The following is a 70,438-nucleotide window of genomic DNA, read 5'->3' on the forward strand; positions in this document are numbered from 1 at the left end:
GGATTCAAGCCCGCATTTCCAATAGAAGGTGTGGCTTGAAGCCAGAGGGGACGGGATTACCCTGCCACACACACACCCCTCCCAAAGGACGTGGGGCCTTGTCCTTCATTTGCTACACGGACAAAAGATGGCTCTTGGGCATCAGCAAGCCCTGGAGCGCACAGGCACAAGGTGCAGGTCTACGGCTCTCTCATCTTCCCTGCTAACAACAGCATCTGTCCGGCTTGCCCTCCAGAAAGGGGGACAGAACCACTCCCCAGCACTCTCACACAGCCGCCCTCCCTTTTCCGGAATCGGAAGCCCTCCTGACTACGCCCAATGCGCAACAGAACACCTCTTACCACTCGGGCAGCCAGACACGGAACGCTCTGGCGTGTAAAACTGCTGCTACTGCTCCACACACCTCTGTCTCCGGCCCGCCGCTCTTCCTGGTCAGCAGCTGGCAGCGCTGTGCCGACTGCATGCCGCGGTGGGAAAAAGCCTCAGGCGAAGGGCAGAACCCAATGTCAATCGGCCCGACCGGAGGTGGGAGGGCCCAGCACAGGAAATCCCTCCCACATGCCCACATAGGGAGGCGCCATTTTCTATCCGTCTGCCTTCCACGGAGAGGAGCCGCCATTTGGGGACACTTTGTAACCCACGTGTTATCGCACCCTCTGAGATTGGCTGAGTCAAACTTTTGTAATGTCACTGTCTTCTCAGGTCTGCCCCTGAATGGCTGCCCGCTTCCTTGGCGTACGGGAGGTGCTCAGATGTAGAAACGCAGGTGTTTTTACTGGCAAGCGTGCGGCCCGGATGATGCTGTTAATCCAAGGATGCATTTCCCCAGAGAGCATTCTGAGTAGCTACATTCTGCGTAGGTGGAAACGCTGTGCATAAGCAGAGCATCCTCCTCTCCGCAGCCTTCTGCTGCGGAGCCCTTGGGGAGCCGTAGAGCGCCTTCCTTTGGAAACGCCTCAGCAGACTCAGGCCCGTAAGCCACGATGTTACGTGGCGGTACTAGCGGATGCAGTGTAGACACTCTAAGTGCAGTGGTACTACTCTGCGTTTGTGCTACTGCACTACGCTTGGGAATTGTCCTGGCTCTGGCGAGGGCAGAGGTCTTTTCCTCCTGGCAGGCACCTGTCATGCAGCTTTGGGAACTGGGGCGTAAACACTGCTGATCACACAGCCCCGTAAGTGCTGGAGCAGAGCACTGCTTCCACAGAAACCGAGGACCTTTCTGCTTCTTATGCTCTCCTTCATGCCGGGAGGCTGGGCTTGCACAAGAAGGTGGGGGAGGCTGCTGGGGAACACAGCCCAAGCTGAAGCAAGGGCATATTCCGTACCACTTAACGTCATGCTCCGCAGTAAGAGCCGACCTGCAGAAGGAGGCGTGAGGGCGTATTGGGAGCAATGCTGTTTGTCTTGCCAGCAAACTGTCACACGTGATGGGCCCCGTTTTCCTGGAAGCACCTGAATATCTATCTACAAGCTGGAAATGAATCCCGCATTTTGCTTTGCTCCTTCTGCGCCTTGGCTTTGCCTACAAAAGTGCCTTCAGCCTCTCCCGTGAGTCCTCACACTTCCACCTTGCCGGTACTGTCCCCAGTCTCGGCTGCGGAGGGAGAGCAAACAACTTCATGCTCCTTGGCCACGCGTCCAGGGCTATACCCCGACAGAGATAAGTAACTTATCACAGGCACTTCTCTGCAGACAGCATTTAAAGGTATGGATATGCCTTAGCAAGCATACGTCTGAAACGGAAAGGCCATCTGCCAGTCACAGCCTTTGGGCCCTCCAGCCCTCTTCTTCGCTACCTCCCAGGCCGCAGGAGCTACAGCGGGATTCAAGCCCGCATTTCCAATAGAAGGTGTGGCTTGAAGCCAGAGGGGACGGGATTACCCTGCCACACACACACCCCTCCCAAAGGACGTGGGGCCTTGTCCTTCATTTGCTACACGGACAAAAGATGGCTCTTGGGCATCAGCAAGCCCTGGAGCGCACAGGCACAAGGTGCAGGTCTACGGCTCTCTCATCTTCCCTGCTAACAACAGCATCTGTCCGGCTTGCCCTCCAGAAAGGGGGACAGAACCACTCCCCAGCACTCTCACACAGCCGCCCTCCCTTTCCGGGAATCGGAAGCCCTCCTGACTACGCCCAATGCACAACAGAACAGCTCTTACCACTCGGGCAGCCAGACACGGAACGCTCTGGCGTGTAAAACTGCTGCTACTGCTCCACACACCTCTGTCTCCGGCCCGCCGCTCTTCCTGGTCAGCAGCTGGCAGCGCTGTGCCGACTGCATGCCGCGGTGGGAAAAAGCCTCAGGCGAAGGGCAGAACCCAATGTCAATCGGCCCGACCGGAGGTGGGAGGGCCCAGCACAGGAAATCCCTCCCACATGCCCACATAGGGAGGCGCCATTTTCTATCCGTCTGCCTTCCACGGAGAGGAGCCGCCATTTGGGGACACTTTGTAACCCACGTGTTATCGCACCCTCTGAGATTGGCTGAGTCAAACTTTTGTAATGTCACTGTCTTCTCAGGTCTGCCCCTGAATGGCTGCCCGCTTCCTTGGCGTACGGGAGGTGCTCAGATGTAGAAACGCAGGTGTTTTTACTGGCAAGCGTGCGGCCCGGATGATGCTGTTAATCCAAGGATGCATTTCCCCAGAGAGCATTCTGAGTAGCTACATTCTGCGTAGGTGGAAACGCTGTGCATAAGCAGAGCATCCTCCTCTCCGCAGCCTTCTGCTGCGGAGCCCTTGGGGAGCCGTAGAGCGCCTTCCTTTGGAAACGCCTCAGCAGACTCAGGGCCCGTAAGCCACGATGTTACGTGGCGGTACTAGCGGATGCAGTGTAGACACTCTAAGTGCAGTGGTACTACTCTGCGTTTGTGCTACTGCACTACGCTTGGGAATTGTCCTGGCTCTGGCGAGGGCAGAGGTCTTTTCCTCCTGGCAGGCACCTGTCATGCAGCTTTGGGAACTGGGGCGTAAACACTGCTGATCACACAGCCCCGTAAGTGCTGGAGCAGAGCACTGCTTCCACAGAAACCGAGGACCTTTCTGCTTCTTATGCTCTCCTTCATGCCAGGAGGCTGGGCTTGCACAAGAAGGTGGGGGAGGCTGCTGGGGAACACAGCCCAAGCTGAAGCAAGGGCATATTCCGTACCACTTAACGTCATGCTCCGCAGTAAGAGCCGACCTGCAGAAGGAGGCGTGAGGGCGTATTGGGAGCAATGCTGTTTGTCTTGCCAGCAAACTGTCACACGTGATGGGCCCCGTTTTCCTGGAAGCACCTGAATATCTATCTACAAGCTGGAAATGAATCCCGCATTTTGCTTTGCTCCTTCTGCGCCTTGGCTTTGCCTACAAAAGTGCCTTCAGCCTCTCCCGTGAGTCCTCACACTTCCACCTTGCCGTACTGTCCCCAGTCTCGGCTGCGGAGGGAGAGCAAACAACTTCATGCTCCTTGGCCACGCGTCCAGGGCTATACCCCGACAGAGATAAGTAACTTATCACAGGCACTTCTCTGCAGACAGCATTTAAAGGTATGGATATGCCTTAGCAAGCATACGTCTGAAACGGAAAGGCCATCTGCCAGTCACAGCCTTTGGGCCCTCCAGCCCTCTTCTTCGCTACCTCCCAGGCCGCAGGAGCTACAGCGGGATTCAAGCCCGCATTTCCAATAGAAGGTGTGGCTTGAAGCCAGAGGGGACCGGATTACCCTGCCACACACACACCCCTCCCAAAGGACGTGGGGCCTTGTCCTTCATTTGCTACACGGACAAAAGATGGCTCTTGGGCATCAGCAAGCCCTGGAGCGCACAGGCACAAGGTGCAGGTCTACGGCTCTCTCATCTTCCCTGCTAACAACAGCATCTGTCCGGCTTGCCCTCCAGAAAGGGGGACAGAACCACTCCCCAGCACTCTCACACAGCCGCCCTCCCTTTCCGGGAATCGGAAGCCCTCCTGACTACGCCCAATGCACAACAGAACACCTCTTACCACTCGGGCAGCCAGACACGGAACGCTCTGGCGTGTAAAACTGCTGCTACTGCTCCACACACCTCTGTCTCCGGCCCGCCGCTCTTCCTGGTCAGCAGCTGGCAGCGCTGTGCCGACTGCATGCCGCGGTGGGAAAAAGCCTCAGGCGAAGGGCAGAACCCAATGTCAATCGGCCCGACCGGAGGTGGGAGGGCCCAGCACAGGAAATCCCTCCCACATGCCCACATAGGGAGGCGCCATTTTCTATCCGTCTGCCTTCCACGGAGAGGAGCCGCCATTTGGGGACACTTTGTAACCCACGTGTTATCGCACCCTCTGAGATTGGCTGAGTCAAACTTTTGTCTTCTCAGGTCTGCCCCTGAATGGCTGCCCGCTTCCTTGGCGTACGGGAGGTGCTCAGATGTAGAAACGCAGGTGTTTTTACTGGCAAGCGTGCGGCCCGGATGATGCTGTTAATCCAAGGATGCATTTCCCCAGAGAGCATTCTGAGTAGCTACATTCTGCGTAGGTGGAAACGCTGTGCATAAGCAGAGCATCCTCCTCTCCGCAGCCTTCTGCTGCGGAGCCCTTGGGGAGCCGTAGAGCGCCTTCCTTTGGAAACGCCTCAGCAGACTCAGGGCCCGTAAGCCACGATGTTACGTGGCGGTACTAGCGGATGCAGTGTAGACACTCTAAGTGCAGTGGTACTACTCTGCGTTTGTGCTACTGCACTACGCTTGGGAATTGTCCTGGCTCTGGCGAGGGCAGAGGTCTTTTCCTCCTGGCAGGCACCTGTCATGCAGCTTTGGGAACTGGGGCGTAAACACTGCTGATCACACAGCCCCGTAAGTGCTGGAGCAGAGCACTGCTTCCACAGAAACCGAGGACCTTTCTGCTTCTTATGCTCTCCTTCATGCCAGGAGGCTGGGCTTGCACAAGAAGGTGGGGGAGGCTGCTGGGGAACACAGCCCAAGCTGAAGCAAGGGCATATTCCGTACCACTTAACGTCATGCTCCGCAGTAAGAGCCGACCTGCAGAAGGAGGCGTGAGGGCGTATTGGGAGCAATGCTGTTTGTCTTGCCAGCAAACTGTCACACGTGATGGGCCCCGTTTTCCTGGAAGCACCTGAATATCTATCTACAAGCTGGAAATGAATCCCGCATTTTGCTTTGCTCCTTCTGCGCCTTGGCTTTGCCTACAAAAGTGCCTTCAGCCTCTCCCGTGAGTCCTCACACTTCCACCTTGCCGGTACTGTCCCCAGTCTCGGCTGCGGAGGGAGAGCAAACAACTTCATGCTCCTTGGCCACGCGTCCAGGGCTATACCCCGACAGAGATAAGTAACTTATCACAGGCACTTCTCTGCAGACAGCATTTAAAGGTATGGATATGCCTTAGCAAGCATACGTCTGAAACGGAAAGGCCATCTGCCAGTCACAGCCTTTGGGCCCTCCAGCCCTCTTCTTCGCTACCTCCCAGGCCGCAGGAGCTACAGCGGGATTCAAGCCCGCATTTCCAATAGAAGGTGTGGCTTGAAGCCAGAGGGGACCGGATTACCCTGCCACACACACACCCCTCCCAAAGGACGTGGGCCTTGTCCTTCATTTGCTACACGGACAAAAGATGGCTCTTGGGCATCAGCAAGCCCTGGAGCGCACAGGCACAAGGTGCAGGTCTACGGCTCTCTCATCTTCCCTGCTAACAACAGCATCTGCCCGGCTTGCCCTCCAGAAAGGGGGACAGAACCACTCCCCAGCACTCTCACACAGCCGCCCTCCCTTTCCGGGAATCGGAAGCCCTCCTGACTACGCCCAATGCCAACAGAACAGCTCTTACCACTCGGGCAGCCAGACACGGAACGCTCTGGCGTGTAAAACTGCTGCTACTGCTCCACACACCTCTGTCTCCGGCCCGCCGCTCTTCCTGGTCAGCAGCTGGCAGCGCTGTGCCGACTGCATGCCGCGGTGGGAAAAAGCCTCAGGCGAAGGGCAGAACCCAATGTCAATCGGCCCGACCGGAGGTGGGAGGGCCCAGCACAGGAAATCCCTCCCACATGCCCACATAGGGAGGCGCCATTTTCTATCCGTCTGCCTTCCACGGAGAGGAGCCGCCATTTGGGGACACTTTGTAACCCACGTGTTATCGCACCCTCTGAGATTGGCTGAGTCAAACTTTTGTCTTCTCAGGTCTGCCCCTGAATGGCTGCCCGCTTCCTTGGCGTACGGGAGGTGCTCAGATGTAGAAACGCAGGTGTTTTTACTGGCAAGCGTGCGGCCCGGATGATGCTGTTAATCCAAGGATGCATTTCCCCAGAGAGCATTCTGAGTAGCTACATTCTGCGTAGGTGGAAACGCTGTGCATAAGCAGAGCATCCTCCTCTCCGCAGCCTTCTGCTGCGGAGCCCTTGGGGAGCCGTAGAGCGCCTTCCTTTGGAAACGCCTCAGCAGACTCAGGGCCCGTAAGCCACGATGTTACGTGGCGGTACTAGCGGATGCAGTGTAGACACTCTAAGTGCAGTGGTACTACTCTGCGTTTGTGCTACTGCACTACGCTTGGGAATTGTCCTGGCTCTGGCGAGGGCAGAGGTCTTTTCCTCCTGGCAGGCACCTGTCATGCAGCTTTGGGAACTGGGGCGTAAACACTGCTGATCACACAGCCCCGTAAGTGCTGGAGCAGAGCACTGCTTCCACAGAAACCGAGGACCTTTCTGCTTCTTATGCTCTCCTTCATGCCAGGAGGCTGGGCTTGCACAAGAAGGTGGGGGAGGCTGCTGGGGAACACAGCCCAAGCTGAAGCAAGGGCATATTCCGTACCACTTAACGTCATGCTCCGCAGTAAGAGCCGACCTGCAGAAGGAGGCGTGAGGGCGTATTGGGAGCAATGCTGTTTGTCTTGCCAGCAAACTGTCACACGTGATGGGCCCCGTTTTCCTGGAAGCACCTGAATATCTATCTACAAGCTGGAAATGAATCCCGCATTTTGCTTTGCTCCTTCTGCGCCTTGGCTTTGCCTACAAAAGTGCCTTCAGCCTCTCCCGTGAGTCCTCACACTTCCACCTTGCCGGTACTGTCCCCAGTCTCGGCTGCGGAGGGAGAGCAAACAACTTCATGCTCCTTGGCCACGCGTCCAGGGCTATACCCCGACAGAGATAAGTAACTTATCACAGGCACTTCTCTGCAGACAGCATTTAAAGGTATGGATATGCCTTAGCAAGCATACGTCTGAAACGGAAAGGCCATCTGCCAGTCACAGCCTTTGGGCCCTCCAGCCCTCTTCTTCGCTACCTCCCAGGCCGCAGGAGCTACAGCGGGATTCAAGCCCGCATTTCCAATAGAAGGTGTGGCTTGAAGCCAGAGGGGACCGGATTACCCTGCCACACACACACCCCTCCCAAAGGACGTGGGGCCTTGTCCTTCATTTGCTACACGGACAAAAGATGGCTCTTGGGCATCAGCAAGCCCTGGAGCGCACAGGCACAAGGTGCAGGTCTACGGCTCTCTCATCTTCCCTGCTAACAACAGCATCTGTCCGGCTTGCCCTCCAGAAAGGGGGACAGAACCACTCCCCAGCACTCTCACACAGCCGCCCTCCCTTTCCGGGAATCGGAAGCCCTCCTGACTACGCCCAATGCGCAACAGAACAGCTCTTACCACTCGGGCAGCCAGACACGGAACGCTCTGGCGTGTAAAACTGCTGCTACTGCTCCACACACCTCTGTCTCCGGCCCGCCGCTCTTCCTGGTCAGCAGCTGGCAGCGCTGTGCCGACTGCATGCCGCGGTGGGAAAAAGCCTCAGGCGAAGGGCAGAACCCAATGTCAATCGGCCCGACCGGAGGTGGGAGGGCCCAGCACAGGAAATCCCTCCCACATGCCCACATAGGGAGGCGCCATTTTCTATCCGTCTGCCTTCCACGGAGAGGAGCCGCCATTTGGGGACACTTTGTAACCCACGTGTTATCGCACCCTCTGAGATTGGCTGAGTCAAACTTTTGTCTTCTCAGGTCTGCCCCTGAATGGCTGCCCGCTTCCTTGGCGTACGGGAGGTGCTCAGATGTAGAAACGCAGGTGTTTTTACTGGCAAGCGTGCGGCCCGGATGATGCTGTTAATCCAAGGATGCATTTCCCCAGAGAGCATTCTGAGTAGCTACATTCTGCGTAGGTGGAAACGCTGTGCATAAGCAGAGCATCCTCCTCTCCGCAGCCTTCTGCTGCGGAGCCCTTGGGGAGCCGTAGAGCGCCTTCCTTTGGAAACGCCTCAGCAGACTCAGGGCCCGTAAGCCACGATGTTACGTGGCGGTACTAGCGGATGCAGTGTAGACACTCTAAGTGCAGTGGTACTACTCTGCGTTTGTGCTACTGCACTACGCTTGGGAATTGTCCTGGCTCTGGCGAGGGCAGAGGTCTTTTCCTCCTGGCAGGCACCTGTCATGCAGCTTTGGGAACTGGGGCGTAAACACTGCTGATCACACAGCCCCGTAAGTGCTGGAGCAGAGCACTGCTTCCACAGAAACCGAGGACCTTTCTGCTTCTTATGCTCTCCTTCATGCCAGGAGGCTGGGCTTGCACAAGAAGGTGGGGGAGGCTGCTGGGGAACACAGCCCAAGCTGAAGCAAGGGCATATTCCGTACCACTTAACGTCATGCTCCGCAGTAAGAGCCGACCTGCAGAAGGAGGCGTGAGGGCGTATTGGGAGCAATGCTGTTTGTCTTGCCAGCAAACTGTCACACGTGATGGGCCCCGTTTTCCTGGAAGCACCTGAATATCTATCTACAAGCTGGAAATGAATCCCGCATTTTGCTTTGCTCCTTCTGCGCCTTGGCTTTGCCTACAAAAGTGCCTTCAGCCTCTCCCGTGAGTCCTCACACTTCCACCTTGCCGGTACTGTCCCCAGTCTCGGCTGCGGAGGGAGAGCAAACAACTTCATGCTCCTTGGCCACGCGTCCAGGGCTATACCCCGACAGAGATAAGTAACTTATCACAGGCACTTCTCTGCAGACAGCATTTAAAGGTATGGATATGCCTTAGCAAGCATACGTCTGAAACGGAAAGGCCATCTGCCAGTCACAGCCTTTGGGCCCTCCAGCCCTCTTCTTCGCTACCTCCCAGGCCGCAGGAGCTACAGCGGGATTCAAGCCCGCATTTCCAATAGAAGGTGTGGCTTGAAGCCAGAGGGGACGGATTACCCTGCCACACACACACCCCTCCCAAAGGACGTGGGGCCTTGTCCTTCATTTGCTACACGGACAAAAGATGGCTCTTGGGCATCAGCAAGCCCTGGAGCGCACAGGCACAAGGTGCAGGTCTACGGCTCTCTCATCTTCCCTGCTAACAACAGCATCTGTCCGGCTTGCCCTCCAGAAAGGGGGACAGAACCACTCCCCAGCACTCTCACACAGCCGCCCTCCCTTTCCGGGAATCGGAAGCCCTCCTGACTACGCCCAATGCAACAGAACAGCTCTTACCACTCGGGCAGCCAGACACGGAACGCTCTGGCGTGTAAAACTGCTGCTACTGCTCCACACACCTCTGTCTCCGGCCCGCCGCTCTTCCTGGTCAGCAGCTGGCAGCGCTGTGCCGACTGCATGCCGCGGTGGGAAAAAGCCTCAGGCGAAGGGCAGAACCCAATGTCAATCGGCCCGACCGGAGGTGGGAGGGCCCAGCACAGGAAATCCCTCCCACATGCCCACATAGGGAGGCGCCATTTTCTATCCGTCTGCCTTCCACGGAGAGGAGCCGCCATTTGGGGACACTTTGTAACCCACGTGTTATCGCACCCTCTGAGATTGGCTGAGTCAAACTTTTGTAATGTCACTGTCTTCTCAGGTCTGCCCCTGAATGGCTGCCCGCTTCCTTGGCGTACGGGAGGTGCTCAGATGTAGAAACGCAGGTGTTTTTACTGGCAAGCGTGCGGCCCGGATGATGCTGTTAATCCAAGGATGCATTTCCCCAGAGAGCATTCTGAGTAGCTACATTCTGCGTAGGTGGAAACGCTGTGCATAAGCAGAGCATCCTCCTCTCCGCAGCCTTCTGCTGCGGAGCCCTTGGGGAGCCGTAGAGCGCCTTCCTTTGGAAACGCCTCAGCAGACTCAGGGCCCGTAAGCCACGATGTTACGTGGCGGTACTAGCGGATGCAGTGTAGACACTCTAAGTGCAGTGGTACTACTCTGCGTTTGTGCTACTGCACTACGCTTGGGAATTGTCCTGGCTCTGGCGAGGGCAGAGGTCTTTTCCTCCTGGCAGGCACCTGTCATGCAGCTTTGGGAACTGGGGCGTAAACACTGCTGATCACACAGCCCCGTAAGTGCTGGAGCAGAGCACTGCTTCCACAGAAACCGAGGACCTTTCTGCTTCTTATGCTCTCCTTCATGCCAGGAGGCTGGGCTTGCACAAGAAGGTGGGGGAGGCTGCTGGGGAACACAGCCCAAGCTGAAGCAAGGGCATATTCCGTACCACTTAACGTCATGCTCCGCAGTAAGAGCCGACCTGCAGAAGGAGGCGTGAGGGCGTATTGGGAGCAATGCTGTTTGTCTTGCCAGCAAACTGTCACACGTGATGGGCCCCGTTTTCCTGGAAGCACCTGAATATCTATCTACAAGCTGGAAATGAATCCCGCATTTTGCTTTGCTCCTTCTGCGCCTTGGCTTTGCCTACAAAAGTGCCTTCAGCCTCTCCCGTGAGTCCTCACACTTCCACCTTGCCGGTACTGTCCCCAGTCTCGGCTGCGGAGGGAGAGCAAACAACTTCATGCTCCTTGGCCACGCGTCCAGGGCTATACCCCGACAGAGATAAGTAACTTATCACAGGCACTTCTCTGCAGACAGCATTTAAAGGTATGGATATGCCTTAGCAAGCATACGTCTGAAACGGAAAGGCCATCTGCCAGTCACAGCCTTTGGGCCCTCCAGCCCTCTTCTTCGCTACCTCCCAGGCCGCAGGAGCTACAGCGGGATTCAAGCCCGCATTTCCAATAGAAGGTGTGGCTTGAAGCCAGAGGGGACGGGATTACCCTGCCACACACACACCCCTCCCAAAGGACGTGGGGCCTTGTCCTTCATTTGCTACACGGACAAAAGATGGCTCTTGGGCATCAGCAAGCCCTGGAGCGCACAGGCACAAGGTGCAGGTCTACGGCTCTCTCATCTTCCCTGCTAACAACAGCATCTGTCCGGCTTGCCCTCCAGAAAGGGGGACAGAACCACTCCCCAGCACTCTCACACAGCCGCCCTCCCTTTCCGGGAATCGGAAGCCCTCCTGACTACGCACAATGCGCAACAGAACAGCTCTTACCACTCGGGCAGCCAGACACGGAACGCTCTGGCGTGTAAAACTGCTGCTACTGCTCCACACACCTCTGTCTCCGGCCCGCCGCTCTTCCTGGTCAGCAGCTGGCAGCGCTGTGCCGACTGCATGCCGCGGTGGGAAAAAGCCTCAGGCGAAGGGCAGAACCCAATGTCAATCGGCCCGACCGGAGGTGGGAGGGCCCAGCACAGGAAATCCCTCCCACATGCCCACATAGGGAGGCGCCATTTTCTATCCGTCTGCCTTCCACGGAGAGGAGCCGCCATTTGGGGACACTTTGTAACCCACGTGTTATCGCACCCTCTGAGATTGGCTGAGTCAAACTTTTGTAATGTCACTGTCTTCTCAGGTCTGCCCCTGAATGGCTGCCCGCTTCCTTGGCGTACGGGAGGTGCTCAGATGTAGAAACGCAGGTGTTTTTACTGGCAAGCGTGCGGCCCGGATGATGCTGTTAATCCAAGGATGCATTTCCCCAGAGAGCATTCTGAGTAGCTACATTCTGCGTAGGTGGAAACGCTGTGCATAAGCAGAGCATCCTCCTCTCCGCAGCCTTCTGCTGCGGAGCCCTTGGGGAGCCGTAGAGCGCCTTCCTTTGGAAACGCCTCAGCAGACTCAGGGCCCGTAAGCCACGATGTTACGTGGCGGTACTAGCGGATGCAGTGTAGACACTCTAAGTGCAGTGGTACTACTCTGCGTTTGTGCTACTGCACTACGCTTGGGAATTGTCCTGGCTCTGGCGAGGGCAGAGGTCTTTTCCTCCTGGCAGGCACCTGTCATGCAGCTTTGGGAACTGGGGCGTAAACACTGCTGATCACACAGCCCCGTAAGTGCTGGAGCAGAGCACTGCTTCCACAGAAACCGAGGACCTTTCTGCTTCTTATGCTCTCCTTCATGCCAGGAGGCTGGGCTTGCACAAGAAGGTGGGGGAGGCTGCTGGGGAACACAGCCCAAGCTGAAGCAAGGGCATATTCCGTACCACTTAACGTCATGCTCCGCAGTAAGAGCCGACCTGCAGAAGGAGGCGTGAGGGCGTATTGGGAGCAATGCTGTTTTGCTTGCCAGCAAACTGTCACACGTGATGGGCCCCGTTTTCCTGGAAGCACCTGAATATCTATCTGCCTTCAAACTGGAAGCTGGAAATGAATCCCGCATTTTGCTTTGCTCCTTCTGCGCCTTGGGCCTACAAAAGTGTCAGCCTCTCTGAGTCCTCACACTTCCACCTTGCCGGTACTGTCCCCAGTCTCGGCTGCGGAGGGAGAGCACTTCATGCTCCTTGGCCACTCCAGTACGAGATAAGTAACTTATGTTCTCTGCAGACAGCATTTGTGATATGCCTCATACGTCTGAAACGGAAAGGCCATCTGCCGCCTTCTCCAGCCCTCTTCTTCGCTTCCCAGGCCGCAGGAGCTACAGCGCTCGGATTCAAGCCCGCATGTTCCAATAGAAGGTGTCCCGGCTGAAGGGGGACGGGATTACCCTGCCACACACACACCCCTGTGGGCTGCCGGCCGCTTCTGAGGAGAAGGCAGGAATGCCCCGTGTGAAAACCAGCCGTTTCCGCCCAGCTCCAGCGGCACTGCTACAAGGCACAACTGAGCCCCGCACCCAAGGTGGAGGCGTCCTGGGCAAAACGTCCCTGGGAAAGGGCGAGACCGGGCAGGATGGGCAAGAGGGTGGGAAAACGTGCAAAACAGCCGCGCGAATGCCAAGGTGAGATGCTGGGGAGCGGGAGGTGGAGAGGAGGGAGGAGAAGGAGGTGGAGCATGAGGAGGAGGGGAGGAGGTGGCGCCGGAGCAAAGAGTGGGAACAAAGCACGGGCAGGAGGAGAAACAGAAGGAGGTGCTGTAAGCGCTAGGACAGAGATTCTCCCGCAGTCCCTGCTGGAGGCGGCGGGCACGTCGCTATACCCCAAGGGATGCTGCAGCCTGCTCAGAGCCCACGCAGGTACAGGGGAGAAGCGTGAGGAGGAAGGAGTGGCAGAGCAGAGCTTGGAGGGACTGACCGCTACCGCCCCCGACCCCTGCACCTCTTGCGCTGCGGGGAGGTCGAGGACTCATGCGTGATCGAGGGTGTTTGAGCTCGGGAAGAAGTGAAGAGGGGTCAGGTGCTTTTGTTTCTCACCATCCAAGTCTGTCCAAAATGTGCAATGACATCAAGCAGCTTCCCCCACGTCTATTCTGCTCTACCTCTGGTGAGCAAGCTCCCCATCCTTATCTTGACCCACGAGAATTCCTGTCGTGTTCCCTACTCCGTCCCGTTGAGAAGACTGAGTGAGAGAGTAGCTGGGTGCGCATCGGGCTGCTGGCCGAGGCCCGCCCACCACAGCAATCTCTACAGTATATGCAGGTACAGAATTACAGAAAGGATTTGATAAAGGTAATTGAAAATATTTTCTCCATTGCTACATAGCTACACTAGGTGCCGTACTACCCTCTGTACGTACTACTATACTACACTCGGTAGTTGCTGTGGTTTTGTCTGGGATACTGCTCGTTTTCCTCGTACCTCCTCGTACAGTTTGACGGGCTCTTTTGCTTTTCTTGACCAAACTGGTGGTGCTAACGCACCCATGCTGTAGTTCCTCTGCTCTTGTTGCAGAGCAGCGCCAGCAAGGAGGCCTGGCAGTGCACGAGAAGATGGCACGGGACGCAGACCGGACAGCATCAGGCTGCTGGCCAACGTCAGCCTGACACAGCTATATGTTCAAATTACACGTCCGTTGAAATGCATGAAGAACTTCATAAAGGTAAGTAAAGCTTTATTTAACCTTCATATTCAGCTACACTGCATACCGTACTAGATAAGAGCTTGTCACGTGCACTGAGCCCCGGATCCTAGAAGTGGATGGATGTTTGCCCGTCAAAGAGAAATGGCGAATGTTTCCCTTGGCTTGCAGGCGCGGCTTTTCATTTACTAGTAAACGGTCTTTGCCTAAACCCGTGTGTGCTCCCAGTTTCATCCTTCCAATACTTTCCCCACCACGGCTGGGGAGGCTGTGTGGCATTCAGTTTTCTGCCAGCTTAAACAGCAACAAGTACACATCACAGGCACACAGGCAGAAAGGTCGAGCAGTTAAACGTAGGCCTGTATTCCTACAGGGGCAGATGGGAAACGGGCAGGGCGCTCCTTTGTGCCAGCAAACAAAAGAAAGAATTTGACTTTCCGTGGGAATAGAAACGGTCCAACGTACAAAGAAGGCCACGCCAGCGACCCGCCCTTTCTCAGTCTGCAGAAAAGCCACTGGGCCATCAGCGGTGGGGAGCTCCGAGAGGTTGGAGGCTCGGCAAAAACCTCGGGGCACCAGGATGCCCCCCAGGTGGCCATGCTGGGCCTGGGCCTGGGCCCGGGCCCGGGCCTGGGCCCGGAGAGACATCTTCTCTGACTACAAATCCTCGAGCATGCCAACGAGAGTGACCCCGACAGCTCGAGTGACAGGACACATCCCCGAGGCTTATGCCAACCTGCGTAGGAGAGCACACGGGCTTCCTAGGGCAGGCCTGGGGCTTTACATGGGGCTGGAAAACCCGGGCAGTGCTCTGTGCCATTTGCACACATGGAAAACCGGAGCAAAACGCCACCTGCAGCTGAGCATGCAACCCTTTTCTTCCTTAATCGTTGCGCTGTGAATTTTGCTGCCTGGATGTGACTTGGCACGCTCAGAAAAGAAGGCACTTGGACAGAAGCGTGCACATCATCCAGACAAGTGCCACTGGAATTCAAGCCACACGCACAGAGTCGGAGGATGTACACGTTCACCTGCTCTCTCATCTTCCCTCTTTACCATAAAAGCTGCCCACCTTGCAATTTAGAAAGGTGCAGAAAACCACTCCTCAAAAGCCATGCCTAGCAACCCCCGCCCCCGATACACACACCCCCCCCAAATTCTAGATTTGGGCTCGTTCAGCTACACGTGATGCGCAGCAGAGCACCTCCCGCCACTCGGGCGGAGAGCCGCCAGCCAGCACAGCCGGCGCCTGTCGCTGCTCAGCAGAGCAGCGCCTCCAACCCGCCGTTCTTCCCGGCTACCAGCTGGAGGCGCTGGGTGGAGTGCGTGCCAGGGCTGGGATAGAGCTGCGGGTGAAGGGGAGACCCAGAGCTACTGGCCCGCCCACCGGTCGGATGGGACAGGACAGAAAATCCTTCCCACCTACCTACACAGGGAGGCACCATTTTGTTCCAGTCTGCATTCCAGGTGAGGGGCCGCCATTTCATGAGCCTGCGGAGGCGCCATTTTGTTCCAGCTTGCATTCCACAGTCAGGAGCCACCATTTTGTGACACTTTGTTGGCCACGTGTTTTCGTACTGCTCTGTGATTGGCCTCTCTTCTAATGGCTGCCGCCTTCTCAGGATTCCCTCTGATTGGCTGCCCAGCTCGTCTGGACCAGAAAGCGCTCTGATGTTAAAATACATTCATGTTGATACAATCGTCCCGGCTGTAGGGGGGCAGGTGCCCAGGTGCTGGCACTGTGGGGTGCCGGCCGCCTCTGAGGAGAAGGCAGGAATGCCCCGTGTGAAAACCAGCCGTTTCCGCCCAGCTCCAGCGGCACTGCTACAAGGGACAACTGAGCCCCGCACCCAAGGTGGAGGCGTCCTGGGCAAAACGTCCCTGGGAAAGGGCGAGACCGGGCAGGATGGGCAGAGAGGGTGGGAAAACGTGCAAAACAGCCGCGCGAATGCCAAGGTGAGATGCTGAGGAGCGGGAGGTGGAGAGGAGGGAGGAGAAGGAGGTGGAGCATGAGGAGGAGGAGGAGGAGGTGGCGCCGGAGCAAAGAGTGGGAACAAAGCACGGGCAGGAGGAGAAACAGAAGGAGGTGCTGTAAGCGCTAGGACAGAGATTCTCCCGCAGTCCCTGCTGGAGGCGGCGGGCACGTCGCTATACCCCAAGGGATGCTGCAGCCTGCTCAGAGCCCACGCAGGTACAGGGGAGAAGCGTGAGGAGGAAGGAGTGGCAGAGCAGAGCTGTGGAGGGACTGACCGCTACCGCCCCCGACCCCTGCACCTCTTGCGCTGCGGGAGGTCGAGGACTCATGCGTGATCGAGGGTGTTTGAGCTCGGGGAAGAAGTGAAGAGGGGTCAGGTGCTTTTGTTTCTCACCATCCAAGTCTGTCCAAAATGTGCAATGACATCAAGCAGCTTCCCCCACGTCTATTCTGCTCTACCTCTGGTGAGCAAGCTCCCCATCCTTATCTTGACCCACGAAAATTCCTGTCGTGTTCCCTACTCCGTCCCGTTGAGAAGACTGAGTGAGAGAGTAGCTGGGTGCGCATCGGGCTGCTGGCCGAGGCCCGCCCACCACAGCAATCTCTACAGTATATGCAGGTACAGAATTACAGAAAGGATTTGATAAAGGTAATTGAAAATATTTTCTCCATTGCTACATAGCTACACTAGGTGCCGTACTACCCTCTGTACGTACTACTATACTACACTCGGTAGTTGCTGTGGTTTTGTCTGGGATACTGCTCGTTTTCCTCGTACCTCCTCGTACAGTTTGACGGCTCTTTTGCTTTTCTTGACCAAACTGGTGGTGCTAACGCACCCATGCTGTAGTTCCTCTGCTCTTGTTGCAGAGCAGCGCCAGCAAGGAGGCCTGGCAGTGCACGAGAAGATGGCACGGGACGCAGACCGGACAGCATCAGGCTGCTGGCCAACGTCAGCCTGACACAGCTATATGTTCAAATTACACGTCCGTTGAAATGCATGAAGAACTTCATAAAGGTAAGTAAAGCTTTATTTAACCTTCATATTCAGCTACACTGCATACCGTACTAGATAAGAGCTTGTCACGTGCACTGAGCCCCGGATCCTAGAAGTGGATGGATGTTTGCCCGTCAAAGAGAAATGGCGAATGTTTCCCTTGGCTTGCAGGCGCGGCTTTTCATTTACTAGTAAACGGTCTTTGCCTAAACCCGTTTGTGCTCCCAGTTTCATCCTTCCAATACTTTCCCCACCACGGCTGGGGAGGCTGTGTGGCATTCAGTTTTCTGCCAGCTTAAACAGCAACAAGTACACATCACAGGCACACAGGCAGCAAGGTCGAGCAGTTAAACGTAGGCCTGTATTCCTACAGGGGCAGATGGGAAACGGGCAGGGCGCTCCTTTGTGCCAGCTAACAAAAGAAAGAATTTGACTTTCCGTGGGAATAGAAACGGTCCAACGTACAAAGAAGGCCACGCCAGCGACCCGCCCTTTCTCAGTCTGCAGAAAAGCCACTGGGCCATCAGCGGTGGGGGAGCTCCGAGAGGTTGGAGGCTCGGCAAAAACCTCGGGGGCACCAGGATGCCTCCCAGGTGGCCATGCTGGGCCTGGGCCTGGGCCCGGCCCGGCCGGGGCCCGAGAGACATCTTCTCTGACTACAAATCCTCGAGCATGCCAACGAGAGTGACCCCGACAGCTCGAGTGACAGGACACATCCCCGAGGCTTATGCCAACCTGCGTAGGAGAGCACACGGGCTTCCTAGGGCAGGCCTGGGGCTTTACATGGGGCTGGAAAACCCAGGCAGTGCTCTGTGCCATTTGCACACATGGAAAACCGGAGCAAAACGCCACCTGCAGCTGAGCATGCAACCCTTTCTTCCTTAATCGTTGCGCTGTGAATTTTGCTGCCTGGATGTGACTTGGCACGCTCAGAAAAGAAGGCACTTGGACAGAAGCGTGCACATCATCCAGACAAGTGCCACTGGAATTCAAGCCACACGCACAGAGTCGGGAGGATGTACACGTTCACCTGCTCTCTCATCTTCCCTCTTTACCATAAAAGCTGCCCACCTTGCAATTTAGAAAGGTGCAGAAAACCACTCCTCAAAAGCCATGCCTAGCAACCCCCGCCCCCGATACACACACCCCCCCCAAATTCTAGATTTGGGCTCGTTCAGCTACACGTGATGCGCAGCAGAGCACCTCCCGCCACTCGGGCGAGAGCCGCCAGCCAGCACAGCCGGCGCCTGTCGCTGCTCAGCAGAGCAGCGCCTCCAACCCGCCGTTCTTCCCGGCTACCAGCTGGAGGCGCTGGGTGGAGTGCGTGCCAGGGCTGGGATAGAGCTGCGGGTGAAGGGGAGGACCCAGAGCTACTGGGCCCGCCCACCGGTCGGATGGGACAGGACAGAAAATCCTTCCCCCCTACCTACACAGGGAGGCACCATTTTGTTCCAGTCTGCATTCCAGGGTGAGGAGCCGCCATTTCATGAGCCTGCGGAGGCGCCATTTTGTTCCAGCTTGCATTCCACAGTCAGGAGCCACCATTTTGTGACACTTTGTTGGCCCCGTGTTTTCGTACTGCTCTGTGATTGGCCTCTCTTCTAATGGCTGCCGCCTTCTCAGGATTCCCTCTGATTGGCTGCCCAGCTCGTCTGGACCAGAAAGCGCTCTGATGTTAAAATACATTCATGTTGATACAATCGTCCCGGCTGTAGGGGGCAGGGGCCCAGGTGCTGGCACTGTGGGCTGCCGGCCGCCTCTGAGGAGAAGGCAGGAATGCCCCGTGTGAAAACCAGCCGTTTCCGCCCAGCTCCAGCGGCACTGCTACAAGGCACAACTGAGCCCCGCACCCAAGGTGGAGGCGTCCTGGGCAAAACGTCCCTGGGAAAGGGCGAGACCGGCAGGATGGGCAGAGAGGGTGGGAAAACGTGCAAAACAGCCGCGCGAATGCCAAGGTGAGATGCTGAGGAGCGGGAGGTGGAGAGGAGGGAGGAGAAGGAGGTGGAGCATGAGGAGGAGGAGGAGGAGGTGGCGCCGGAGCAAAGAGTGGGAACAAAGCACGGGCAGGAGGAGAAACAGAAGGAGGTGCTGTAAGCGCTAGGACAGAGATTCTCCCGCAGTCCCTGCTGGAGGCGGCGGGCACGTCGCTATACCCCAAGGGATGCTGCAGCCTGCTCAGAGCCCACGCAGGTACAGGGGAGAAGCGTGAGGAGGAAGGAGTGGCAGAGCAGAGCTGTGGAGGGACTGACCGCTACCGCCCCCGACCCCTGCACCTCTTGCGCTGCGGGGAGGTCGAGGACTCATGCGTGATCGAGGGTGTTTGAGCTCGGGGAAGAAGTGAAGAGGGGTCAGGTGCTTTTGTTTCTCACCATCCAAGTCTGTCCAAAATGTGCAATGACATCAAGCAGCTTCCCCCACGTCTATTCTGCTCTACCTCTGGTGAGCAAGCTCCCCATCCTTATCTTGACCCACGAGAATTCCTGTCGTGTTCCCTACTCCGTCCCGTTGAGAAGACTGAGTGAGAGAGTAGCTGGGTGCGCATCGGGCTGCTGGCCGAGGCCCCCCACCACAGCAATCTCTACAGTATATGCAGGTACAGAATTACAGAAAGGATTTGATAAAGGTAATTGAAAATATTTTCTCCATTGCTACATAGCTACACTAGGTGCCGTACTACCCTCTGTACGTACTACTATACTACACTCGGTAGTTGCTGTGGTTTTGTCTGGGATACTGCTCGTTTTCCTCGTACCTCCTCGTACAGTTTGACGGGCTCTTTTGCTTTTCTTGACCAAACTGGTGGTGCTAACGCACCCATGCTGTAGTTCCTCTGCTCTTGTTGCAGAGCAGCGCCAGCAAGGAGGCCTGGCAGTGCACGAGAAGATGGCACGGGACGCAGACCGGACAGCATCAGGCTGCTGGCCAACGTCAGCCTGACACAGCTATATGTTCAAATTACACGTCCGTTGAAATGCATGAAGAACTTCATAAAGGTAAGTAAAGCTTTATTTAACCTTCATATTCAGCTACACTGCATACCGTACTAGATAAGAGCTTGTCACGTGCACTGAGCCCCGGGATCCTAGAAGTGGATGGATGTTTGCCCGTCAAAGAGAAATGGCGAATGTTTCCCTTGGCTTGCAGGCGCGGCTTTTCATTTACTAGTAAACGGTCTTTGCCTAAACCCGTGTGTGCTCCCAGTTTCATCCTTCCAATACTTTCCCCACCACGGCTGGGGAGGCTGTGTGGCATTCAGTTTTCTGCCAGCTTAAACAGCAACAAGTACACATCACAGGCACACAGGCAGCAAGGTCGAGCAGTTAAACGTAGGCCTGTATTCCTACAGGGGCAGATGGGAAACGGGCAGGGCGCTCCTTTGTGCCAGCTAACAAAAGAAAGAATTTGACTTTCCGTGGGAATAGAAACGGTCCAACGTACAAAGAAGGCCACGCCAGCGACCCGCCCTTTCTCAGTCTGCAGAAAAGCCACTGGGCCATCAGCGGTGGGGAGCTCCGAGAGGTTGGAGGCTCGGCAAAAACCTCGGGGGCACCAGGATGCCCCCCAGGTGGCCATGCTGGGCCTGGGCCTGGGCCCGGGCCCGGGCCTGGGCCCGGAGAGACATCTTCTCTGACTACAAATCCTCGAGCATGCCAACGAGAGTGACCCCGACAGCTCGAGTGACAGGACACATCCCCGAGGCTTATGCCAACCTGCGTAGGAGAGCACACGGGCTTCCTAGGGCAGGCCTGGGGCTTTACATGGGGCTGGAAAACCCAGGCAGTGCTCTGTGCCATTTGCACACATGGAAAACCGGAGCAAAACGCCACCTGCAGCTGAGCATGCAACCCTTTCTTCCTTAATCGTTGCGCTGTGAATTTTGCTGCCTGGATGTGACTTGGCACGCTCAGAAAAGAAGGCACTTGGACAGAAGCGTGCACATCATCCAGACAAGTGCCACTGGAATTCAAGCCACACGCACAGAGTCGGGAGGATGTACACGTTCACCTGCTCTCTCATCTTCCCTCTTTACCATAAAAGCTGCCCACCTTGCAATTTAGAAAGGTGCAGAAAACCACTCCTCAAAAGCCATGCCTAGCAACCCCCGCCCCCGATACACACACCCCCCCCAAATTCTAGATTTGGGCTCGTTCAGCTACACGTGATGCGCAGCAGAGCACCTCCCGCCACTCGGGCGGAGAGCCGCCAGCCAGCACAGCCGGCGCCTGTCGCTGCTCAGCAGAGCAGCGCCTCCAACCCGCCGTTCTTCCCGGCTACCAGCTGGAGGCGCTGGGTGGAGTGCGTGCCAGGGCTGGGATAGAGCTGCGGGTGAAGGGGAGGACCCAGAGCTACTGGGCCCGCCCACCGGTCGGATGGGACAGGACAGAAAATCCTTCCCACCTACCTACACAGGGAGGCACCATTTTGTTCCAGTCTGCATTCCAGGGTGAGGAGCCGCCATTTCATGAGCCTGCGGAGGCGCCATTTTGTTCCAGCTTGCATTCCACAGTCAGGAGCCACCATTTTGTGACACTTTGTTGGCCACGTGTTTTCGTACTGCTCTGTGATTGGCCTCTCTTCTAATGGCTGCCGCCTTCTCAGGATTCCCTCTGATTGGCTGCCCAGCTCGTCTGGACCAGAAAGCGCTCTGATGTTAAAATACATTCATGTTGATACAATCGTCCCGGCTGTAGGGGGGCAGGTGCCCAGGTGCTGGCACTGTGGGCTGCCGGCCGCCTCTGAGGAGAAGGCAGGAATGCCCCGTGTGAAAACCAGCCGTTTCCGCCCAGCTCCAGCGGCACTGCTACAAGGCACAACTGAGCCCCGCACCCAAGGTGGAGGCGTCCTGGGCAAAACGTCCCTGGGAAAGGGCGAGACCGGGCAGGATGGGCAGAGAGGGTGGGAAAACGTGCAAAACAGCCGCGCGAATGCCAAGGTGAGATGCTGAGGAGCGGGAGGTGGAGAGGAGGGAGGAGAAGGAGGTGGAGCATGAGGAGGAGGAGGAGGAGGTGGCGCCGGAGCAAAGAGTGGGAACAAAGCACGGGCAGGAGGAGAAACAGAAGGAGGTGCTGTAAGCGCTAGGACAGAGATTCTCCCGCAGTCCCTGCTGGAGGCGGCGGGCACGTCGCTATACCCCAAGGGATGCTGCAGCCTGCTCAGAGCCCACGCAGGTACAGGGGAGAAGCGTGAGGAGGAAGGAGTGGCAGAGCAGAGCTGTGGAGGGACTGACCGCTACCGCCCCCGACCCCTGCACCTCTTGCGCTGCGGGGAGGTCGAGGACTCATGCGTGATCGAGGGTGTTTGAGCTCGGGGAAGAAGTGAAGAGGGGTCAGGTGCTTTTGTTTCTCACCATCCAAGTCTGTCCAAAATGTGCAATGACATCAAGCAGCTTCCCCCACGTCTATTCTGCTCTACCTCTGGTGAGCAAGCTCCCCATCCTTATCTTGACCCACGAGAATTCCTGTCGTGTTCCCTACTCCGTCCCGTTGAGAAGACTGAGTGAGAGAGTAGCTGGGTGCGCATCGGGCTGCTGGCCGAGGCCCGCCCACCACAGCAATCTCTACAGTATATGCAGGTACAGAATTACAGAAAGGATTTGATAAAGGTAATTGAAAATATTTTCTCCATTGCTACATAGCTACACTAGGTGCCGTACTACCCTCTGTACGTACTACTATACTACACTCGGTAGTTGCTGTGGTTTTGTCTGGGATACTGCTCGTTTTCCTCGTACCTCCTCGTACAGTTTGACGGGCTCTTTTGCTTTTCTTGACCAAACTGGTGGTGCTAACGCACCCATGCTGTAGTTCCTCTGCTCTTGTTGCAGAGCAGCGCCAGCAAGGAGGCCTGGCAGTGCACGAGAAGATGGCACGGGACGCAGACCGGACAGCATCAGGCTGCTGGCCAACGTCAGCCTGACACAGCTATATGTTCAAATTACACGTCCGTTGAAATGCATGAAGAACTTCATAAAGGTAAGTAAAGCTTTATTTAACCTTCATATTCAGCTACACTGCATACCGTACTAGATAAGAGCTTGTCACGTGCACTGAGCCCCGGGATCCTAGAAGTGGATGGATGTTTGCCCGTCAAAGAGAAATGGCGAATGTTTCCCTTGGCTTGCAGGCGCGGCTTTTCATTTACTAGTAAACGGTCTTTGCCTAAACCCGTGTGTGCTCCCAGTTTCATCCTTCCAATACTTTCCCCACCACGGCTGGGGAGGCTGTGTGGCATTCAGTTTTCTGCCAGCTTAAACAGCAACAAGTACACATCACAGGCACACAGGCAGCAAGGTCGAGCAGTTAAACGTAGGCCTGTATTCCTACAGGGGCAGATGGGAAACGGGCAGGGCGCTCCTTTGTGCCAGCTAACAAAAGAAAGAATTTGACTTTCCGTGGGAATAGAAACGGTCCAACGTACAAAGAAGGCCACGCCAGCGACCCGCCCTTTCTCAGTCTGCAGAAAAGCCACTGGGCCATCAGCGGTGGGGGAGCTCCGAGAGGTTGGAGGCTCGGCAAAAACCTCGGGGGCACCAGGATGCCTCCCAGGTGGCCATGCTGGGCCTGGGCCTGGGCCCGGGCCCGGGCCTGGGCCCGGAGAGACATCTTCTCTGACTACAAATCCTCGAGCATGCCAACGAGAGTGACCCCGACAGCTCGAGTGACAGGACACATCCCCGAGGCTTATGCCAACCTGCGTAGGAGAGCACACGGGCTTCCTAGGGCAGGCCTGGGGCTTTACATGGGGCTGGAAAACCCAGGCAGTGCTCTGTGCCATTTGCACACATGGAAAACCGGAGCAAAACGCCACCTGCAGCTGAGCATGCAACCCTTTCTTCCTTAATCGTTGCGCTGTGAATTTTGCTGCCTGGATGTGACTTGGCACGCTCAGAAAAGAAGGCACTTGGACAGAAGCGTGCACATCATCCAGACAAGTGCCACTGGAATTCAAGCCACACGCACAGAGTCGGGAGGATGTACACGTTCACCTGCTCTCTCATCTTCCCTCTTTACCATAAAAGCTGCCCACCTTGCAATTTAGAAAGGTGCAGAAAACCACTCCTCAAAAGCCATGCCTAGCAACCCCCGCCCCCGATACACACACCCCCCCCAAATTCTAGATTTGGGCTCGTTCAGCTACACGTGATGCGCAGCAGAGCACCTCCCGCCACTCGGGCGGAGAGCCGCCAGCCAGCACAGCCGGCGCCTGTCGCTGCTCAGCAGAGCAGCGCCTCCAACCCGCCGTTCTTCCCGGCTACCAGCTGGAGGCGCTGGGTGGAGTGCGTGCCAGGGCTGGGATAGAGCTGCGGGTGAAGGGGAGGACCCAGAGCTACTGGGCCCGCCCACCGGTCGGATGGGACAGGACAGAAAATCCTTCCCACCTACCTACACAGGGAGGCACCATTTTGTTCCAGTCTGCATTCCAGGGTGAGGAGCCGCCATTTCATGAGCCTGCGGAGGCGCCATTTTGTTCCAGCTTGCATTCCACAGTCAGGAGCCACCATTTTGTGACACTTTGTTGGCCACGTGTTTTCGTACTGCTCTGTGATTGGCCTCTCTTCTAATGGCTGCCGCCTTCTCAGGATTCCCTCTGATTGGCTGCCCAGCTCGTCTGGACCAGAAAGCGCTCTGATGTTAAAATACATTCATGTTGATACAATCGTCCCGGCTGTAGGGGGGCAGGTGCCCAGGTGCTGGCACTGTGGGCTGCCGGCCGCCTCTGAGGAGAAGGCAGGAATGCCCCGTGTGAAAACCAGCCGTTTCCGCCCAGCTCCAGCGGCACTGCTACAAGGCACAACTGAGCCCCGCACCCAAGGTGGAGGCGTCCTGGGCAAAACGTCCCTGGGAAAGGGCGAGACCGGGCAGGATGGGCAGAGAGGGTGGGAAAACGTGCAAAACAGCCGCGCGAATGCCAAGGTGAGATGCTGAGGAGCGGGAGGTGGAGAGGAGGGAGGAGAAGGAGGTGGAGCATGAGGAGGAGGAGGAGGAGGTGGCGCCGGAGCAAAGAGTGGGAACAAAGCACGGGCAGGAGGAGAAACAGAAGGAGGTGCTGTAAGCGCTAGGACAGAGATTCTCCCGCAGTCCCTGCTGGAGGCGGCGGGCACGTCGCTATACCCCAAGGGATGCTGCAGCCTGCTCAGAGCCCACGCAGGTACAGGGGAGAAGCGTGAGGAGGAAGGAGTGGCAGAGCAGAGCTGTGGAGGGACTGACCGCTACCGCCCCCGACCCCTGCACCTCTTGCGCTGCGGGGAGGTCGAGGACTCATGCGTGATCGAGGGTGTTTGAGCTCGGGGAAGAAGTGAAGAGGGGTCAGGTGCTTTTGTTTCTCACCATCCAAGTCTGTCCAAAATGTGCAATGACATCAAGCAGCTTCCCCCACGTCTATTCTGCTCTACCTCTGGTGAGCAAGCTCCCCATCCTTATCTTGACCCACGAGAATTCCTGTCGTGTTCCCTACTCCGTCCCGTTGAGAAGACTGAGTGAGAGAGTAGCTGGGTGCGCATCGGGCTGCTGGCCGAGGCCCGCCCACCACAGCAATCTCTACAGTATATGCAGGTACAGAATTACAGAAAGGATTTGATAAAGGTAATTGAAAATATTTTCTCCATTGCTACATAGCTACACTAGGTGCCGTACTACCCTCTGTACGTACTACTATACTACACTCGGTAGTTGCTGTGGTTTTGTCTGGGATACTGCTCGTTTTCCTCGTACCTCCTCGTACAGTTTGACGGGCTCTTTTGCTTTTCTTGACCAAACTGGTGGTGCTAACGCACCCATGCTGTAGTTCCTCTGCTCTTGTTGCAGAGCAGCGCCAGCAAGGAGGCCTGGCAGTGCACGAGAAGATGGCACGGGACGCAGACCGGACAGCATCAGGCTGCTGGCCAACGTCAGCCTGACACAGCTATATGTTCAAATTACACGTCCGTTGAAATGCATGAAGAACTTCATAAAGGTAAGTAAAGCTTTATTTAACCTTCATATTCAGCTACACTGCATACCGTACTAGATAAGAGCTTGTCACGTGCACTGAGCCCCGGGATCCTAGAAGTGGATGGATGTTTGCCCGTCAAAGAGAAATGGCGAATGTTTCCCTTGGCTTGCAGGCGCGGCTTTTCATTTACTAGTAAACGGTCTTTGCCTAAACCCGTGTGTGCTCCCAGTTTCATCCTTCCAATACTTTCCCCACCACGGCTGGGGAGGCTGTGTGGCATTCAGTTTTCTGCCAGCTTAAACAGCAACAAGTACACATCACAGGCACACAGGCAGCAAGGTCGAGCAGTTAAACGTAGGCCTGTATTCCTACAGGGGCAGATGGGAAACGGGCAGGGCGCTCCTTTGTGCCAGCTAACAAAAGAAAGAATTTGACTTTCCGTGGGAATAGAAACGGTCCAACGTACAAAGAAGGCCACGCCAGCGACCCGCCCTTTCTCAGTCTGCAGAAAAGCCACTGGGCCATCAGCGGTGGGGGAGCTCCGAGAGGTTGGAGGCTCGGCAAAAACCTCGGGGCACCAGGATGCCTCCCAGGTGGCCATGCTGGGCCTGGGCCTGGGCCCGGGCCCGGGCCTGGGCCCGGAGAGACATCTTCTCTGACTACAAATCCTCGAGCATGCCAACGAGAGTGACCCCGACAGCTCGAGTGACAGGACACATCCCCGAGGCTTATGCCAACCTGCGTAGGAGAGCACACGGGCTTCCTAGGGCAGGCCTGGGGCTTTACATGGGGCTGGAAAACCCAGGCAGTGCTCTGTGCCATTTGCACACATGGAAAACCGGAGCAAAACGCCACCTGCAGCTGAGCATGCAACCCTTTCTTCCTTAATCGTTGCGCTGTGAATTTTGCTGCCTGGATGTGACTTGGCACGCTCAGAAAAGAAGGCACTTGGACAGAAGCGTGCACATCATCCAGACAAGTGCCACTGGAATTCAAGCCACACGCACAGAGTCGGGAGGATGTACACGTTCACCTGCTCTCTCATCTTCCCTCTTTACCATAAAAGCTGCCCACCTTGCAATTTAGAAAGGTGCAGAAAACCACTCCTCAAAAGCCATGCCTAGCAACCCCCGCCCCCGATACACACACCCCCCCCAAATTCTAGATTTGGGCTCGTTCAGCTACACGTGATGCGCAGCAGAGCACCTCCCGCCACTCGGGCGGAGAGCCGCCAGCCAGCACAGCCGGCGCCTGTCGCTGCTCAGCAGAGCAGCGCCTCCAACCCGCCGTTCTTCCCGGCTACCAGCTGGAGGCGCTGGGTGGAGTGCGTGCCAGGGCTGGGATAGAGCTGCGGGTGAAGGGGAGGACCCAGAGCTACTGGGCCCGCCCACCGGTCGGATGGGACAGGACAGAAAATCCTTCCCACCTACCTACACAGGGAGGCACCATTTTGTTCCAGTCTGCATTCCAGGGTGAGGAGCCGCCATTTCATGAGCCTGCGGAGGCGCCATTTTGTTCCAGCTTGCATTCCACAGTCAGGAGCCACCATTTTGTGACACTTTGTTGGCCACGTGTTTTCGTACTGCTCTGTGATTGGCCTCTCTTCTAATGGCTGCCGCCTTCTCAGGATTCCCTCTGATTGGCTGCCCAGCTCGTCTGGACCAGAAAGCGCTCTGATGTTAAAATACATTCATGTTGATACAATCGTCCCGGCTGTAGGGGGGCAGGTGCCCAGGTGCTGGCACTGTGGGCTGCCGGCCGCCTCTGAGGAGAAGGCAGGAATGCCCCGTGTGAAAACCAGCCGTTTCCGCCCAGCTCCAGCGGCACTGCTACAAGGCACAACTGAGCCCCGCACCCAAGGTGGAGGCGTCCTGGGCAAAACGTCCCTGGGAAAGGGCGAGACCGGGCAGGATGGGCAGAGAGGGTGGGAAAACGTGCAAAACAGCCGCGCGAATGCCAAGGTGAGATGCTGAGGAGCGGGAGGTGGAGAGGAGGGAGGAGAAGGAGGTGGAGCATGAGGAGGAGGAGGAGGAGGTGGCGCCGGAGCAAAGAGTGGGAACAAAGCACGGGCAGGAGGAGAAACAGAAGGAGGTGCTGTAAGCGCTAGGACAGAGATTCTCCCGCAGTCCCTGCTGGAGGCGGCGGGCACGTCGCTATACCCCAAGGGATGCTGCAGCCTGCTCAGAGCCCACGCAGGTACAGGGGAGAAGCGTGAGGAGGAAGGAGTGGCAGAGCAGAGCTGTGGAGGGACTGACCGCTACCGCCCCCGACCCCTGCACCTCTTGCGCTGCGGGGAGGTCGAGGACTCATGCGTGATCGAGGGTGTTTGAGCTCGGGGAAGAAGTGAAGAGGGGTCAGGTGCTTTTGTTTCTCACCATCCAAGTCTGTCCAAAATGTGCAATGACATCAAGCAGCTTCCCCCACGTCTATTCTGCTCTACCTCTGGTGAGCAAGCTCCCCATCCTTATCTTGACCCACGAGAATTCCTGTCGTGTTCCCTACTCCGTCCCGTTGAGAAGACTGAGTGAGAGAGTAGCTGGGTGCGCATCGGGCTGCTGGCCGAGGCCCGCCCACCACAGCAATCTCTACAGTATATGCAGGTACAGAATTACAGAAAGGATTTGATAAAGGTAATTGAAAATATTTTCTCCATTGCTACATAGCTACACTAGGTGCCGTACTACCCTCTGTACGTACTACTATACTACACTCGGTAGTTGCTGTGGTTTTGTCTGGGATACTGCTCGTTTTCCTCGTACCTCCTCGTACAGTTTGACGGGCTCTTTTGCTTTTCTTGACCAAACTGGTGGTGCTAACGCACCCATGCTGTAGTTCCTCTGCTCTTGTTGCAGAGCAGCGCCAGCAAGGAGGCCTGGCAGTGCACGAGAAGATGGCACGGGACGCAGACCGGACAGCATCAGGCTGCTGGCCAACGTCAGCCTGACACAGCTATATGTTCAAATTACACGTCCGTTGAAATGCATGAAGAACTTCATAAAGGTAAGTAAAGCTTTATTTAACCTTCATATTCAGCTACACTGCATACCGTACTAGATAAGAGCTTGTCACGTGCACTGAGCCCCGGGATCCTAGAAGTGGATGGATGTTTGCCCGTCAAAGAGAAATGGCGAATGTTTCCCTTGGCTTGCAGGCGCGGCTTTTCATTTACTAGTAAACGGTCTTTGCCTAAACCCGTGTGTGCTCCCAGTTTCATCCTTCCAATACTTTCCCCACCACGGCTGGGGAGGCTGTGTGGCATTCAGTTTTCTGCCAGCTTAAACAGCAACAAGTACACATCACAGGCACACAGGCAGCAAGGTCGAGCAGTTAAACGTAGGCCTGTATTCCTACAGGGGCAGATGGGAAACGGGCAGGGCGCTCCTTTGTGCCAGCTAACAAAAGAAAGAATTTGACTTTCCGTGGGAATAGAAACGGTCCAACGTACAAAGAAGGCCACGCCAGCGACCCGCCCTTTCTCAGTCTGCAGAAAAGCCACTGGGCCATCAGCGGTGGGGGAGCTCCGAGAGGTTGGAGGCTCGGCAAAAACCTCGGGGGCACCAGGATGCCTCCCAGGTGGCCATGCTGGGCCTGGGCCTGGGCCCGGGCCCGGGCCTGGGCCGGAGAGACATCTTCTCTGACTACAAATCCTCGAGCATGCCAACGAGAGTGACCCCGACAGCTCGAGTGACAGGACACATCCCCGAGGCTTATGCCAACCTGCGTAGGAGAGCACACGGGCTTCCTAGGGCAGGCCTGGGGCTTTACATGGGGCTGGAAAACCCAGGCAGTGCTCTGTGCCATTTGCACACATGGAAAACCGGAGCAAAACGCCACCTGCAGCTGAGCATGCAACCCTTTCTTCCTTAATCGTTGCGCTGTGAATTTTGCTGCCTGGATGTGACTTGGCACGCTCAGAAAAGAAGGCACTTGGACAGAAGCGTGCACATCATCCAGACAAGTGCCACTGGAATTCAAGCCACACGCACAGAGTCGGGAGGATGTACACGTTCACCTGCTCTCTCATCTTCCCTCTTTACCATAAAAGCTGCCCACCTTGCAATTTAGAAAGGTGCAGAAAACCACTCCTCAAAAGCCATGCCTAGCAACCCCCGCCCCCGATACACACACCCCCCCCAAATTCTAGATTTGGGATCGTTCAGCTACACGTGATGCGCAGCAGAGCACCTCCCGCCACTCGGGCGGAGAGCCGCCAGCCAGCACAGCCGGCGCCTGTCGCTGCTCAGCAGAGCAGCGCCTCCAACCCGCCGTTCTTCCCGGCTACCAGCTGGAGGCGCTGGGTGGAGTGCGTGCCAGGGTGGGATAGAGCTGCGGGTGAAGGGGAGGACCCAGAGCTACTGGGCCCGCCCACCGGTCGGATGGGACAGGACAGAAAATCCTTCCCACCTACCCACACAGGGAGGCACCATTTTGTTCCAGTCTGCATTCCAGGGTGAGGAGCCGCCATTTCATGAGCCTGCGGAGGCGCCATTTTGTTCCAGCTTGCATTCCACAGTCAGGAGCCACCATTTTGTGACACTTTGTTGGCCACGTGTTTTCGTACTGCTCTGTGATTGGCCTCTCTTCTAATGGCTGCCGCCTTCTCAGGATTCCCTCTGATTGGCTGCCCAGCTCGTCTGGACCAGAAAGCGCTCTGATGTTAAAATACATTCATGTTGATACAATCGTCCCGGCTGTAGGGGGGCAGGTGCCCAGGTGCTTGCACTGTGGGCTGCCGGCCGCCTCTGAGGAGAAGGCAGGAATGCCCCGTGTGAAAACCAGCCGTTTCCGCCCAGCTCCAGCGGCACTGCTACAAGGCACAACTGAGCCCCGCACCCAAGGTGGAGGCGTCCTGGGCAAAACGTCCCTGGGAAAGGGCGAGACCGGGCAGGAAAGGCAGAGAGGGTGGAAAAACGTGCAAAACAGCCGCGCGAATGCCAAGGTGAGATGCTGAGGAGCGGGAGGTGGAGAGGAGGGAGGAGAAGGAGGTGGAGCATGAGGAGGAGGAGGAGGAGGTGGCGCCGGAGCAAAGAGTGGGAACAAAGCACGGGCAGGAGGAAGAACAGAAGGAGGTGCTGTAAGCGCTAGGACAGAGATTCTCCCGCAGTCCCTGCTGGAGGCGGCGGGCACGTCGCTATACCCCAAGGGATGCTGCAGCCTGCTCAGAGCCCACGCAGGTACAGGGGAGAAGCGTGAGGAGGAAGGAGTGGCAGAGCAGAGCTGTGGAGGGACTGACCGCTACCGCCCCCGACCCCTGCACCTCTTGCGCTGCGGGGAGGTCGAGGACTCATGCGTGATCGAGGGTGTTTGAGCTCGGGGAAGAAGTGAAGAGGGGTCAGGTGCTTTTGTTTCTCACCATCCAAGTCTGTCCAAAATGTGCAATGACATCAAGCAGCTTCCCCACGTCTATTCTGCTCTACCTCTGGTGAGCAAGCTCCCCATCCTTATCTTGACCCACGAGAATTCCTGTCGTGTTCCCTATTCCGTCCCGTTGAGAAGACTGAGTGAGAGAGTAGCTGGGTGCGCATCGGGCTGCTGGCCGAGGCCCGCCCACCACAGCAATCTCTACAGTATATGCAGGTACAGAATTTCAGAAAGGATTTGATAAAGGTAATTGAAAATATTTTCTCCATTGCTACATAGCTACACTAGGTGCCGTACTACCCTCTGTACGTACTACTATACTACACTCGGTAGTTGCTGTGGTTTTTTCTGGGATACTGCTCGTTTTCCTCGTACCTCCTCGTACAGTTTGACGGGCTCTTTTGCTTTTCTTGACCAAACTGGTGGTGCTAACGCACCCATGCTGTAGTTCCTCTGCTCTTGTTGCAGAGCAGCGCCAGCAAGGAGGCCTGGCAGTGCACGAGAAGATGGCACGGGACGCAGACCGGACAGCATCAGGCTGCTGGCCAACGTCAGCCTGACACAGCTATATGTTAAAATTACACGTCCGTTGAAATGCATGAAGAACTTCATAAAGGTAAGTAAAGCTTTATTTAACCTTCATTTTCAGCTACACTGCATACCGTACTAGATAAGAGCTTGTCACGTGCACTGAGCCCCGGGACCCTAGAAGTGGATGGATGTTTGCCCGTCAAAGAGAAATGGCGAATGTTTCCCTTGGCTTGCAGGCGCGGCTTTTCATTTACTAGTAAACGGTCTTTGCCTAAACCCGTGTGTGCTCCCAGTTTCATCCTTCCAATACTTTCCCCACCACGGCTGGGGAGGCTGTGTGGCATTCAGTTTTCTGCCAGCTTAAACAGCAACAAGTACACATCACAGGCACACAGGCAGCAAGGTCGAGCAGTTAAACGTGGGCCTGTATTCCTACAGGGGCAGATGGGAAACGGGCAGGGCGCTCCTTTGTGCCAGCAAACAAAAGAAAGAATTTGACTTTCCGTGGGAATAGAAACGGTCCAACGTACAAAAAAGGCCACGCCAGCGACCCGCCCTTTCTCAGTCTGCAGAAAAGCCACTGGGCCATCAGCGGTGGGGGAGCTCCGAGGGGTTGGAGGCTCGGCAAAAACCTCGGGGGCACCAGGATGCCTCCCAGGTGGCCATGCTGGGCCTGGGCCTGGGCCCGGGCCGGGCCTGGGCCCGGAGAGACATCTTCTCTGACTACAAATCCTCGAGCATGCCAACGAGAGTGACCCCGACAGCTCGAGTGACAGGACACATCCCCGAGGCTTATGCCAACCTGCGTAGGAGAGCACACGGGCTTCCTAGGGCAGGCCTGGGGCTTTACATGGGGCTGGAAAAACCAGGCAGTGCTCTGTGCCATTTGCACACATGGAAAACCGGAGCAAAACGCCACCTGCAGCTGAGCATGCAACCCTTTCTTCCTTAATCGTTGCGCTGTGAATTTTGCTGCCTGGATGTGACTTGGCACGCTCAGAAAAGAAGGCACTTGGACAGAAGCGTGCACATCATCCAGACAAGTGCCACTGGAATTCAAGCCACACGCACAGAGTCGGGAGGATGTACACGTTCACCTGCTCTCTCATCTTCCCTCTTTACCATAAAAGCTGCCCACCTTGCAATTTAGAAAGGTGCAGAAAACCACTCCTCAAAAGCCATGCCTAGCAACCCCCGCCCCCGATACACACACCCCCCCCAAATTCTAGATTTGGGCTCGTTCAGCTACACGTGATGCGCAGCAGAGCACCTCCCGCCACTCGGGCGGAGAGCCGCCAGCCAGCACAGCCGGCGCCTGTCGCTGCTCAGCAGAGCAGCGCCTCCAACCCGCCGTTCTTCCCGGCTACCAGCTGGAGGCGCTGGGTGGAGTGCGTGCCAGGGCTGGGATAGAGCTGCGGGTGAAGGGGAGGAACCAGAGCTACTGGGCCCGCCCACCGGTCGGATGGGACCGGACAGAAAATCCTTCCCACCTACCTACACAGGGAGGCACCATTTTGTTCCAGTCTGCATTCCAGGGTGAGGAGCCGCCATTTCATGAGCCTGCGGAGGCGCCATTTTGTTCCAGCTTGCATTCCACAGTCAGGAGCCACCATTTTGTGACACTTTGTTGGCCACGTGTTTTCGTACTGCTCTGTGATTGGCCTCTCTTCTAATGGCTGCCGCCTTCTCAGGATTCCCTCTGATTGGCTGCCCAGCTCGTCTGGACCAGAAAGCGCTCTGATGTTAAAATACATTCATGTTGATACAATCGTCCCGGCTGTAGGGGGGCAGGTGCCCAGGTGCTGGCACTGTGGGCTGCCGGCCGCCTCTGAGGAGAAGGCTGGAATGCCCCGTGTGAAAACCAGCCGTTTCCGCCCAGCTCCCGCGGCACTGCTACAAGGCACAACTGAGCCCCGAACCCAAGGTGGAGGCGTCCTGGGCAAAAAGTCCCTGGGAAAGGGCGAGACCGGGCAGGATGGGGAGAGAGGGTGGGAAAACGTGCAAAACAGCCGCGCGAATGCCAAGGTGAGATGCTGAGGAGCGGGAGGTGGAGAGGAGGGGGGAGAAGGAGGTGGAGCATGAGGAGGAGGAGGAGGAGGTGGCGCCGGAGCAAAAAGTGGGAACAAAGCACGGGCAGGAGGAGAAACAGAAGGAGGTGCTGTAAGCGCTTGGACAGAGATTCTCCCGCAGTCCATGCTGGAGGCGGCGGGCACGTCGCTATACCCCAAGGGATGCTGCAGCCTGCTCAGAGCCCACGCAGGTACAGGGGAGAAGCGTGAGGAGGAAGGAGTGGGAGAGCAGAGCTGTGGAGGGACTGACCGCTACCGCCCCCGACCCCTGCACCTCTTGCGCTGCGGGGAGGTCGAGGACTCATGCGTGATCGAGGGTGTTTGAGCTCGGGGAAGAAGTGAAGAGGGGTCAGGTGCTTTTGTTTCTCACCATCCAAGTCTGTCCAAAATGTGCAATGACATCAAGCAGCTTCCCCCACGTCTATTCTGCTCTACCTCTGGTGAGCAAGCTCCCCATCCTTATCTTGACCCACGAGAATTCCTGTCGTGTTCCCTACTCCGTCCCGTTGAGAAGACTGAGTGAGAGAGTAGCTGGGTGCGCATCGGGCTGCTGGCCGAGGCCCGCCCACCACAGCAATCTCTACAGTATATGCAGGTACAGAATTACAGAAAGGATTTGATAAAGGTAATTGAAAATATTTTCTCCATTTCTACATAGCTACACTAGGTGCCGTACTACCCTCTGTACGTACTACTATACTACACTCGGTAGTTGCTGTGGTTTTGTCTGGGATACTGCTCGTTTTCCTCGTACCTCCTCGTACAGTTTGACGGGCTCTTTTGCTTTTCTTGACCAAACTGTGGGTGCTAACGCACCCATGCTTTAGTTCCTCTGCTCTTGTTGCAGAGCAGCGCCAGCAAGGAGGCCTGGCAGTGCACGAGAAGATGGCACGGGACGCAGACCGGACAGCTTCAGGCTGCTGGCCAACGTCAGCCTGACACAGCTATATGTTCAAATTACACGTCCGTTGAAATGCATGAAGAACTTCATAAAGGTAAGTAAAGCTTTATTTAACCTTCATATTCAGCTACACTGCATACCGTACTAGATAAGAGCTTGTCACGTGCACTGAGCCCGGGATACTAGAAGTGGATGGATGTTTGCCCGTCAAAGAGAAATGGCGAATGTTTCCCTTGGCTTGCAGGCGCGGCTTTTCATTTACTAGTAAACGGTCTTTGCCTAAACCCGTGTGTGCTCCCAGTTTCATCCTTCCAATACTTTCCCCACCACGGCTGGGGAGGCTGTGTGGCATTCAGTTTTCTGCCAGCTTAAACAGCAACAAGTACACATCACAGGCACACAGGCAGCAAGGTCGAGGGGTTAAACGTAGGCCTGTATTCCTACAGGGGCAGATGGGAAACGGGCAGGGCGCTCCTTTGTGCCAGCTAACAAAAGAAAGAATTTGACTTTCCGTGGGAATAGAAACGGTCCAACGTACAAAGAAGGCCACGCCAGCGACCCGCCCTTTCTCAGTCTGCAGAAAAGCCACTGGGCCATCAGCGGTGGGGGAGCTCCGAGAGGTTGGAGGCTCGGCAAAAACCTGGGGGGCACCAGGATCCCTCCCAGGTGGCCATGCGGGGCCTGGGCCTGGGCCCGGGCCCGGGCCTGGGCCCGGAGAGACATCTTCTCTGACTACAAATCCTCGAGCATGCCAACGAGAGTGACCCCGACAGCTCGAGTGACAGGACACATCCCCGAGGCTTATGCCAACCTGCGTAGGAGAGCACACGGGCTTCCTAGGGCAGGCCTGGGGCTTTACATGGGGCTGGAAAACCCAGGCAGTGCTCTGTGCCATTTGCACACATGGAAAACCGGAGCAAAACGCCACCTGCAGCTGAGCATGCAACCCTTTCTTCCTTAATCGTTGCGCTGTGAATTTTGCTGCCTGGATGTGACTTGGCACGCTCAGAAAAGAAGGCACTTGGACAGAAGCGTGCACATCATCCAGACAAGTGCCACTGGAATTCAAGCCACACGCACAGAGTCGGGAGGATGTACACGTTCACCTGCTCTCTAATCTTCCCTCTTTACCATAAAAGCTGCCCACCTTGCAATTTAGAAAGGTGCAGAAAACCACTCCTCAAAAGCCATGCCTAGCAACCCCCGCCCCCGATACACACACCCCCCCCAAATTCTAGATTTGGGCTCGTTCAGCTACTCGTGATGCGCAGCAGAGCACCTCCCGCCACTCGGGCGGAGAGCCGCCAGCCAGCACAGCCGGCGCCTGTCGATGCTCAGCAGAGCAGCGCCTCCAACCCACCGTTCTTCCCGGCTACCAGCTGGAGGCGCTGGGTGGAGTTCGTGCCAGGGCTGGGATAGAGCTGCGGGTGAAGGGGAGGACCCAGAGCTACTGGCCCCGCCCACCGGTCGGATGGGACAGGACAGAAAATCCTTCCCACCTACCTACACAGGGAGGCACCCTTTTGTTCCAGTCTTCATTCCAGGGTGAGGAGCCGCCATTTCATGAGCCTGCGGAGGCGCCATTTTGTTCCAGCTTGCATTCCACAGTCAGGAGCCACCATTTTGTGGCACTTTGTTGGCCCCGTGTTTTCGTACTGCTCTGTGATTGGCCTCTCTTCTAATGGCTGCCGCCTTCTCAGGGTTCCCTCTGATTGGCTGCCCAGCTCGTCTGGACCAGAAAGCGCTCTGATGTTAAAAAACATTCATGTTGATACAATCGTCCCGGCTGTAGGGGGGAGGTGCCCAGGTGCTGGCACTGTGGGCTGCCGGCCGCCTCTGAGGAGAAGGCAGGAATGCCCCGTGTGAAAACCAGCCGTTTCCGCCCAGCTCCAGCGGCACTGCTACAAGGCACAAATGAGCCCCGCACCCAAGGTGGAGGCGTCCTGGGCAAAACGTCCCCGGGAAAGGGCGAGACCGGGCAGGATGGGCAGAGAGGGTGGGAAAACGTGCAAAACAGCCGCGCGAATGCCAAGGTGAGATGCTGAGGAGCGGGAGGTGGAGAGGAGGGAGGAGAAGGAGGTGGAGCATGAGGAGGAGGAGGAGGAGGTGGCGCCGGAGCAAAGAGTGGGAACAAAGCACGGGCAGGAGGAGAAACAGAAGGAGGTGCTGTAAGCGCTAGGACAGAGATTCTCCCGCAGTCCCTGCTGGAGGCGGCGGGCACGTCGCTATACCCCAAGGGATGCTGCAGCCTGCTCAGAGCCCACGCAGGTACAGGGGAGAAGCGTGAGGAGGAAGGAGTGGCAGAGCAGAGCTGTGGAGGGACTGACCGCTACCGCCCCCGACCCCTGCACCTCTTGCGCTGCGGGGAGGTCGAGGACTCATGCGTGATCGAGGGTGTTTGAGCTCGGGGAAGAAGTGAAGAGGGGTCAGGTGCTTTTGTTTCTCACCATCCAAGTCTGTCCAAAATGTGCAATGACATCAAGCAGCTTCCCCCACGTCTATTCTGCTCTACCTCTGGTGAGCAAGCTCCCCATCCTTATCTTGACCCACGAGAATTCCTGTCGTGTTCCCTACTCCGTCCCGTTGAGAAGACTGAGTGAGAGAGTAGCTGGGTGCGCATCGGGCTGCTGGCCGAGGCCCGCCCACCACAGCAATCTCTACAGTATATGCAGGTACAGAATTACAGAAAGGATTTGATAAAGGTAATTGAAAATATTTTCTCCATTGCTACATAGCTACACTAGGTGCCGTACTACCCTCTGTACGTACTACTATACTACACTCGGTAGTTGCTGTGGTTTTGTCTGGGATACTGCTCGTTTTCCTCGTACCTCCTCGTACAGTTTGACGGGCTCTTTTGCTTTTCTTGACCAAACTGGTGGTGCTAACGCACCCATGCTGTAGTTCCTCTGCTCTTGTTGCAGAGCAGCGCCAGCAAGGAGGCCTGGCAGTGCACGAGAAGATGGCACGGGACGCAGACCGGACAGCATCAGGCTGCTGGCCAACGTCAGCCTGACACAGCTATATGTTCAAATTACACGTCCGTTGAAATGCATGAAGAACTTCATAAAGGTAAGTAAAGCTTTATTTAACCTTCATATTCAGCTACACTGCATACCGTACTAGATAAGAGCTTGTCACGTGCACTGAGCCCCGGGATCCTAGAAGTGGATGGATGTTTGCCCGTCAAAGAGAAATGGCGAATGTTTCCCTTGGCTTGCAGGCGCGGCTTTTCATTTACTAGTAAACGGTCTTTGCCTAAACCCGTGTGTGCTCCCAGTTTCATCCTTCCAATACTTTCCCCACCACGGCTGGGGAGGCTGTGTGGCATTCAGTTTTCTGCCAGCTTAAACAGCAACAAGTACACATCACAGGCACACAGGCAGCAAGGTCGAGCAGTTAAACGTAGGCCTGTATTCCTACAGGGGCAGATGGGAAACGGGCAGGGCGCTCCTTTGTGCCAGCTAACAAAAGAAAGAATTTGACTTTCCGTGGGAATAGAAACGGTCCAACGTACAAAGAAGGCCACGCCAGCGACCCGCCCTTTCTCAGTCTGCAGAAAAGCCACTGGGCCATCAGCGGTGGGGGAGCTCCGAGAGGTTGGAGGCTCGGCAAAAACCTCGGGGGCACCAGGATGCCTCCCAGGTGGCCATGCTGGGCCTGGGCCTGGGCCCGGGCCCGGGCCTGGGCCCGGAGAGACATCTTCTCTGACTACAAATCCTCGAGCATGCCAACGAGAGTGACCCCGACAGCTCGAGTGACAGGACACATCCCCGAGGCTTATGCCAACCTGCGTAGGAGAGCACACGGGCTTCCTAGGGCAGGCCTGGGGCTTTACATGGGGCTGGAAAACCCAGGCAGTGCTCTGTGCCATTTGCACACATGGAAAACCGGAGCAAAACGCCACCTGCAGCTGAGCATGCAACCCTTTCTTCCTTAATCGTTGCGCTGTGAATTTTGCTGCCTGGATGTGACTTGGCACGCTCAGAAAAGAAGGCACTTGGACAGAAGCGTGCACATCATCCAGACAAGTGCCACTGGAATTCAAGCCACACGCACAGAGTCGGGAGGATGTACACGTTCACCTGCTCTCTCATCTTCCCTCTTTACCATAAAAGCTGCCCACCTTGCAATTTAGAAAGGTGCAGAAAACCACTCCTCAAAAGCCATGCCTAGCAACCCCCGCCCCCGATACACACACCCCCCCCAAATTCTAGATTTGGGCTCGTTCAGCTACACGTGATGCGCAGCAGAGCACCTCCCGCCACTCGGGCGGAGAGCCGCCAGCCAGCACAGCCGGCGCCTGTCGCTGCTCAGCAGAGCAGCGCCTCCAACCGCCGTTCTTCCCGGCTACCAGCTGGAGGCGCTGGGTGGAGTGCGTGCCAGGGCTGGGATAGAGCTGCGGGTGAAGGGGAGGACCCAGAGCTACTGGGCCCGCCCACCGGTCGGATGGGACAGGACAGAAAATCCTTCCCACCTACCTACACAGGGAGGCACCATTTTGTTCCAGTCTGCATTCCAGGGTGAGGAGCCGCCATTTCATGAGCCTGCGGAGGCGCCATTTTGTTCCAGCTTGCATTCCACAGTCAGGAGCCACCATTTTGTGACACTTTGTTGGCCACGTGTTTTCGTACTGCTCTGTGATTGGCCTCTCTTCTAATGGCTGCCGCCTTCTCAGGATTCCCTCTGATTGGCTGCCCAGCTCGTCTGGACCAGAAAGCGCTCTGATGTTAAAATACATTCATGTTGATACAATCGTCCCGGCTGTAGGGGGGCAGGTGCCCAGGTGCTGGCACTGTGGGCTGCCGGCCGCCTCTGAGGAGAAGGCAGGAATGCCCCGTGTGAAAACCAGCCGTTTCCGCCCAGCTCCAGCGGCACTGCTACAAGGCACAACTGAGCCCCGCACCCAAGGTGGAGGCGTCCTGGGCAAAACGTCCCTGGGAAAGGGCGAGACCGGGCAGGATGGGCAGAGAGGGTGGGAAAACGTGCAAAACAGCCGCGCGAATGCCAAGGTGAGATGCTGAGGAGCGGGAGGTGGAGAGGAGGGAGGAGAAGGAGGTGGAGCATGAGGAGGAGGAGGAGGAGGTGGCGCCGGAGCAAAGAGTGGGAACAAAGCACGGGCAGGAGGAGAAACAGAAGGAGGTGCTGTAAGCGCTAGGACAGAGATTCTCCCGCAGTCCCTGCTGGAGGCAGCGGGCACGTCGCTATACCCCAAGGGATGCTGCAGCCTGCTCAGAGCCCACGCAGGTACAGGGGAGAAGCGTGAGGAGGAAGGAGTGGCAGAGCAGAGCTGTGGAGGGACTGACCGCTACCGCCCCCGACCCCTGCACCTCTTGCGCTGCGGGGAGGTCGAGGACTCATGCGTGATCGAGGGTGTTTGAGCTCGGGGAAGAAGTGAAGAGGGTCAGGTGCTTTTGTTTCTCACCATCCAAGTCTGTCCAAAATGTGCAATGACATCAAGCAGCTTCCCCCACGTCTATTCTGCTCTACCTCTGGTGAGCAAGCTCCCCATCCTTATCTTGACCCACGAGAATTCCTGTCGTGTTCCCTACTCCGTCCCGTTGAGAAGACTGAGTGAGAGAGTAGCTGGGTGCGCATCGGGCTGCTGGCCGAGGCCCGCCCACCACAGCAATCTCTACAGTATATGCAGGTACAGAATTACAGAAAGGATTTGATAAAGTTAATTGAAAATATTTTCTCCATTGCTACATAGCTACACTAGGTGCCGTACTACCCTCTGTACGTACTACTATACTACACTCGGTAGTTGCTGTGGTTTTGTCTGGGATACTGCTCGTTTTCCTCGTACCTCCTCGTACAGTTTGACGGGCTCTTTTGCTTTTCTTGACCAAACTGGTGGTGCTAACGCACCCATGCTGTAGTTCCTCTGCTCTTGTTGCAGAGCAGCGCCAGCAAGGAGGCCTGGCAGTGCACGAGAAGATGGCACGGGACGCAGACCGGACAGCATCAGGCTGCTGGCCAACGTCAGCCTGACACAGCTATATGTTCAAATTACACGTCCGTTGAAATGCATGAAGAACTTCATAAAGGTAAGTAAAGCTTTATTTAACCTTCATATTCAGCTACACTGCATACCGTACTAGATAAGAGCTTGTCACGTGCACTGAGCCCCGGGATCCTAGAAGTGGATGGATGTTTGCCCGTCAAAGAGAAATGGCGAATGTTTCCCTTGGCTTGCAGGCGCGGCTTTTCATTTACTAGTAAACGGTCTTTGCCTAAACCCGTGTGTGCTCCCAGTTTCATCCTTCCAATACTTTCCCCACCACGGCTGGGGAGGCTGTGTGGCATTCAGTTTTCTGCCAGCTTAAACAGCAACAAGTACACATCACAGGCACACAGGCAGCAAGGTCGAGCAGTTAAACGTAGGCCTGTATTCCTATAGGGGCAGATGGGAAACGGGCAGGGCGCTCCTTTGTGCCAGCTAACTCTGTCTTTGACTAATCTTCTACTTATTTTTGGCAAGCAAGGAAATAAAATGTACTGATCCATAGACGCAATGGTTTGTTTTGGTTTGGTTTGTTTTTTTTTGGCTCAAGCCTCTATTTTTGCACTACACTTTTTTGGGACACGTTGTTTGCAATAGGACTCTGAGTTATCTAGGAGGCAAGTTGTGGCTGTCACTGCGTAGCAGTCAACATCACTTTGTGGACAGTTTTACATTTGACTGACTGTGTGTGTTTACTGACAGAAGATCTGGTTTTTGATCAGGTAACTCCAGTGTGGTCCAGGAGATTGGGGAATGACACCATTGTATGTTTTGAACGTAAGATGCAAGTGGGTGCCGCCCTGCTCCCTCTTATCTGCTGGTAAGGCCCAGAAAATGGGAAAAATTGCTGCTGAGGTCCAGAAGCTATCACTCCAAAGAGAACTGACTCAACCACTTTGGACTTGTATGTTTGTACTGTCACTGTTAGCTGCTGTCAACTGTACAACACAACCTCTGATGACCCATCATAATTGAAGACCAACATCTGAACTACAAGCTATTAATCTTAGAATCACAGAATCATGGAATGGCCTGGATTGAAAAGGACCACAGTGATCATCTAGTTTCAATCCCCCTGCAGTGGGCAGGGCGGCCAACCACTATAGATCAGGCTGCCCAGAGCCACATCCAACCTGGCCTTGAATCCTCCAGGGATGGGGCATCCACAACCTCCTTGGGCAACTTGTTCCATTGTACAATCACCCTCTGAGTGAAAAACTTCCTCCTAATATCTAATCTAAACCTCCCATCTTAGTTTAAAACCATTCCCCTTGTCTTATCACTATCCACCCTTTTAAACAGCTGTTCCCCCCCCCTGTTTATATGTTCCCTTCAAGTATTGGAAGACCACCTTCTTTTCTCCAAACTGAACAAGCCCAGTTCTCTCAACCTTTCTTCATAGGAAAGGTCCTCTGATCATTTTAGTGATCCTTCTCTGGACTTGCTCCAAGAGCTCCATCCCAAAGCAGTGGACGAAATACTCAGTTCTCCTAAGTAAAACTAATCCGCCAAAACTTTTGCAACTTACATCCTTGTGGCATCCATTTAAGAGACATTGGTAAACTGGAATTAAGCATGTTAACACTGATCATCTTAATGATTTGATTCCTCTTACCAGTAGACAGTTTTATTATTCCAGGTGCCAAATTCTGTTTAGAAGTACACAAAATATGAGAGCTCTAAAATCCTCCCAAAATGTTAGGATTGAAATTCTGATAAGAAGCACTGGGAAACATCCTAACTTTGCAACTTAGAAGTTGTCTCTTGTGGTTGTCTGGTAGCACAGAAGTATTTTTCTGTAAGCTTTTGGCAAGGCTTTCTGCCAAAGGAAATACACAAGGAGTATTTCCTCTGGATTATGAGCTATGAGCTATGCTGGAATCTCAAGGATGACTGTCTCTCTCTTGCTTTCTATAAAAACTCCTTCATTTTATTTCCTAACTCTTTTTTATTGCCCATCTTCCCGTCCCACCTCCCTAAACAACTAGGACTTGTAATAAACTGGTCAGGCTGACATTTGACCCACTGTGTCTTAATCTCTCCATCGTGTATACATATATAAAATAATCTCCACTCCCTCCTGTAACTGGAGCAAGACAACTTCCCAGTTGACTGGGATTCTCCATATTCCCAAGATTGTTCATAACTGTGAGAGTATTCTCACAGTAATACAGGCCAGCACTTTCAGTACTCTGGGATATACCTCATCAGGCCCCATAGACTTACGTGCATTCAACTGAAGCAGGAAATCCTGAACAAGCTCAGCTTCAGCTGGAAGCTTATTTCTCACTCAAACATGGTATTCCAGCCCAGGGCTCCATGAAGCCAAAAGAAGGCATTAAATATTTCAGCTTTATGTTCACCCCTTTTGTGAGGTGACCTTATCAATTAACTGAACAGTTTTCTATATTCTTCCTCTCACTGTTAAACATACTTTAAAAAGACTTTCTTGTTGTTCATCACCACAGCACTGTTGTTCATCAACTACAACTGAGCTTTAACTGTATTCATTTTCTCCCTGTAATAGCAAACATCATGTCTATAATCCTTCTGTCTACCCAGGCTTTGCTTCCAAGGTTCATGCATTTTTTTTCCCCTTATGAAAGTTCCAAGAGAAGTTTCTCATCACCGAGAGAACATTCTGTCCCACTTACTTCACTTATGACACACTGGAACTGTCCATGCTTCCTCCTGCTTTCATAAAAGGAGGTTCTTAAAATATGAGCAGTATTTATGAACCTCACTGCCTTCAAAAGTGGGTTTGCAGGATACCTTACTGTTTCTGTGAGCAATTCTGCTTTCCTAAAGTCTCAGGTAGCTGATAGATTTTTGCAAATAGCAAGGATTTAAAACTTAAAGATTTCATGTACACTTTTCCCATGACAGCCACTAATCAATTCAACTACAAGAATTCTCTATTTATAGGCAAGAAATCTAGGAAGATAGCTTTCCCAGTTGGCTCTCTCAGTAGATGTAAAAAAAAAAAGTTATCCTCAGCATACTTTGTAAATTTCCTGGACTTGTTCATGTGCGCGGTATGATTTTCCCAGAAAACACCTGGAAGTTGAAGTTGCCAATCACAACAAGGGAAACTGATCTAGAGATTCTTCTAATTTTTTTTATAGTATTCTCTATCCTGTCAGTCCTCATGTGTCACTGATATCATGCTGGCTTGGTGATTTGTAATAGACTCCCACAGTAACATCTGCTTTATTAGTTTTTCCCTAAGCTATCTCCATAGTCTCTCATCCATGTACTCTCCAACCGCAGCATCATATAGTTGAACCCCTTTTGCATACAGCGTTACCTGTCTGTCTGACCTGACCTGCCTATGTTTCCTGAAGAACCTATCATCACCTATCATAGCACTTCAAGCACAGGACTCTTCACACAGGTTCAACAAATTGTAATGATGTTGTAGCATTGCAACTGAACCAGGCTTTTAGCTCCTCTTATTTATTTTTCATACTGCATGTACTGGTATACAAACACTTCAAGAGTTCTCCAAAGTACTCAGTAAAACCCTCACTAGCTTGCTGTCAAACATGACGTGCTATTCTATTGCTTATCAGTTGTAAACCTGATTTTCACAATGTATCCCTTCAAACCATATTGAAAGCTTACCTCTTTCTTTCAATACTGTTCCCCTCAACTTGAAGAGTAGAAGGGAGCACTGCCTGCCCTCTTGATCCTTCTATCCATCTCCGCAAGGCCCTGAAGTCTTTTTGATCACCGTTGGATTTTTCAGCATGGCTTTGTTGCTACCTACCTGAAAAAAAAAAGAAGAGAAGAGGAGATAATTATCCAAGGCTTGTGCCCAGCCAGGAAGTTTCCTGGTAACAACCTTAACCCAAATCCCAGGTTGCCCAGGACTCAGTCCAATGCGGCCTTGAACAAGTTTCTTCATGAAGGAGAATCAGAAGAAAGTTACAAAAAGTAGACAACATGTCTAGAATGTCAATGTCTCAGCTAACAGTGATTGCATATAAGATACACAAGAATAAGGAAGAATTGGAAAGGGGGGAGAAACAAAGTGAAATTTAAGAAAAGTAAGAAAAATGCTGCAATTTTGGCTGCTGCATTGGCTTGAATACAAACCTCCTCTGAAGAAAGGTTTTTTTTCCAAGAGAATAAAGATGCATGTCCTAGTTTTACCTGGGATGTTTTGGCTTTCAGTGTATATTTTGATAACCCACTCATTATTCTAGTTGTTGTTGCTGAGTAGTACTGCACAGAGCCAAGGACATTTTGTTTTCTCAGCTTCTCATACTGTTCTGCCTGTGAGGGAGGCTGTGGGGAAACAAGGAGTTGGGAGGGAATGGAATCAGGACACTTGACCTGAATTGGCCAAGGGGATATTCCATATTATATGACATCATAACGGAATAAAGACTGAAAACAGAGAAGTTAGTGGGGCAGCATGACTGGGGATTGGCAGGGGATCTGTTAGCGGGTGATGTGAAATTACTTGTGCATCACTTTTCTTTATATGTATGTATATATATACGTGTGTGTGTATATCTATATTCATATACACACTCACAAATATACAGATACATATAAGTGTATACATATACACAAGTATATGTATTTATTATTATTGTTTTCATAACTATTATCCCTTTTTCCTCCCTTCTTCCTTCTCCCCCCCTCTCCCCTGCCCATCCCCCCCTGCCCCCCCCACACACAGTTCCCTCCTCTGTCCCACTAAGAATGAATTGTGAAGAGGGTGATCAAATAACTGTGCGGTGCTTAACTACTTGCCAGGTTAAACAACAGTGCAGAAGATGATGAGGGCAGGAGGAAATTTAGGGAATATGATCCCTCTGAAGAGAGATCTGTGTGCAAATTGCAGGGAAAGGGGACTTTGAAAAAAAATCAATGCCCAAAGTGACAAATAGCAAATTGGATAACCCCATCTGTACACATTCTGAAGGCACATTTTACTTAAGATTGATACAGAAAATTTGTATTGATTTGGGATTGAGAAACTAGATGCCCTTAAAGAATTCCTGGTTTCAGAAAAGCTGCAGGATAACAGTTAAATTCTTGGTCAACAGAAGAGCAACATGTTCTGTACTAAATAGCTGAAAAGGACCAAAGAGCAAATTTCCTATGTCAGTAACTGTGCTACAGGAAAACATGAGATCAAACTTTTCTTTCAACTGATTAAGTGTGAAACTGGAAATAAAATACTTACACCTGAATTTTTCTATACACCAGGATGTCCATTACCTCTAATGAGAATAGATTTATTAAAAAAAAAAAAAAGGGAGAACATGTAACTTTTGATCAGAACAAAGTTGGAGTATAATACATACATTATATCTTCCTAGAGGCAGATATAATTGAAGAATGTGAAGAGACAGCTATCAGCTTATTGAACATTCTGGGGACAGAAAAACATGGAGTACACAGAAGAAAGCACAAAGAATGCAGAAAATATTATTTGAAATATCTGAGGGACAAAGAAAACTGGGATTTGTAAGAAAGAAGGTAACCTGTGAGATCCACACTCTCCCCCTCGCCATCCCATCCCCCTCCACCAAGGAAAAAAAAAAAAAAAGTCAGAGAGAATTCAAGAAATTTCTAGAAATGGTTGGATGGTGTCACCTGTGGATACCTAACTTTGGAAGAATTGGCACATGATTGTTTACAAACAGGTGTAGTACAGTCTTTCTCACCAGGAGCTATTTACTAATGGAAACAGATTTGCTGTGAAGGAAGAACAGAAGGCTGGGTAAGCCACAGTCACTCTAAAAAGGCAATGAAGGCAAAACAGTTATCAGTAAACATATGAACACATCCACTCTGAATGTTGAATTGCTTTAACTTGAGCCCTGGAATTATAAGAAGGAAAGCTGTCTAATGTCTTTACTAACTCAAAATATACTTTCTGACTAACATATGCTTATAGTGCAATTTAGAAACAAAGAAAGATTGTAATCTTCACAAGGAATACTATGAAATACGGTATAGAAACTAAGAAATTATTTGAGGCAGTTAAAAAAAATGAAGAAAAAGCAGTGATACACTTCACAGCACATCAATTTAGACAAACTGATATAGTTAGAGGGAACAGAAAAGCAGATAGGCTTCAAAAGAAGTTCTCTATAAAAAACTTCAGCAACCTTCTGTCTCAGAAAGAACTTCAAAAAGTCAAATCCCTAAATGTACAGAAAAAGAAAACAACTTGGACAAAAAAACTGCATAAAGATTGCCAAAGGATTGTGGGTAACTTCAATTGGACAATGTGTTGAAACTCCATAAATAATGAAGGAATTTATTGAGTGAACTCATAGGTGTATGCATATACGAACTGAAGCTTCAAAGGAGATCGTAAATAAATACACTGTAGTAAATAATATGGTGCTGATTGCTAAGACTGTTTATATAGTGAAGTGGAATTAGTGTTCAAAAAAAAAATAAAACTTGAAATCCAAAGACCTCCTTCTAGGAACATGAAGAGAAGTTTCCTGCCTGGGGAATACTGGCAAATGGATTTTCCCAAATTATGTCACTGTAATGAACATAGATATTTGTTATTAATTGTTGATACTTTTTCAGGATGGCCTGAAATTTTCCCATGTCAAAGCAATAAGGCTAGAGAAGTTATAAAGATTTTGTTAAAAGAAATTATACTAAGATTTGGCAATACCAGGAGATAGAAGATTTTCAGAGAGAGGACCTCATTTCATTCCAGAAATAGCAAAGAAGTGTCAAGATTTTTAGAAATTATGTGGGATTTATATATTCCATAGAGGCTGCAGTCTACCGGAGATGTAGAAAAGATGAATCAGGCAATGAAGATGCAGCATAGAATATTGTGTCAGGAAGTCCAGAAGAAGTGGATTAAGCTTTATTAAGAGTTAGAATAGAGAAGGCAAGTGTTCATTTAAAATTTTGCATAGGAAACCTTATGCTCTAAATTTAACAGGGAAGAAAACAAATGCATCTTAAAGAAGATCAGATTTTCAGTGATTACCTGGCATCTTTGCAAAGAATTCTTGCATGTCTCTAGAGTTGCAGCCAACTGAGAGCTCTTCTGCCTTTGATCTCACTCGTATCTCCATTTAAGTCAGCAGGTCAAGTGTATCCTCCTGGAAAGAAAAGCTGCCAATACAAAAAATGGAAGGGACTCTATACTGTACTTCTGACAACAAACCAGAATTATACATGAGATCCAGAAAGATGATACCTCTCTTGGATTTGAAGAGACATGGAAATTTCTGACATTCTGATTCCATCATCTAAGATTATGGAATGTCATAGCAGTTGCATTTCTAGTAATATCAGCTATTGTCTGTCTGTATGTTATACAGTTCATATCGAAGTGTTGCATTAGGCTAACTAACTAAACTCAGAAAAAAATGAGACTTATCAAACCTTTCTTGAAAGAGAAGTCTGAAGGGAAGGAACTGTTAAAAAATAACTTACAATACTTAGCTAAAAATGTTTGAATAATACAAATAATACAAATACAAATACTTTGTACTTATTTTGTGTTAAGAAATTTAGTTTTGTTTGTTTGTTTTAAAAGAGAATAAATAAGCTCCAAGAAGGAAAATAATCAGGATGTTGGCAACTTTAAAAAAAAATAAATCAAAAGTTCCTGAAGCCTTAGATAAACTCCCATCAACATAATACTAAAAATCATGGCAATGGATCAAAAAACCTTTGAGATAGTGAAGACACTTCGCCTGAGCTTGACTACAAGACGAAGTACTAAGCAAAAGTATTTTAATTGCAAGCTAATAAATAAGGAATGAATCAAAAGAGGTTGGACTGGAATTAAAAAAAAAACAACATAAATATGGAAAACGTGCGCATAAAAATGTTTTAATGTGTTATATGCATAGGGGGGAAAAAGAACAATTACAATTTTGCAAAAATGAAAAAAAACACACTTTTAAATCAGAAATTACTAACTAATTGCAGAGCAGCTGATAAATTACTTCTGAGAAAAAGAGAAAAACTAACGAAGTCAGCACAAACAAAGGACTGTGTGGTGCTTACCAGTGCACTAGGTTGAACAAAATTACTAACTGATACCTGAAGAAGAGTAAGAAGGACGTAGAAATGAAATGCAAATATATCTGCCCAGAAGCATACCTATGGAAGTCATTAGAAAATTCCTAAAAACACAACCAGGGCCTCTGACCACCGTTTAAGACGGCTGAAAGATGATTACAGCTGCAGAACATGACTCTTAAAATGACTTAATTACACACTGTAAATTAACATAAGGTAATATGATATCATTTCCCATCACACTCAGCAAGGAAAGAAGGCCTAAGGAAGAAGGAGCTGTTCACGTTGGCTGTGATGGCATCGTCTTCCCAGCAAGCTGCTACGCGTGGTAAGCCCTGCTTGCCCAAAAGCAGCCGAGGGTCTATCTGCCTGCCTAGGGGAAGCTGCAAAAGAATTCCTTGGTTTGCTTTGCTCGTGTGTGCGGCTTTTCTTTCACCTGCCAGAACGCCTTTCTCTAACCCTCTGAATTCTCACACGGTTACCTCGCCAGTTCTCCCCTGTAACCCACGTGGGCAGCAAGAGCAGCCAGCTGTCTGCTGCTTAGCTGTCTGCCAGGTGAAACCACAACAAGGACACAGTTGTCAGCGCCCAGAAATTAGACACCTGTGTATCCTGCTAAAAGCGCACGTATGGAAGGGGTAAGACATTCCCTAACTAGACTGCCCTCGGGGCCTTTCAGCCATGTTCTTAGGTTGCTGGCTCTGCATTTCTGTCAGGCAGGAGTCAACCCTGCATTTTCACTAGTGGCTTTGAGCCACAGAAGGCAAGCTTAGCCACTCCCGTGTCCCCGCTGAAACACCGGGGGGACTTGTCGTTCACTCGGAACACTGAAGAAAAGAAAGACGTAAGCACGTGCCGGACCGCATAAAGACAGTCCCAACGTGCACGTCACTTGTTCTCTCCGTTCCCCGGCCGAGGGCAGAAACCACCTGCCCGCCCGCCCTGGGGTCTCCAAAGGAGCAAAGAACTACTTGCCAAAACTCACCGTCAGCCGCTTTCCCACTCCCGGCATTTACTCTTTCAAGCGCTTTGACTAAGCGTGGTGCGCAACAGAGCGCTTCTTACCAATTCACCTCTCAAACGCTCACAACTCTGCCATGCAGAGCCGACGCTGCTGTGGCTGCAGCTGCTCCACAGACCCCCACCTCCACCCAGCCACTGCGCCCGGTCACCAGCTGGCAGCGCTGGTGCGCGGAATGCGTGCCGGGATGGAAAAAGTGCCGCAGGTGAAGGACTGTATCTGCTGCCAATTGGCTAGAGCCCGGAAGTAGGTGGGGCCAGAACCGGAACTCCCTCCCACCTACCTACATAGGGAGGCGCCATTTTGTCGTAGTCCGCATTCCACCCTGAGGAGCCGCCATTTCATGCTACTCCGTACCCCACGTGGTTTTGTACTGCTTAGGGCTCGGCTCCCTGGCTTTTTCCTTAACTCTTTCGTATTCACAGGCCTCCCTCTGACTGCGTGCCCAATTCCCTTGGTCCGGGAAGCGCTCACAGGAAAAAAACTCATCCATTCCTACACAATCGCACCGGGCAAACACGTCCCGGTGCTGGCGCTGGTGGCTGTCTCGTGTCTGACGCCGGGGTTTCTGGAGACCAGCGGTACTACGGGCACTTTGATCCCAGCTTGCAACTCCGCCAGCTCCACTTCTCACTTGGCAACAGCGACCCGCTCGCGCCTCCTGCATAAGAATCTGATGGGAAACCGCTCGCCCTTTAAGTGCACAGCCTCTAGCCGTGTGGTAAGACACAGATAACCAAGGGCAGTCCCCGCTAGAGGGCTCCAGTCGTTTCCATCGTAGCGTTTGGTACAGCCATGGAAAAAGCACCCATCACGTTCAGGAGCTCTCGGCACGCCATCAGTGACAGCAGAGCACTGCAAGAACAAGGGTCTCTCTGATATTCAACAGCTTGTCACGCGTTAGCACGTTCCAGGCTCCTGGGCCTAAATATTGAGCTAGGTACTCCTCTATGTGACGAAGCGACTGACAAAAGGCATAAAGCAGGCTCTTCTGCTGCACCCCTCTCTCACTCCTCCCATCACAAGTGGTCTCATCACAAAGAGAACCAGCTGTGCAGCAGACTTCAGGGGCCTGCAAAGGGCTCCCTACAAAGCGCTCCTGGGCTGTGCACAGCCCTTTCTTCCCTGCTCTCTTAACAGGCCAGCAGCATGACTTACACTTTGACACAGCCTGTACAATTCCTTCCCTTGGGAAAACACTGCACCTTTCTTCTAGTACGCGCAAAGAAAACTCTATTCTCTCATTCCTGCTTCCAGAATTACCCAGCATCAGCACTGGCAAAAGAAAAACAACCGCAGCTCATCATTTCTAAGGGGACTGATCTCACTGACAATAAGCATCAGCTCATAACAATTGTTCATGGCAATTTCTAAGCTGCTCTTTGCTATTTAGCTCTCTACCATATGACACCACATCAAGGACAAGTTTTTGTGAGATTGCAGAAATTAAGAATTTCTTTACCATCTTCTATGGAAACATATGGAAATGATAAATCAGTCCCTAATTTTACACTTCTCTCCTTTGATCCATGTTTAAATTGCTCTAAATTATTTGTTGCTTCAGAGGTGTCTTCTGGATTCAATCTTCCATTTTTAGTAGTGGCTTTTGCCAGAGCTTAATGTTATGCACTCATAGATTTCTCCTGTAATACCTTGTGACATTTATGTCATAACACCGAAAAAAAGACATAAGCACGCACTGGACTGCATAAACACAATCACGTTCTACAGGTAACTTATTCTCTCCGCTTCCTTCCAGGAGCAGAATCTGCCCACTTTTCATTCTCTAATTGTGCATAAATCTATTTGCTAAATCATATCCATTCCTCCTCACTTGCACTAGCCAAATGTGTCCTGTTGCAGGGAGCTGCCAGCAGCCATTGCATAGACATTAGGTCTATTCTCTCTCCGACACTGTGTGTTTCATTTGGCTCCAGCAGTACTTCTGTAGTATCCAGCTGTACCCGTCATTTATATTGGCCACTTCCCAGTCAATGCATATTTTGGAAATTTCAGAGAAAGACATAGTGCTTTCCAGCAGGGTGCAATGACAATGATAATGTTTGACATACTGCCCTAGTGTATGCTATGGTTAGAGGAGGACAAGCATGTGGTAGGACATATACTTAGTAGTTGAGGAGCATTAAGACATGTCTTGTGTACCAGAGCAAATGTTTACCCGAAGATCAGCTCATGGAGGACATCAAGATGGAGGTGGTTGATGTGTAAAATGATGCTGTAGTCAGAAACATGCCTGCACACATTCAGACAAGTGTGAGATTCAAAGTGCAGCATAGCAGTGCTGGACTATCCACTTCAGCCCTCACCCCTACACCACTGTGGCTGGGACAGGTCAAGGAGTCACTAATAAAGCAGTGGATTTGAGCTGGGAAGAAGCCATGACAGCAGGAAGCTGGTTTGGTTTCTCACCATCCAAGTCTTCTTGTAATTCTCAGTAAATGAATTCACTTGCTCCATATTGAGTCTCTGTTGCCTTTGAAATTGACTGTTAAGTGAGCTAGCTCCCTTTCCTTGTAATGAACCATGAATTTTCCCATCTTATTACCCACCCTGTCCTGCTGACAACAGGAAGTACAAGAGCCATCTGGCTTCTAAGTAACATCAGACCACCATATCTCTATTTACAAAGTATACAATATATGTATGCATAGAGTTGTATAAAGGAGTGAGAAGGTTTAGTATTTTTTATATTTATACAGAGGTGTTCTATATTCTAAACTACATTCTCTACTTACTATTATATCACACTAGATAATTGTCATGCACCTCCATCTTACATCTCCTCCTGGCCATCAGGTAGAAGCACTAGGCAGAGTTGATGCCAGGGCAGGGAAAGTGCTATGGATCAAGTGAAGGATCCAGTAGCACTGGGTCCACCATTCAGAATGAACCTGGACAGAACATCCCTCAAACCTACCTATATAGGAAGGTGCCACTTTGTTTCAATCTGCTTTTCACAGCTACCATTTAGTGAATCTTCAAATGCACCATTTTGTTTCAGTCCACATTCCAGTCTAATAAGTCGTCATTTCATTAAGCTCTGAAGTGTGCTATTTTGTTTCAGTTCTCGTTCCCCTCTGAAGAGCATCTATTTAATGAAACTTCATAACCCTCATCTTTTAATACTGTTCTGTAGTTGAGTTTTTTTTTCCAAAGCTGTCATTTTCTCGTGTCTTCTTCTGAATGACTCCCTACTTATTTAGACCAGAAACTGCTACGATGTTAAAATGTGTGTATTAATAAACAAATACAGCAGACATAAGTGCATAAGAGCAGACTCTGGGGGCTTCTGGCAGCCCCTGAAAAGAAACAAGGACTGCCCCTTGCCAGACTCAGCCACAATGCCACAGAGCATTGCTGAGCCAACACCCAAGATGTCAATTTCTCAAGGAAAACATGCTTACAAAAGTTCAAAAAAGGCCAAAATGCTGCCCAGAAATGAGGAAAGAGGAGAGACAATGTGAAAAACTGTCTCCTATAAGGCTAAGATAAAAAGAGAAAGAGGACATGAGAAGGGTGCAGTGGAGGAGAATGTAGGGGAGGAGTAGCACAACTAGGTAGAGAAGGGACAAGAAAATATCTACAGATTCTGAAGCAAAGATTCTCCTACAGCCTGTGCATGAGATGATGCAAGAGAGTCAACATGCCCAAAGAGATACCATATCCCATGGGAGGCCTGCATTGAGTCACAAAACCATAGAATTGTTCAGGTTGGGAAAGACCTTAAAAATCATCAAGTCCAACCACAACCTAATCATACTACCCTAGCTCTAACAACCCTCCGCTAAATCATGTCCCTGAGCACTATACCCAAATAGTTTTTAAACACATCCAGGGATGGTGACTTAACCAGCTCCCTGGGGAGCCTATTCCAGTGCTTAACCACCCTTTCTGTAAAGGGGTTCTTCCTGATATTCAACCCAAGCCTCTAAGCTTTTCTTGGTGCAACTGGAGGCCATTTCCCCTCATCTAGTTACCTGTCACCAGTAAGAAGAGACCAACCCCATTCTCACTGCAATAAGGTCTCCCCTAAGCCTCCTCTTTCCCAGACTAAACAACAACAGTTACTTTAGTCACTCCTCATAGGGCATATTCTCCAAGCCCTTCACAAGCCTTGTTGCCCTTCTGTAGACCTGCTCCAACACCTCAATGTCCTTTCTGTACTGAGGTATCCAAAACTGAACACAGTACTTGAGATGAGGCCTCAACAATGTTGAGTATAGGGGCAGGATTACTTCCTTAGTCCCACTCACTACACCATTCCTGATACAAGCCAGGATGCTATTGGTCTTCTTGGCCACCTGGGCACACTGCTGGCTCGTATTCAGCCAACTATCCATCAGTACACCAAGGTCCCCTTCCATCAGGCAGCTTTCCAGCTACTCCTCCCCAAGCCTGTAGGGTTGCCTGGGGTTGTTGTGACCAAAATGCAGGACCCAACACTTGGCCCTATTGAAACTCATATAGTTTACTTTGGCCCATCAATCCGGTCTATTCAGTTTCCTCTGTAGTGCCATTCTCCCCTCAGGCAGTTCAACACTCCAACTTGGTGTAATCTGCAAACTTACTGAGGGTGCACTCCATCCCCTTGTCAAGATCATTTAAATAAAGACATTAAATAGAAGCAGCCCCAGTACTGAGCACTGGAGGACACTAGTCGTGACTGATCACTAAATGGATTTAACTCTGTTGAGCATAACTCTTTGTGTCCAGCCATACTGCTAGTGCCTCATGCAGCAGAGTGTATGCCTATCCAAATCGTGGGCAGCCAGCTTCTACTCAAGGATGCTGTGGGCGACAGTGTCAAAGGCTTTACTGAAGTCCAGGTAGACCAAACCAGCAGCCTTCATCCACTTAGTGGGTCACTGTCATAGAACAAAATCAGATTTGTCAATCAGGATCTACCATTCATAAACCCATGAATGCTCCCGAGATTATCCATTCCATGACCTTCCCTGGCACTGAGGTGAGACTGATAATAGTGGTGGAGAATTTTCAGGAAGAAAAAAATTGGGCAGAACACTATGAATGACTGACCTCTGTAGCCCAAATCCTTGCAACACCCATGCTTTTGGCAAGTCAAAGAGTCACACATACAGGAGTGAATTTCAGCCCAAGAAGGGATAAAGCAACCATGTCAAATCCATGGCCTATGGGCCAGATGTGCTCTGGCCCAGCTTGTACTACAAACCATCCCCTGCCCTATGCCATCATGGCAGCAGTTCTTCCCAAGAAAGTAGCCTGGCTGTATGGGGACTGTTGAGTCCAGCTTGAACCACTGATTGAACATCTGGAAACAAGACCTGGACAGCCCTGGGAGCAAGGTGGAGGCAGTTTACCTTGCAAACAGAAGGGGTGGAGTTTATCTCCATCTCTCTTAGACCTCATTTAAGGGTTGACTGCCACTGTGGGATGACCTCTTGTTGGAGATTCCTTTTCCATGGAGTTTCTACTGCAATCCTAGATCTTTGGAGTCAAGTGAGCACTTCTCTAATCCCATCATCTAACATCTTCCCATTGTGCTGGTCCCTCTGAAGCTACATTTGGTGAGCCAGATTCAAATATTAAAATGGCTTTCTTGCTGATTATCTTAAAATGGATCAGGGGGAGAATATGACCTCTTTAGATAAAACTCTGCCAGGGCATATCCCAGGATTTCTGGGATCCCCATATTATGAACTGACAACTATAACTGAAAAATGGGGTCCCTTGTACAATGATGGGTATATCTTTCAATCCCCATCCTGCATGGTAGAATATTTCTGTGTATCAGATAAAGGCATCCTAGTCATAAAAGACCAGCAGCTCTCTGCGTCCACTGTGGCGTAGCCACTACTAAATGCACTGAATCACACAGATATCTCAAATAATACCTTAGAGAATGAGAATCGATTATTATGTGATTGGATGGAGAAACTAGAACAACAACTTGGTATATTGATGGGAAAAAGAAAAGTCAAGCTTAACTTCCCCTGTATAACAAATCTGAAATATTGCATTGGAAAATACCCAGGCCCCTGAATAAGTGGACCTGTGTAATCCCAAAGACAAAGCTTCAAGGACAGATCTTGAAGTTCCACCTGACATGGACCACTTAGAGATCTGACCTATAATAATACTAAAGACAAAGAAAGTACAGGATAGACGAGTAGGGGTCTATCAGTGCCCCCTGCTCAAACTCATCTTCATGTGACAGCAGTTCCTATACAGCATCTGAGTTAATGGATCTAGTGCAGCCATTTCAACCAAAGCCAACGGAAAGTATACTGGCTTGGCTCTTAAGATTATGGGACATGGGGGCAGAAAGCATTGTAGTTAACAATCTGGAAATTTCTCAACTTGCGTCTATCACCTCACACCCTGCTCTTAGACAAAGATTATAAGCTACTATACAACATCATGATGAAAGCCATTCCCTAATAGATTGGTTAATGGTGGCATGCTGGTTACTTGGCCTAATAAGGCCAGTATACCACTACATATGGGTCATCCACGGAGGAGCTTCAAACATATATCTGGAAATTGGGCATGAAGGAGGCTATACATAAGGAAACATTTGAAAGCCCAGATTTGGTGAAATTTTCAGCAGGAACGAAGGATCTGATCTTCAACCATTTCCCTCCCACCTTTACAGAACATTAGTATCTGTATTGAATCCCCTGGTGTCATCGGAGGCCATTGTCCAGCAGGCTCCCAGTTAGTAGCTGATATGGGAAAGACAGAGCTCCTAAGAGCAAGGCATAATGTTAGGGAGAAGAAGCTGAGATACTTCCAGTTTTTAAACCAGGAAAGCCTCACTATGAATAGTTCAATCAGGCCCCACATGGGTGTCCCAGTTCCACAAACTTATACAGACCAGGGTAGCCTTAGCTAAAATTGATTGATAATCTAATCATGTTTTACTTCGACTATGGAAACAATTAAGAGATGACCAGAAATTTCTAAGTACCCCTAAAAGAGCAGGGTACAAATAATTAAACAAATGGCAACAAGAACTTGAACCTAGAAGACTTTATAGTCCCTAATAAAAGGAAAAAGCCTTGTCAGGTGACCTGGGCTATGATACCTGAGCCACTTCAGGAAAATGAGTTGCAATCAGGCACTTTATGGCATGACAAGGGATATTAGTCCCCCTGCAACTAGGGCCTCCAGACAGAACCAGAGGACGTATGTCAAACTGACAAAAGAACACACAGCAGATTATGGCACTGGTTGACATGGACGCAGAAACATCAATCATTTATGGGGATTCAACTAAATTTCAAGGAAACAGAGTGATGATCAGTGGTTTTGGAGGACAGACAGTTCTTGTCACCCAAACATAGTTGAAATTGGGGGTTGGGCATCTTCCACCCTGGGAGCATAAAGTGTGTATTGCCCCAGTCCTGGTGTACATCTTGGGTATAGATATACTATGGGGTCTGACTCCCCAGATGATTATAGGAGAGTTCAAACTGAGAGAAAGATATATTAGTATCTGGGCAGTACAGGCAATATTGGGAGGCTGTGGGAAATATAAGCCTGTTCACTTGCCCAATCCATGCAGGAACACTAATACTAAACAGTACAGACTCCCAAGAAGACAGGAGGTAATACCCAGAAGCTAGAAAAAGTAGGGATCACAAGGCCTGCGCACTGCCCATACAATTCCCCCACATGGCCAGCACAGAAGCCAGATGGCACATGGAGAATGACAGAAGATTACAGAGAGTTAAATAAGGTCACATCACCCATTCATGCAGCCATACCCATTATTGCCTCCCTGATGGGGACATTGAGTAGGAAGATAGAAACCTACTGTTATGTCCCAGACCTGGCCAATGCATTCTTCTGCATTCTTATCCAGGAAGAATCATAAGACCAGTTTGAATTTATATGGGGAGGCAGGCAGTGGACCTTTTAGGTCCTGCTGCAAGGCTATGTGCACTCACCAACGTACTGTCATAACTTAGTGGTGTGTGACCTAGCAGAACGGAAAAATCTGGATAACATTAAACTGTACTGCTATATTGATGATCTCATGTTGTCATCTGACTCACTGGTGACATTAGAAAGCTCAGTTTCACTAACTGCTCATTTGCAAGACAAAGGGTGGGCTATAATTCTACAAAAAGTGCAAGGGCCAGGTTTGTCAGTAAAATTCCTGGATGTAGTTTGGCAAGGAAAGACCAGTATACTACCCTGTGCAATAATAAACTAAGTACAGGCGTTCCCAGTCCCTACCATGCCAAGGCAGCTGCAAGAATTTTTGGGTATACTGGGATACTGGCATTCCTTTATATCCCACCTAGTGCAGCTGCTGAGGCCTTTGTATTGACTCCTGAAGAAAGTCCAAAATAGGACTGGGGGAGAATGGAATGAGACTTTCCAGCAAAGAAAACTGCCTGCTAAACAGCCCCAGGCACTGGGTATATTTGATCCTACCCTTCCAGGGTAACTAGATGTCCATGTAAGTCAGGATGAGTTCGGCAGGGGTTTGTGGCAGCGTCAAAATTCTGTTCAAACCACAGTTGAGTTCTGGTCTCACGTTTGGCATGGAGCAGAAGAAAGGTACAGTATGATTGAAAAAAAAATATTGTCTCCCTACTCTGAATTACAGGTTGTAGAGCTAATAACTCAAACATCTGAAGTCATAGTTAAGACCCACTTGCCAATTCAGGAGTGAATGAAAGATCCGACCAACCTTCCTAAGACAGGGGTGGCCCAAGCACAGACTGTGGCACAATAGGTCACTTATTGCAGCCAGAGGAGTAGTCTATCTTCATCACCATCAAAAAAAGATCTCAGATAGATCCTAGGCCCAGTGACATACTGCATCTGAAAGAAACAGTGGTTTCTCCACTAAAGAAGAGTCCCATTCGGGAAGGAAAATATCCCATTCCTGGATATGCCTGGTGTACAGATGGGTCTAGTAAGGACAACCCAAGCTAGTGGAGAGCAGTCGCATACCATCCCTCCACTGAAACAATCTGGTTTGAAGAAGGGAATGGTCAGAGTAGCCAATGAGCAGAACTAAGAGCTGTGTTATAACAGCTTATAGGTTATAACCAAGGGACCTGGTGATGGTATCTTGAATATCTGCACAGATAGTTGAGCTGGATAGTGTACTGGGGCTCACTCTTTGGATTGCACAGTGTGCCTCCCAGGACTGGATCAATCTGGAGTAGAGATCATATAATCATAGAATGGGCTGGTTGAAAAGGACCACAACGATCATCTTGTTTCAACCCCCCTGCTATGTGCAGAGTTGCCAACCACTAGACCAGGCTGCCCAGAGCCACATCCAACCTGGCCTTGAATGCCTCCAGGGAAGGGGCATCCACTACCTTCTTGGGCAACCTGTTCCAGTGCGTCACCACCCTCTGTGTGAAAAACGTCCACCTAATATCTAACCTAAACCTCCCCTGTCTCAGTTTAAAAAAAATTCCACCTTGTCTTATCACTATCCACTCTCGTAAACAGCCAATCCCCCTCCTGTTTATAAGCTTCCTTACTGGAAGACCACAATGACATCTCCCCCGAGCCTTCTCTTCTCCAAGCTAAACAAGCCCAGTTCCCTCAGCCTTTCTTCATAGGAGAGGTGCTCCAGCCCTGTGATCATCTTAGTGGCCCTCTTCTGGACCCACTCCAAGAACTCTACATCCTTCCTTTACTGGGGGCCCCAGGCCTGGGCACGGTTCTCCAAGTGGGGCCTCACAAGAGCTGAGTGGAGGGGGACAATCACCTGCCCTTCTTCTGGGCACCTCCCGGCAGCCCAGAACACAGTTGGTCTTCTAGGCTGCAAGTGCACACTTCTGGATCATAGCCAGCTTCTCACCCACCAGGACCCGCAAGCTCTCCTCTGCAGGGCTGCTCTTAAGGAGATCCTCCCCCAGTTTGTATAAATACCTGGGATTGCCCCGACCCAAGTGCAGCACCCCACAGTTGGCTTTGTTGAACCTCATTAGGTTCTCATGGTCCCACTTTTCCAGCCTGTCCAGGTCCCTCTGGATGGCTCCCCTCCTTCCAATGTATCAACCATATCACTCATCTTGGTGTCATCTGCAAACTTGCTAAGGATGCACTCGATGCCATCAATGACATCTGGAATGTGGTTAGACACAGACCATACATGTCCACGACATTTCTGGCTATCAACCCCTGCAGACACAAGAAAACGATGAGGCTGACACACTGGCCCAAGTTTGATGGATTGAAGAGTACATCACCCGCTGGCTACATCAGAAGCTGTGGCATGCCAGACAAAAGACAATATGGGCAGCTGCTAAAGCATGGGAGCTGCCCATACAACTATCTAATATCATCCAGGCAAGCCAAGACTGACGCTGGCTCCAGGATGAGACTGAGACCATTGCCCAAAATAACAGCTCATCTTGCTAGAGGACAAATCCTCTCCAGAGATGGCAGGTTCATTATATTGGGCCCCTCCTCTGTCTGAGGGAGTGAGATATGCTCTGACCTGTATCAGCACAGCAAGTGGGCTAATGCAGGCCTATCCAGTACCAAAAGCAAACCAGGCACATATCATCAAGGCACTCACCAAATTGTCTTGAGATGTCCTGTAGGCAGACGTCATCGAGAGCTACCGAGGAACACATTTTATTGGTACAATGATACAACACTGGGCAGAAGAAAACAACATTGAGTGGTGATTCCATCTGCCATATAATCCAACAGGGGCTTTATTGGATTCTAGAAAGGTATTCTTAAGGCTGCCCTAAAGACAGACTCAGTCCCTACAGGGGACAAAGAGACTCTGTGAAACCCTGCAGGACCTGAATGAAAGGCCTAGAGACAGCAGACCTAGTGTCCTAAAGACACTACAGACAATATGGGCCTTCCTGCTTAGGATCTGAATTATGGGCAGCCATATTCGGGTAAGATCCCAAATTGGCAATGAAAATAATTTTTCGCTCTCTGCCCCTGAGAACATAGAGCCTGGTACCCATAAAATAGAATGGCCTTGGAGGGTGCAAGTAGGACAAAAATGGTGTGGCCTACTTTTTCCTCAGGGGATATTATTAGAGGCTGGGGAATCAGTAGTCCCCCCAGTAATAGGTACATGGCCTGCAGACATAGCGGTCAACACTCAGGTTTTCATCACTAAGGAGATTTCAACCACATCCCTGTGGCAAATCTGGACTCCCCCTTTGGTACCTGATATAGGTATACAGTCTCCGATATCAAGCCAAAGGGTATGGTACAGATGGCTGGGACATTCCCCAGTGCATGCCGAAGTGTTCACCCAGGACAGGTTCATGGCTTATATCTTACCATGCAAGGTGGACTTTCCCCTTCTGGCACCTCTAAAACAGCTGTACTATTCCCCATAAGTCTCTTGGAGTCCACAGGATCACTGGGAAGAGCAACATGACATCAAGATGCTTCAGTGTCACTATAAGATCAGTATGACACCTGATGGTAGACTACAGAGGACTGATGGAATGCAAGCCGAACCCTTCCTGGTCCAAGCTACTGCATGCTTCTACTAACACCATCAAGTAGTGGCCCATTAAAGAACTTCAACCATGAACCAATCATCAATCATCTTACATTGCGTCAATCTGCATCATGACAGGCAATTGTAAAAGCAGTACATCCGATCCTTGTATTAGGGAAGGCTCACCCTCCAGCTGGCCAAATCATTGGTTCATGCCATGAAGGGGTGGAGTATATGGGAACTGTTGAGTCACAGCATGAACCACTGATTGAACACCTGGAGACAAGACCTGGTCAGCCCTGGGAGCACATGCAAAAGCAATTCACCTATGCAACCAGAAGGGGTGAAGCTTGTCTCCACCCCTCTTAGACTTCATTTAGGGCCTGCCACTGTGGAAGGATCTCTCGTTGGAGATCCCTCTTCTGTGAAGTTTCTACTGTGTGCCTAGATCTTCAGAGACACGTGAGCACTTCTCTTCTTTTGTAACGTCTTCCTATTGTGCTGGTCCCTCCGTTGTCACACTGGCACAGCTCTAGACCCATACCTATCGCTCAGCAACAACCAAAAATCAGTGTGCATTTGGCATTGTTTGGGCTGAAATTAGGGAACAGAAATGGCACATTGCGGTGCTAACTGAAGTTATGGCAAACCATTTTATATATTTTGATATACTGACTTTATGTTCTGATAAAGGAATTTGAGCATATGCTTCAAGATTAGTGAAAATATGGTTTTGTTTTGTTTTTTTTTTTTTTTTTTACATTTGCAATTCCATTTTCAGTTATAAATACGTTATCTGCAAATTTTCAATGGGACGTATAGAGATGTGATCAGATATTCAACTCAAAATTTTGATAATATCCCTTTACCAGACTTTTACAGATGCCTCAAGATTGCCTCTGCCAAGAAGGAAAGAGGGGTAATTGTAGAAGGCAACTCCCTTCTGAGAGGAACATAGGGTTCCATGTATCAGCCAGGATCTATCCATAAGGAAGTTTGCTGCCTCCCTGGGGCCGAGGTCAGGGACATAACGAGGAAACTCCTTAGTCTGGTTCTTCCCTCTGATTATTGTCCCTTACTAATAGTTCTGGGTGACAGCAATGAAGTCACTGAGAGAAAACTAAGCATTATCAAAGGCACTTCAGAGCAGTTAGCTGATGGAGCAGAAGCACAGATGGTGTTTTCCTCTATTCCTCCAGTGGCAGAGAGGGATACTTAGAGGACCTGGAAAACCCATTTTACAAACACATGGGTAAGGGGCTGGTGCAATTGTAGGAATTTGATTGATTGATTTTTTTTTTTTTAAACCATGGAGTGGTTTATTATGTGCCTAGCCTGATGGCTGCAGATGGGTCTCACCTGCCTCAAACAGGGAAACAGATCCTAGCCCAGGAGCTGAAAGGGCTCATTCATAGGGCTTCAAACTAGGCAAATCTTGCTAGAGATGAGCCTGAGTTGACAGGTTTCGGGGTGAGGCAAGTTGCTCAGCTGTAGTGCATCTATACCAATACACAGCATGGACAACAAACAGAAGGAGCTGAAAGCCACTGCGTAGCAGGCAAGCTATGACTTAGTTGCTATTACTGAAACACAGTGGGATCGCTGCCATGACTGGAGTGCTGCAGTGAATGGCTATGAGCTCTTTGTAATGGCTATGAGCAAGGAAGGAGGGGCAGTGCATGGCTCTATGTCAGAAGATGCTTTATGTTGAGCAAAAAGCTGGGAATGAAAAGGTTGAATATCTATGGGTAAAGATCACAAGAAGGGCCAGAAGGCTGATATCCTGATTGGAGTCTATTATTAACATGAAGAGATAAACGAGGCATTCTAAGAGCAGCTAGCAGAAGCCAGCCCTTTTTCTCATGGGTGACTTCAACTTCCCTGATAAGAACTGGAAATATAATACAGCACAGAAGTAGTCTAAGAAGTTTCAAAAGTGTGTGGAAGATAACCTGATGCAGTTGGTAAGATGCATACCAGGGGAAGTGTCCCCTTCACAGAGAAGGGCCAGTGGGAGATGTGAAGGTCAGAAACTCTCTTGGGTAGAGTGACCACAAATTGGTAGAGTTCTCTATTCTTGGTTAAATCAAGAGAGGGGCTACCTTGGATTTCTGGAGGGTGAACTTTAAACTATTCAGAATCCTGGTAAAGAGAGTCCACTGGGATTCAGCCCTGAAGGGTAAAAGTGTCCAAGGAAGCTGTACACTCCTCAAGAAGGAAGTCTTAAAAGTTCAGGAGCAGGCTGTCCCCCCTGTGCCATAAGATGAGCCAGTGGGGAAGAACCACACGTATGAACAGGAAACTTTTTCAGAGGCTCCAGGAGATTAAGAGAATCTACCTCCTGTAAAAGAAGATTCAGGCAACTCAAAGAGAATATTAAGAAGTCGTGAGGATGTCCAGGGAGAAAATTAGAAAGGCAAAAGCCAAGTTTGACTTCAACCTGGCCACTGGGATAAAGAAGAACAAAAACATTTTTAGAAATAACAGTATATTTTTAGTAATAACAGTAAGAGGAGTGTTAAGGAGAATCATCAAATCTGCATCCATTACTGGATGCAGCAACAAATGTGACTGTTGAAGATAAAAACTGAGGTTCTCAGTGCCTTCTTTACATCTGTCTTTAAAAGTCAGACCAATTATACTCAGGGTACTCTGCATCCTGATCTGGAAATCTGGGGTGGGGAACAGAATAAAACCCCCACAATTCAGGTGAAAACAGTTAGAGACCTACTACTCCTCCTGGACTGTCACATGTCCATGAGGCCAGATGGGATCCACCCAAGGTTACTGAGAGAGATGGTAGAAGTGATTGCCAAGCCATTTTCCACTATTTATGAGTGTTCCTGGTCAACCAGAGAGGTCCTAAAGGATTGGAGGCCTGACAGTGCAGAAGGAGGATCCAGGGATCTACAGCCTGACCTCAGTGCCAAAGAAGGCTACAAAATAGGTCATCTTGAGCAAGATCACATAGCATATGTGGGACAACCAGAGGATCAGGCCAAGCCACCATGGGCTCATATACAACCAATGGGTGTACCCACATACAAACAGTCAGCTGGTATACAGAGGTTAGGCTTAGTAAGATTATCACAGTGGAAAGATAATCAAAATAAATGAAAACACTCACCTGTGCCATAGGCTCACAGTAAACTCCCCAAGGAGCAATCTCCAGAGAGAGATCCTTCCTCAGTGGCAGTCAGCACTTAAATGGGATTTAGGAGAGGTGGAGCCAGGCTCCACCCCTTCTAGTAGCACAGGTGAATTGCCTTCACCTGTGCTCCTGCAGCTGATTCATTGCTTGCCTCAACTGGTCAATCAGAGGTTCAGGCCATGATCAACAGTTCCCATACATTTCACCCCTTCACAGTGTGAACCAATGATTGGGTTAACAAAAGGGTGAGCTTTCTCTATTACAGAGATCTGACACATCGCACCACTTACACATTTTCCCATCGCGATGTATGTTGACATAATTTAAGGCAAACAACGATTGGTGAAAGTTCAGGTTCCTTCATGGGCCAGTGCTTGATGGTGTATCTGGAGGAATGTAAACAAGTCCATCTATGTTTCATCAGTCCTATGTAGGTCATCACCGGGTGTTGCACATGATCTGACAGCAACACTGGAATGCTTTGAGGATATTTTGTTCTTTCTGGTGGTCCTAGAGGCTCAAAGACTCAGGGGGACTAATACAGATGTTTCAAAGGTACCAAGAGGAGAAGGTCTGTAGTCCAGGGCAAGATACAGGCTGTATTTCTATCCTGGGTCAACACTTCAGTTTGTACTGGGACATGCCCCAGTCATCTGTACCATACCTTTTGGCCAGATATCTGCATAACTATATGTGGCACCAGAGGAGGTCTCCTGATCTGCAATAGGGACATGATGGGGGTTCTTTTAGCAATAAAGATTGGTGTGTTGACCACAGTATCTGCAGGCCATCTGTAATACCTATCACCGGAGGGACTACCGAGCTTCCCACCTCCAATAATCTCCCTCAGAATGAAAGTAGGTCATACCACTTAGGTCCTACCTGCATCTTCCAAGGCCGTTTTAATTTATGGGTATCCATAGATTTAAATTCGCAGGGGTAGGGAGCAGAAGAGTATTTTAATTTCCAGAGCCTGTAATTTGAATCCTAAGTGGGGAGGACTGTGTTGTCTGTAGCATTCTCAGGGCACTGTGTCTGCCATCTCAAGGTCTTTCATTCAGGTCCCGCAGGGTTTCATAGAGTCTCTTTGTCCACCCCTGCAGGGACTGGGAGTCTGTCTTTAGGACAGCCTTAAGAATACCATTATAACATTCAATGAGGCCTTCCCCCATTGGCAGGTGGAATTGCCATTCAATGTTGTTTTCTTCTGCCCAATGTTGTATCATTATACTGGTAAAATGAGTCCTTTGGTCGCTCTCAGTGAATTGAGGTGTCCTGTAGGCAGACATCAGTCTAGTAAGTGCCTTAATAGTATATGCCTGGTTTGCCTTTGGTACTGGATAGGCCTGCAGTAGTCCACTTACAGTACTGACACAGGTCAGGGCATATCTTGCTCCCCCATACCGAGGAGGGGCCCAATGTAATCAGCCTGCCATCACTGGAGAGGATTGTGTCCTTTAGCAAGGTGGGTTGCTGTTTCGGGCAACGATCTCAATCTCATCTTAGAGCAAGCGTCACAGTCTCGGCATGCCTGGATGGTGTCAGATAGTTGTATGGGTAGCCCCCATGCTTTAGCAGCTGCCCACATTGTGTTTTGTCCCTCATGCCACAGTTTCTGGTGTACCCAGTGCACGATGTTCTCAGACGGTGAATTCTCAATCCATTGAACTCAGGCCAGTATGTTGGCTTCATCATTTCCTGGTGTAGAGGTTGGTGACCCGAGACATGGTAGACATGTATAGTACTGTGTTTAATTGAATTCCATATGTCTAACCACATATCTTCACCCCAGATTGGCTGGGCGTGGATAGTCCATTCCTAGGTGGCTCACTATGCAATCCAAAGAGTGAGCCCCAATCCAACTATCTGTGCAGATGTTCAGGATACTGTCACTGGATTCCTTGGTTATAACCATCCACACTGCTCGCAGTTCTGCCCATTGGCTGTTCTGATCATCCCCTCGTCAAACCAGATTGTCTCAGTCAAATGATGGTATGCTATTGCTCTCCACTTGCTTGGGTTGCCCTTGCTGGACCCATCTGTGTACCAGACATCTTCAGGAATAGGATATTTTCTTTCCTGAATGGAACTCTTCTCTGGTGGAGCGGCCAATGTCTCTTTTGGTGCATCACTATGGTACATCACTGGGCCTAGGATCTTCTGTAGTTCTTTTTCTAATGGTGGTGAGGATAGACTACTCCTCTGGCTGAGATAAGCGACCTATTATGCCTTATCTGAATCAAAAGCAAATAACCATAGAATGGCTGATATTCAGCTCATTATTCACCGAGACCCCTAAGTCCTTCTCCGCAGTTCTGCTCTCCATGAATTCTTCTTCCTGTTAGTATACATATTTCTGATTGCTGTGACCCAAGTGCAACACATTGCACTTGGCCTTATTAAACTTCCTTTGGTTCATGTGGACCATTTCTCAAGTCTGTCCAGGTCCCTCTGGATGGTATCTCTTCTTTCTGTTATATCAGCTGCACCACTCAGCTTGGTGTTATCAGCAACAGCAAACTTGATGAGGGTACACTCAATCCCATTATCTATGTAATCCATAAAAACATGTTCAAGAGGACCAGTCACAAGACAGAAGTGTCTCTGAGGGACACTTCTGACCAGCTTTCACCTCGACATAGATCAGTTGACCCCAATCCCCTAGCTATAATAGAATCACAAAATTGCAGAATCAAGTCCAAGCCCTCTGTTAAAGCAAGTACCCTACAATAGGTCACACAGGTAGGAGTCTAGATTGATCTTGAATATTTCCAGAGAAGGAGACTCCACAACCTCTCCAGGCAACCTGTACCAAAGCTCTGCCACTCTTACCATAAGAGTGTACACAACCTCTCATGTTCAAGTTTTAGGCCATTACTCCTTGTTCTATTTCCACACACTAACAAGAAGAATCAGGCCTCATCCATTTGCCTCCCATCACCCTTAAGATATTTATAGACATTAATCAGGTCCCTCCTTCTATTTTCCTCAGGCTCAACAGACCCAAGTTACTTAGTCTTACCTCATAGGGGAGATGCTCCAGGTCCTTAATCACCTTTGTGGCCTTCCATTGGACCCCTTCTAAGAGATCCCTCTCTTTTTTGAACTGGGGAACCCAGAACTGGACACCATATTCTATATGTGGCCTGAGCAGAGTATAGTGGAGAGGGAGGATCGCCTCCCTTAACCTGCTGGTCACACTCTTTATAATGCACTCCAGGATACCATTGGCTTTCTTGGCCACAAGGGCACACTGCTGGCTCATGGCCAACCTGTCATCCACAAGATCACCCAGGCCCTTCTCTGCACAGGTTTTATCCACCACATCATCATTAACCTGTACTGATGCATGCAGTTATTCCTCCCCAGGTGCTGGACTGTACACTTACTCTTGTTGAACCTCATCAGGTTCTTCCCTGCCTAACTCCCAAGGCTGTCCAGGTCTTGCTGAATGGTAGCACAGTCTTTTGATGCATCAACCACTCCTCCCAGCTTTGTATCACCAGCAAACTTGCTGGGAGTGGACTTTATCCTTTCATTCAATTCATTGATGAAGATGTTGAACAAGACCAGACTCAGCACTGACCCTTAGAAAGCACTGTTAGTTACAGGCGTCTAGCCAGACTCCGCATTGCTGATGACAACCCTCTGAGCTCTGCCAGTCAGCCAGTTCTCAGTACACCTCACCATCCACTCACCTATCCCTCACTTCAATTTTCATAACAAGGATGTTGTGGGAGATGATGTCAAACACCTTGCTAAAGTCAACTTCCACTGCTCTCCCCCCTATCTATCCAGCCAGTGATGACATCATAGAAGGCTACCAGGTTGGTCAAGCCTGATTTCTCTTTGGTAAATCCATATTGACTACTCCTGACAACTTTCTTCTCTTCCAATTGCTTGAAAAGGGTATCCAGAACAAGTTGTTTCAACCTCTCCAGAGTCTGAGGTGAGGCTGACTGGCCTGTAGTTTTCTGGATCCTCCTTGCTCTTTTTGAAGACTAGAGTGACTTTGGCTATCCTCCAGTCTTCAGGCACATCTCCCATTCACCAGGACCTTTCAAAGATGATAGAGAGCAGCTCAGCAATCACCTCTGCCAGCTCCCTCAGCACACATGGGTGTATCCCATGAGAGTCCAGATTTTTATGTACTGATTTTGGCAAAATGTTCTCTGACCAGACCTTCCTCAAGAAATCTTCGTTTCCCTAGACTCTCGCTCTCTTGCCTACAGAGTCTAGGATTCCTAAGGGCCTGTCTTAGCATTTAAGACTGAAGTAAGATGGCATTCAGAATCTCCACCTTCTCAGTGTTCCTGTCACCAGGGCACCCATCTCATTTAGCAGGGGACCAACATTTTTCCTAGTCTTCTTCTTACTGCTGACATACTTGGAAAACAAAAACACCCCCCCCAAAGAAAAACACACAAACCCCCCAAAAAAACACCCACTTCCAAAAGCTCTCCCAAATTCCCCCCCCCTCAGAAATCCCCCTAACCCCCTCCCTCCCCCCCCAAAATAACACCCTTTCTTGTTATCCTTTACCTCTTTTGCAAGGTTTAATTCCAAGAGGACCTTAACCTTTCTCACTGCATCCCTACAGGCCCTGGACAACATTACTATACTCTCCCCAATTGCACAGATCATTTTTCCACATTTCATGGACCACCGTCTTTTCTTTTGTTTAATCCATGAGTTTCTTACTCATCCACACAGGCTTCCTGCCACCCTTCCCTGATTTCTTACTCTTACAGATGCATTGATCTAGAGCTTAGAAGAAGTGGAATTTGTCAACCAGCTCTAGTGGGCTCCCTTACATTCTGATGCTCTAGCCCTCCAAGTACATCTTTGAAGACATCCTCTCCTGAAGACAAGGGTAGCAAAGCCACTCATTGCTTTGCTTCTTCCACACAAGATTTTGAAATTTATCATCTCATAATTACTGCATCCCAAACTGCTCCCTTCATCTTCACATCCCCATCCAGCCTTTCCCTGTTTGTAGAAGACCACATCAACTTCCCCCTTCTCTTCAGGTGGGTTGTAGTGCACACCCACAATAGTGTCACCTACATTAGCTCACCTCTTAGTTCTTAACTACAAGCTCTTCACCATTTGTCCCCAGGTGGAACTCAGTACGTTGTATTTTCTCTCTCACATAGAGAGCAACTCCATCACCTTGCCTCACAATTCTGTCTTTCCTAAAGAGGACACAGGGACATAGCCGTCCATGACAGCATTCCAGTGAGTTGTCCTACCATGTCTCTGTAATCACAATGAGATCATGGCCCTATGATCATATACAGATTTCTAATTCCTCCTGTTTATTTCCCATGCTGCATGCACTAACATACAGGAACTTTAGGGAACTAGAGGGTGGAGGTATACCTCTAGAGGAATGCAGAATTTCAGTGGGGCTATTGGCAATGCTGTTTCCTCTGAGGAGTCCTCAAAAAATCCTATTGGACAGTTGAGACAGTTTCCTAGAACTACAGCATTCCAAGGTCCTTCTCTGTCACATCCTCTTCCTCCATGTATGTTTCTGGCTGTTCACCCTTGTCCTGTCTCCACACACTGCTGAAAACAGTCTGGCCTCACCACTCCGCCCTCCACACCTTAGATACTTATAGATCTGGATCAGGTCCCCTCTCGGTCTTCTTTTCTCAAGGCTAAACAGACCCAGTTCACTTAGCCTTTCTTTATAGGGAAGATGCTCCAGGCTCTTCACCATCTTTGTGGCCCTCCGCTGGACTCTTTCCAAGAGATCTCTGTCTTTTTTGCACTGGGGAGCCCAGAACTGGACACAGTACTCCAGATGAGGCCTTACCAGGGCAGAGTAGAGGGGGAGGATCACCTCCCTCAACCTGCTGGCCAAACTCTTTTTAATGCACCCCAGAATGCCACTGGCCTTTTTGGCCACAAGGGCACACTGCTGGCTCATGACCAACCTGTCGTCCACCAGGACACCCAGGTCCCTCTCTGCTGAGCTCCTCTTCAGCAGCTCATCCCTCAACCTGCAC

General features: G+C 51.2%; 1 protein-coding gene and 2 long non-coding RNA genes across 16 annotated transcripts; 1 reads left to right on the forward strand and 2 right to left on the reverse strand.

Annotated features, from left to right (window-relative positions):
• Positions 1-13,012: 13,012 nt before the first annotated feature.
• Positions 13,013-48,684, forward strand: LOC146542180 (uncharacterized). Of its 13 annotated transcripts, none has more exons than XR_014880666.1 (8): positions 13,013-13,207; positions 13,867-14,009; positions 16,839-16,981; positions 19,806-19,953; positions 22,790-22,932; positions 25,765-25,912; positions 28,744-28,891; positions 30,329-30,573. XR_014880666.1 is itself a non-coding variant. In XM_085214275.1 (8 exons), exons 1-8 carry the CDS (start codon positions 24,824-24,826, stop codon positions 47,991-47,993), a joined length of 1,083 nt encoding a protein of 360 aa, XP_085070401.1. In that variant the 5' UTR covers positions 24,740-24,823; the 3' UTR covers positions 47,994-48,684. The 13 variants fall into 13 exon arrangements, 10 of the variants coding, with proteins under 10 accessions (XP_085070407.1, XP_085070409.1, XP_085070408.1 ...); XM_085214275.1 differs by lacking the exons at positions 13,013-13,207; positions 13,867-14,009; positions 16,839-16,981; ... (1 more) ...; positions 22,790-22,932; positions 30,329-30,573 and adding exons at positions 24,740-24,873; positions 31,726-31,868; positions 34,700-34,847; ... (1 more) ...; positions 40,656-40,803; positions 47,839-48,684; XM_085214276.1 differs by lacking the exons at positions 13,013-13,207; positions 13,867-14,009; positions 16,839-16,981; ... (1 more) ...; positions 22,790-22,932; positions 30,329-30,573 and adding exons at positions 24,965-25,108; positions 31,726-31,868; positions 34,700-34,847; ... (1 more) ...; positions 40,656-40,803; positions 47,839-48,684.
• On the reverse strand, positions 28,887-34,644 carry LOC146542181 (uncharacterized). The gene is made up of 3 exons (XR_014880668.1): positions 34,223-34,644; positions 33,278-33,520; positions 28,887-29,283 (listed from the first exon to the last, which is right to left on the reverse strand). It is a non-coding gene; the product is annotated as an uncharacterized LOC146542181 (long non-coding RNA).
• LOC104915009 (uncharacterized) lies at positions 37,821-50,037 on the reverse strand. 2 transcript variants are annotated; one of them, XR_014880667.1, is made up of 4 exons: positions 49,777-50,037; positions 47,746-47,873; positions 39,235-44,529; positions 37,821-38,217 (listed from the first exon to the last, which is right to left on the reverse strand). It is a non-coding gene; the product is annotated as an uncharacterized LOC104915009 (long non-coding RNA). The 2 variants fall into 2 exon arrangements; XR_796209.3 differs by lacking the exon at positions 37,821-38,217 and having other exon boundaries at positions 39,094-39,477; positions 40,179-44,529; positions 49,777-50,034.
• Positions 50,038-70,438: the final 20,401 nt, after the last annotated feature.

The sequence above is a fragment of the Meleagris gallopavo genome, chromosome Z (assembly GCF_905368555.1).
Source record: "Meleagris gallopavo chromosome Z, MGAL_WU_HG_1.1, whole genome shotgun sequence".
Taxonomy (NCBI): Eukaryota; Metazoa; Chordata; class Aves; order Galliformes; family Phasianidae; genus Meleagris; species Meleagris gallopavo.

Bases quoted from the DNA above. Each gene is read 5' to 3' on its own strand.
- LOC146542180 (XM_085214273.1), top strand. From the start codon at position 27,568: ATGTTAAAATACATTCATGTTGATACAATCGTCCCGGCTGTAGGGGGG. The intron at 31,869-34,699 runs GTAAGTAAAGCT...CTCTTGTTGCAG, and splicing joins GCATGAAGAACTTCATAAAG to AGCAGCGCCAGCAAGGAGGC. The intron at 40,804-47,838 runs GTAAGTAAAGCT...TCTCCATTTAAG, and splicing joins GCATGAAGAACTTCATAAAG to TCAGCAGGTCAAGTGTATCC.